Source organism: Henckelia pumila, chromosome 1 (assembly GCF_033568475.1).
Source record: "Henckelia pumila isolate YLH828 chromosome 1, ASM3356847v2, whole genome shotgun sequence".
Lineage (NCBI taxonomy): Eukaryota > Viridiplantae > Streptophyta > Magnoliopsida > Lamiales > Gesneriaceae > Henckelia > Henckelia pumila.
The window spans coordinates 112771861-112843949 of record NC_133120.1 but is presented as its reverse complement, the minus strand read 5'-3'; the positions used below and the strand labels follow the sequence as shown (position 1 = coordinate 112843949).

Sequence of the window (72089 nt, the reverse complement as noted above, 5' to 3'; positions counted from 1 at the left end):
CCCTTAATATGATATTAAAATAACTATGTATAGAATCCAAATATTCCAAATATCAAATCCCACTCGGCCAAGGAATTTCCAAAATTATGGATTTTGCACTCCCGCGCTGCTTGAGCGGTAGAAACTTCCCGCTCGAGCAAGAATTCATATGCCTCTTCTGATTTTTCCACCTCGCTCGAGCGGTAATAAATTATCGCTCGAGCGAGAATATTTCTGCCCAAAATTTATTTCTGTCCAATTTTTATCATCAAGAATTCATCTCTCTCGCTCGAGCGGTAAATTCTAGTAGCTCGAGCGAGAATATTTATGTCCAATTTTTATCTTCATTTTGTCGATTCCTACAGAAAAATCCAGGAGAATGTAATGTAGACATGATGCATGAAATATGACCAAAACTTAATTAAAAACATAAACAATGACACATGAATATATGCAAAATAACAATAAAACGACACAAAACACAGTTATCAATTCTCCCATACTTGAATCTTGCTCGCCCTCGAGCAAAAAATGTGAAAATAATATGCAAACACTAACATAAGTAAGGACGAATCATGAAACTCACAGCCTCAGAAAACTTCCAACAAAACAAACTCACAAATGCTCTCGATTTTTCATAATATACCATCAGTTTAGCGTGAACATGTGTGTGTGCAATGTTATTTTAGTTACATGCAACTTCAAAAGAATCCGTTCTACGACTGCTTAGCGACCTATGACAAATCAGTGCAAGTATCACAATCAATTACTCCTTCCTCCCAACAATCTCTAAAAAAACACAACTCTCTTGAGATAGATTATACACCTCCGAATTTTGCACTCGGTTTTCTTAAGCCCCAATAATTACCTGCGGGCTTAGCTATAACTGTGATAGAACTATAATTTCAATTCTCTCGTCTATATCCCGGATGAACCCGCAAACTTAGCCACGAAATAGTGATTAGGATTTCAATCACTCTCCAGACCCTGATGGAATTGTTACTGCTTTTATTTCAAAAATTTAAATTTTTAAATTTTTGTAACCTCATTTAATTCTCATACTTAGTCAAGAACAAGTTATTAGGATTTCAATTCCTTGCTCATAACCCGGATGGAGTTAATTGATTCAAAAAAATTTCATAAATATTTATTTGGTGCACCCAAGATCGTAAGTGTAATGTCATAAAATCATTGGAACTCAAAATACACTATCAAGATTAAGAAACACCTATTGTTGTGAAATGGTCACATAGACACAAACATCATCAATTACATCGCTAAATTTCACCGGTCTAACATGCGTTCTTAAAAATATTATCGGTTCAACCTACAGTTTCTCATGTCCAATCAAGAGAAACAATTTTCACAAAAACTATTTTCACAACAATAACTTCATCATCATTGGCTATCAATCATCATCCTACTTATACAACACACAACAAAAGAATGAAACATGATTACATATGACATGCAAAATACGAACTATATGCATTTAACTAAACAATATGAATGCAACACAAAATTAAAAACGATGCATAGCTAAACTATCCCCCCCCCCCATACTTATCCAAAGAATTTCCCTCAGTTCCTTATAAACACAAACACAAAACACATGCAAAATAATGACAACAAAATTAAAATGCAAAACAAAGACTCCCCTGGTTTAAGCATCGGCATCGTCCTCCTCTACTTCGGGTGGGGGCACTGGTGTGGCATATTGAAACTAGAACAGCTGTGGGTACTGCGGCATGGCTGGGAAAGCCGAGGGATCCAATCCAAGATGCGTAGTCATACTGTGTATCATGGCATCCATGGCTTGAATATGTGTAGTCGTAGCAGCCATGTACTCATTTTTATAATGAGCAAACACAATCAACTCCCCAATAGAATCCGTGGTGGGGCGGCGAGGAGGCTGAGAAGGTCGGGTAGGAGCACCATTAGAAGAGGCTCCACCTCTCGCGGGAAAATCTTTGCCTCGCTTTGCTTTCTTTTGCTCGACAATGGCCCGATCAACCGGTTTTTTGGGTTGAAGACACTCTTTGTCCTCTCGAACTTGGACACCGGCTTGGATACACAACTCAGAAATAATAGTAGGAAAGAATAAGCCCAAGGATGGAGTGTAGATCGACCGCCGAATCTCGCTGTGAATCACCCGGCCCACATTAATCGGCCAACCCAAATCCAAAGCATATAAAAGAAGTACCCTCTCAATGGTGACATCACTGTTATGCGAAATGGGCATCAACATTTTGGTGAGGAAAGAATACCAAGTAGCCGGCTCTACGTGGAGGTTGCGCTCCGGGAAGAATTGGTAAGTGAAAGTGTGACGCCTAGAATTTCCATAATTTGAGTTTTATTCCTGCACCTGTCTTAATATTTATAATTTTTAATTTTTGGTATTTAATTGCTTAAATCAGTTTTAAATTTTATATTATTTAATTATCTTAAGTTTTCGGTGCTAGTCGCTTTTAAATTTATTTTTTTCCGCGCTCTTGAGTTATTTCTTTTAAATCTCTGCGAGGTTTAGTATTTTAAATTGTGGGCTATCAAATTCGATCTTTTATTTTTATTTGGGAAATCCTAATGTGTATTTTGGTGCGAACTAATTTGGAATGTAAGTTATCATCTTAGTTTAACACTTTAATTTTTAATTGACATTTTCACCTAGGTTGGGTTTAACCCTAGCTTTTAAAACACACACACACTAAAACCTTAACACACACACATTCTCGCCCAACTATACACCCACACGCCGAGAGAAGAACATTTCCCCCTGTTCTTCATTCTGCCCTTCGAATCCCCATCCTAGCACCCCTAGATTCGATTTTTTTCTTTTCTCTCATAAATCGATTCATGGCCAGTTGGAAGTGGAGCTAGTGATCGTGTTATTGGAGCTTTATCTTCCCAGATTTCCATTCCAGCTTATTCTCACTCACGCCGCAGCATTTTTTTCTTCCTTGAGTTCATCGGTTTCTTTATAATCTAGCTAGGCAAGATTGTGGATTCGTTTCTTGCATTTTATATATGATTATTATGTGTTACATTTTGTTGATAGCCGTTGCACTCCCTATTTTCGAATGTACAAAGCATATGCGTGCCCTGTTCTTCTTTTCTCCACGACTGGTTGTTTTCTTTTTGGGATTTTGATTGTTAGTTGATCCAATAATGTTCATATGTGAAGATTGAAAGATCCTAAAGCTTTGAAATGCAATTGTAATCATGCTAGCACCATTTCGATTTTTCTGAGTTTTCGGGCTTACATATTTCGAAAGATTCTGTGTGTATTTTGATTGATGGTGAATTGGTTTGGTGATCTAGGAGCTACCACGGTTGATACGTAGTTCACGTGGTAGCATTAGAACGAGCAAGTTTGAATTGAGATTGAAGTGGTCAAGTTCGAAAGAGACAGTGGGTTAGGGGCTGTCTCGGTTTGCTTGAAGTTGGACAGCAGCTAGGGGATTTTAGTGGCGGTTAAGGAGTTGCTGGATGTGCCTAGAGGATTGACATTGATACTAGGATAATGGTTCGAGGATCGTGGGACAATTCAATACATTTCTGGATTGAGTTAGGATGTTGACATTGGGCAGATTTCTGGGAGCGTCCTTGCTGCCCGGAAACGTGAGATTTTAGCAGGGTAAGGGGCTGTATTCGGTGAAGGACTCGGGGCTGGTGGATACCTTATAGCGCTAGGGAGTTGACATGTTGAACGGAATTTCAATTTGGTTGAGTTTTCCCTAAACTTTAGGCCTTGAGTCTTTGGAAGGGCAGAATTTTAGGCAAATAGCTTTTTGTTCGGGTTTGAGTCTTTAAGTCAAGGATAAAAATCAGACTTGGGATAAGGGTATGGGACTGGAATCAACTTAAGAGGTTAGGAAAGTGTTGTTTCAAGCAGTATCTCTTTTGGGTAAGTATCGAGTGAGTTATAAGATTGTAAGGCGTACCGCTCCTTTCACCTAGGTGCTTAAATCATGGCTTAGAATCCCACCCCTGGTACTTCCCTAAATCACCATTCCAGTCATTAACCATCGAGTCCTGTGCATGATGCATTGAGACATTATTTCGTAAACTTTACATGAACATGTGCATGCTAAGTCTTAAATTCAATAAAGGAAAGAAATATTTTTGAACGAAGTGAGATGGTTGTGACTACATATTCATGTGTTCGTGTGGCACTGAAAGACGTTTTGGCCTCCCTTACCAAATCATTATGGGTTTCCTTACGTTAGCATGTGTTTGTGTGGGGCCGGAGCTATTCTGGTCTCCCTTACCAATATAGAGCAAGATCGGGTTGGGTTTCATCTTGACCTCCTTGCGGCATTGTGCACTATAGCCATGATCATGATCGCAATCACAGAGTCACAATTCATGGATCGAAGTTCACTCAAAAATTCATATGACCATGTTCAGTACATTTTATGCTATTCAATGAGTTATTTGACTTAGGCTTGCACATGTCATATTCATGCATTTATTCTTTATACATGTTCATTACTTTTAAGTTCAGGGGCACTAACGGTTATTTTATTACGCGCTAATTTGAATTCTGTGTGTGCTTGTAGTTATGTAGTACTCGTTATTCCCCCCCATTATCTTGCTCGGTCTTTTAGACTCACCCCACTTCTTCCTACTTTCAGGTGAGGACGAGTATCAGTGGACTGAGGGGCAGGATCCTCTGGGCGAGGTTCCCGGAGGCGCAGGCCTGTGACCGTGGCTTCATTTATTTTTCCGCTGTGTCATTTCAGTTTGAGAATCTGTAATAAATTTACATTCCTACTTTCTAGTTTTTATTTCATAGCAGGATGTGTTTCCCTGCATAGGAACATTTGTCTTGTATCACTTTTGCTTTTGGTTGCTCGGTGTGGCACTCTACTGTCATGTCACTAGTTTATGGTACTGGTTGATTGTTTGGGAGTCTTTATTTTTAAATATTTTGAACTGCTGTCTATGTTGGTGGTTTGTTCTATAAACAAATGGGTTATGCCAAAATTTTTAGAAAATTTTAATTACTTTGAAAATCCGCTTATTATTTTCCTTTATTTATTTGAGTATTAGTAGCTAGTCGTTTCAGAAAGGATCGTGCCATGATGCCCCGGCATAGAACAATTGGGAAATAACCTCGTGAAGATCCGGGTCGGCCTTAAGACTTTGATAAAGACTATCATCTACCGTGGAGTCTCAAGCACCGAATTAATCACATTCTCATCAAACGAGACAAGCTTGCCTCGAACAAAAGCCTTCCCATCCTCATGCTCCGTAGCATTGGCATAAAATTCGCGGACGAGTGGGACAATAGCAGCTTTAGGTTGTTGACAAAAAGTACGCCAATTCCGATGCACTATATAAATCGCGACTCCACAATCTCTAAAAGTAAGTTCAACACCACGCTCGGGGATGGGTGATCGGTGAAGTTTAGCATGGTAATACCTCTCCTTAGCTACTTGATTGACGAATTTTCCGGCAATACCGATAGAGGAAACGGGTGTCGCGGCGTGTTGAGAAGAGGATTCTCCAGTGAGACGAACTTGTTTCGGTGGCATAGCGATCGGAGATAGATGGAGGACGGACGGTAGCAACAGGGATGAACAGGGGGGACCGGTATTGCAGAGGACAGAAACAGGGACTACATCGGCATCAGAAATTGATGGCACGGTGTGAGGACCTTGATTCTAATTATCTTATCACAATAAATCATTCAATAATCGACAAAGAATTTGGACAAAAAGATAAAGAAATTTTTTTTAAAGCATGCACGGATCCCGTGCACCCAATGCTTGGGTCCGTGCATTAATCTGTAGCCAAGGGTTTGGAGACTACAAAATACACGGATCCCGTGCACCCTCCGTGCATGGGTCCATGAAAAACTAATGCACTAAAAACCCCCACTCTATGTTTTATGCGCGGACCCCGTGCACCCTCCATGCCCAGGTTCGTACCCAACTTTTCAAAAAACTTCAAGTTTTTGCCTCAACCAATGTTCACATGGACCCATGCACGGATGCATGTCCGGGGTTCATGCATGAACATATTCAGCATACTAAAACATGAGAGGGTAAACGGACCCCTACACGGACGTAGGCACGGGGTCCGTGCCCTGCTAAATTTCTGAAAACTACAACAAAAGCAGCATAACAAGCAAATTTCAAAACCCACTCAAATACTCAAATCTCAATATAAAACATGCATTTGCATCAACAAACTAACATGATACAATACTTGAAGTTCTAAAGGTTGATCGAATATTCGAAAGGTAGAACATGCATCAAACTCTAAGTTCTAAATACAATACATGATACAAACGTGTTCGAAATTACAAATATCGACTTCTACAACCAATTCCTTACTTTTATTCATTACAATCCCAGTCTAGTCATGCTGTCTCTGACTCGATCATGTCCCACCTGTTGCCAAGAAAACATAAAAAGACAAAAAAACAGCCGAATAACTCCGATGAGAATAGTATTCCAAGTAAAAGCAACCAGACATGCAATGTCAACAAGTATATCAAACATGATATAACAATAACAAAACAAGTAATTTGAAGTAGTATTTCAACAACTCAATTCGAAATGCAGTATAATGCAATGCATGTCTTTGTGTTTCGAGATTATCTAAAGTCGGATAATCAAAGGAAATTTCGTTCTACTATTGGGATCCCGAGGACAAGACATATCACCACCACTCACCGACTCTCCCGATCGAGGTGAAGGCGGTATATCTCGCTTCCTCTAGAATTTGGAGCAATTATAGAGAGTTAATCCGGCCATTGGAGTAAAACTCGACGACCAGTGCCACTCGACTATAATCCTCAAATAGTCTAATTCGATATTTAATCAAGTTATTCGGCTCAAGATGAATGCATATGAAATTCTTAATAAATTCAAGTAATTCAACTCAATGCATTTAATCAAACAAAAGAAGTAATCATGCAAGTATGTGATTTAGGAACTCGAGAATCAATCTGAACTCGAGAATTCGTCCCTTTTCGATTCGATGTTGCTTCCAATATAAACAAGCTACAAGAACGAGAGTTCTAATCAAAATCCATTCAATCGTAACTCAACGATTAAAATAAACTTGTTACCGATTCTCGATCAATTCTTCGACGATTTGAATTCTGCGAATTCTGATCTCCACTTCCTTCAACCAAATCTGTGCGGAGATATAAAAAACTCAATATCAATCAATCCAAACAAATCAAATCCCAAAACCTCAAACAAACTCCCAAAATTCTGAAATTTCAAACCGGCGACATAACGACTATAAAACGGCCAACTAAAAAACACAGACAGCCACATGTCAATCAAAACAACTCAATACAACTAAAATCCATCCAATTCAACTCAATCCCACCGAATCTCAAAATCCCAATTTTCGAATTAAACTTCAAAAATTCATAACAAAGACGAACGACGTTATTTTTCCGATCTGACTACGAATGTACGATCTATGATAGCTCAAGAACAAAATATCCAAAAATAATGAAATTTTGACAAAATCCAAAAATCGAAATATTGTTGATCGAAGAAAAACTTACGGTGCAACGGACCTCTCGGAGTCGTGATCTCGAATAAACCTTTGGATTGAAATTCTATCGGACAGATCGTGCAAAACGACAAAAAGAAAAGCTTGGAGAGGTGTTTTAATGGTGGATCTACCCAAGGGAGAAGAAAGGAAGAAGAATGGTGATGACACGCCTAATCACCCCTTTAAATATCAAGACTTGGTCAAAATATCCAATTTTCATTTTGGTCCCTGAATTTCTTCAAAAGTTGCAATTCTGTCCCTGATCAAATTACAATTCAACCCTCGGATTTATTAATCTGTGAATATCAATATTGATTTCCTATAATCTAAATTAGGCTAAATTTGGGGCGTTACAATTCTCCTCATCTAAGAACTAATTTCATCCCTGAAATCGTATATGGTTCAATCACATAAGAAAGAGATAGATTCAAAAGACTGCAATAAGAATTCACCTCTCAGAAATAATTTTGGAATCGTTGCGTCATATCGGAATCTGTCTTCCAAATCTCTTCTTCAAATCTGTATTAAATCCACTGCAATTTCACAAACTGAATCGATTTGTTTCGGAGTTACTTCTCTTTTCGGTTTTGAAATCAGAATCAATCGTTTAGAAGAAACTCGTCGTCTCATAAAATTCGGTCTCATCAGCTAAAGAAAATTAGAAGTATCGGGTTGGTATTTCAGCAACAAAAAGACGACAAATACGTCGTGAATACCAGAAGATAGATGGAACCAAAAGCAAGCCTATAGGCAAGATTGTCTATCATCTCCAGAATCTCAAACGAATCGATTAATCTCGGAGACAACATCCCTCTCTTTTCAAATTTACAAGCTTCTGAAAGTAGAAATCTTCAAAATAGTTGATTTCCATTATCAAATGCATAGGTCTGCGACTGAAATTCAAATACTTTGTCTGTCTATCAAGAGTCGTCTTCATTCTTGTCAGAAAAATTTTCATCTGCTCAGTCGTAATTCGAAACATGTCTGGTCCAAACTCAGGTGACTCAGAGAAAAAATCATCCCAATACAAATGAGATTTTCATTTATTCTCGTACAACTCTTCAAAAAATGCCATCAAGATATTCGTCTGATAGCTGTCGTTGTACGAATCTCCACAAGGACCAAGAATTCTGCCAACTAGTGCCAAAGTCAAGCACTATGTCTCAACATATCCCCTAAAATCTGAATCATCTGCTCTGACTGTCCGTCGTTTTGAGGATAATAAGCTATACTCAGATGCAATTGAATAACAAAGGCCTCTCAAAGACTGAGTAAAAAGAAAATTAATTTTGAGAATCTCGGTCTAAAACGATAGACTATGGCAGATCAGACAATCGACAACAACTTTGACATAGATCTCAGCCATCTGATCGTATCTGAAAGTCATTCTGTACGGAATACAGTAGCAGATTTCATCAATCGATCAATCATACTCAGATAGCATCTCAATCTTAGACTGATCGTGGTAGCTTCGTGAAAAAATTGATCAAATGTAATCCCATTTCCACTTTGAACATATAAATTGTACAAAATACAATCAGGTCGCTCTCTCTCTCTCTACTTTCAACTGCTAAAAGTTCAAAAATATCGGAAGACATACCTCGTAACATCGCTCGTCATCTACTCCCTCTAGATCTGACTCTTCAAATCATCGAATATCTTTCGGCCATCTGAAACTTAGACTGGTATCCCAATCTGACTTTTCCTATCGAATTCTGAATGCTCGGATCAGATTCCTGTGCTCTTTTGATCTTGTAAACTCAACTCCGATTCGGATTGAACAGTAAAATTCTGATAGACCTCCTATCTGCTTCCAACTCTAAATCAGAAATACAATAATCATCGATCAAAAGAGAAATATCGATAGTAGATAAAATAGAGAACATATCTTTTGGCTCAGAGCATGAACTGATGCATTCGATTTCTCGGATAGAACCAGATTTCACAGTCAAAGTCCTCCAGTAGATCTAATCATCTTCTCTGTCTCAAATTCAGTTCGTACTGCAAAAACAAATACTTCAACTTCTAAGATCAGAAAGATTTCAGAAATCTTACCATAAAGGTAGTGACGACAGATCTTCCAAGCAATTAAGATCGCTTTGAGCTCCAAAAACCATAAATCGGATATCAAGTCTCGTGCGGCTTCAGCTGCCTCGATGCCTAGGATATTACGTGCTTCCTCTTCATAAGAACATATCCCAAACTTCGATAAGAAAAATTTCAATAAACTGTAAGATCATCAATACAGAAAGAAGTAAAGAATACTGAAGCGCTGATCAATCTCTTCTTCAAGTCATGAATAAAAATAATATAATAAGATTTGGTCCAGAAAAAAGCGCATTATTCGAAGTTAACTGAGTAATCGGCTTTGGAATAGATGAGAATCCCTCGATGAATCTGCTATAGAATCCCGCTAGACCCATAAATCTTCAAATCTCAGTCACAGCTGTCAATCTCGGCCAATCATAACAGCTTCGATCTTGCGGTGATCAACAGAAATTCCATCTCTAAACTAAAAAGATCGCAAAGACAACATGATCCCATCAAGATTCGCACTTCGATAGAATAGCAAACAACTGCTCAATACGCAAAATATGTAAACAACTCTCAAATACTCTGAAAGATCAGTACGACTCTTCAAATAGATAAGAGAATCATCGATGAAATACTCACAAATTCAACTAATTACTTCTGAGAGATTCGGTTCATATGATTTACAAACATTGTAGGAGTGTTTGACAATTCAAAGAACAAGACTATAAATTCAAAGCGGTCATACCTCGTTCTGAAAGCAGTCTTAGGAACATCTTTCCCTCGAACTCTCAGCGGATAATAACTGATCTCAAGTCAAAGCTGAATTCGATCTCACGAATCGGAGGAAATTCAAAAAAATTTCATCCGGAACAACTTCTGCAAACTCTCTAACCATTGGTATATCAATCAATTCGGGGCTAGATTTCCGGACATCAACTGCAAATATCGATAATTCTTCTGCACTTTCTGTAACCAACACGTCATCGATAAATCAGATATAAAAAAAATCTTTAATCGAGAATTCTTACTGAACCATTTCCACTGATCTGTCAACTCGGATCGGAATCGGACAACTTTCTGGAAACCTTTCCCAATCGCTCTGTACTTAGTTAAAGCAACTATACAGACAATATAATCAAAATTGATAACCTAAGTACCGTACTGCCCAATTCAATCTTATTCCTATCAAATCGAAGTTCAAAATTCCGAACTAACCTCATCGCATATCTTTCCACTCAAAGGCGAAGAAATAGCAACTACAGTAGTCAAAGGCTCAATTGGCAAGGTAAGCATTAAAAAAATTCCTCAATAAAAATAAAGGATGCACTGATATCCATTGGCATAAGAGCAAAAAAGCAAAAATCAAACGGTTACCTGCCAATTCATCGTCAGGTGTAGCCTGATTCTGAGGATCTTCGTTAAGAGAAAAGACTAAGGCCTATTGCCTCAGAAATTGATTCACATTCTGATAAATTCCAATCGGTTCTGTTGAGCTGGATGAAAATAATAACAACTTTGTGATTGCTCAGAACCTCGTTGAGGACAAATGCTGGAAAAATGTCCCGTCTGATGACAAATCTGGCAACTACCAAAAGTTCCTCTACATAAATCACTAGAATGGTGACCTCCACACTTGCTGCAAGTCACACCTGAAGTTCCCGAACTCTGTCCTGAGCCAAACTGTTTCGAATCGCTGGAACTAGACGAAGTACTCCCAGTCTTCTTGAATTGTTTTCCCCTCAATTGAAGAAGATCCCTAAAGCTACTCCCTCTATATCGGGTCGACTGTTGAAACGAAATCTGCTGAAAAAATTCTGTATTAAATAGGCTCCAAGAAAAGTTCGTACCTTGATTCTCCAATATTTTCTTCTTCGACATCCACCAACTTTTCGCAATACCATGAAGTTGGTACATCACTAACCGAATTCGACAGTCATCGGTATATCCTAGAGAATCAAATAACTGATCGATTTCCTCTAACCAACTTTCACACCCAATGCCATTATCAGTACTTTTCAGAGTCGGTGGGTTAAACGACTGAAACCTCATCAGTAACGCTTCCGTCGGTGTCGGAGTGACATCCATCAGTTCAGTCGCAATACAATAATATTCAATCGGGTTCGCTGCTGGTTGTTTCCTGTTCAATATTCGTCGAGGAAATATATCTCCTATTCAAGAAGATTAGGACACAAATATATCAATTTCAATAATCTCATGTCCATAATCTCTTTTCAAAATTCATTCAATCTCCAAAGGTATTCTAATCCGCATTTCTAATATAACATGCTTTATTATTTAAACAAATATTCATGCTTCGTAATTTAAATCACAAAATCATGTAATTCAAATAATTCAAATAATTTCCAAATAATAAATCATGCTCGCATGGAATTCAAATAATCAATAAATAATTCAATCACATGCGAGAAGAATTAAATCAAGCGGACTCGAAGTACCCCGCTCACTTCTAATACAGTCCAAGAACGTATCGCTCTGATACCACTTAATTTGAGGACCTTGGTTCTAATTGTAACGACCCACTGTATCAAGACGGGTCTTTTCAGCGTGCTTATGTCCTCACTCACACGCATCCTGAGAAACTTACCAGGGGGTCACCCATCCTATAATTTCCCCAAGTCAAGCACGCTTAACTTTGGAGTTCTTATATGATGAGGTCCCGAAAAGAAGATGCACCTTTTTGATATGAGTAGTACATATGAAATCTTTTTAAGTCTCCTCAACTATGCAGTCTCATACCTACACATTCTCAGAATCCCCTCTCATTCCGGCATGATCAGTTCATTTATGTCTCCCTCTGCCTAGAAGCCTTTCAGGAGCCGCTCATTGTTCGTGCAACCTCTTGGCACCGGCGATCACTCTCCGCCTCTTCAGCCCCGGGCATCACATGCCCACCAGCTTCCGCTTGGTTCGTCCCCGAACCATACCGTACTAAGAGAGGTCGGCTCTAATACCATTTGTAACGACCCACTGTATCAAGACGGGTCTTTTCAGCGTGCTTATGTCCTCACTCACACGCACCCTGAGAAACTTCCCGGGGGGTCACCCATCCTATAATTTCCCCAAGTCAAGCACGCTTAACTTTGGAGTTCTTATATGATGAGCTCCCGAAAAGAAGATGCACCTTCTTGATATGAGTAGTACATATGAAATCTTTTTAAGTCTCCTCTGTTGGAAAACTGTGTTCAGATCAATTAAGAATTGATACCCGGCGCAGCGGAAGTTTAAAATTTTATTTTATTATATGGAACGATTTCATATATGGGTATCAAAACTTTTACGATTAAATTTGTTCAAGTAAAAATAAAACACAGTTAAATTTTTACCTCGTCAAGCAAAGGCTTGATCGTGGACTCCAACAGAATTTAATCTGCTCTTCTTGTAAATCCCAGGAACCGATGACAGTCACGATCTATCTCCGGAATTAGGTCCACGAACGAAAAACAGAAACCCTCTGATTGACTGCACTAGAAATCAATCAGAAGTTTTACGTAGAGAATAAACAGATATGATCTGTTAATTCTATTTGTAATTTTTCACAAAAATCACAAGTCGAATTTTCTCCAAACGGGATAGAGGATTTCGAAAATCCCCTTGAAAATTCTAGAGTGTATTTTTGAAAATTGCAATATATCATGTGTCTAATTTTCGAACCCAACACCTTTATTTATAGATAATTTCTAGTTATAATTGTATCAGGACTCTAACTCCTTAAAGCCCACAATCCATAACTTAAGCCCAACAAGCCAAGCCTGTTGTTATAAAAATTAATATAAAATTCATCGTGACTCCGATTGATAAACTGATTTCACCAATGTGCACAGAAACCATTTCTGCATCTTTTAGAGTCAAGATAATTTTTCTGAATCCGAATTCAGTGATTTCCAAAAATGTCCATCCCTATGTCATTTTAGGAAATCCCACTCCCTTTAGTTAAGAAGTCCAACTTTTCTTTCATTAAATTTAACTCTTTAAATTTAACTATCTCTACGGGGTTTTAGTAATCCATTACTTGTGTAACCCTCAATGGTTCAGGAATACAGCTAGCCATGGGCTCACAACTCCTTGTGACTCGGAACAACAATTTTCGACTTACCCATCGAATCATGGTAAGAGCGCCTAGCAACATCGCCCCATGATTCCCTAGGTATTACTGATAGTGCCTACAAGAACCAGTAGATTTTGGTTAGCGTACAGTACGGTCCCTTCAACCAAATATCCCGATCGAATCAACAACCATTGGTGCATCGAGAGTCGTTCGAGATTCGATAACTATGCATTACATCTTGGAGATCAAATAGTGACATTGCATGTGTTACTAGGAAAACCCATTAACCTAAAACACATCATGTACTCTGGCCAGAGATTCGTCACACTAATATCTCCTCAGATCGCATAGGATATCCACACTCGCAAGTATGTGGTGAATCCTTGACAACAAAGCATCGACTCCTATATGTGTCATAACTGTACCCAATCCCGACACCTGATGACCCCAATAGAGTCGGTAAACGAGTCAAAGTACAGTACTAGCATATAGAGTCTCAATGATGTTTCAAGTAATAAGGACTAATGGTGTACAACCAAAACCGCGGACTTTATCCACTCGATAAGTGATAACCACTTGAAAAGTCCGAATAGGGTAGTTCGATCATTCATCATATGAATATCCATTTGCATGCTTTGAACATCTCTATGTTCCATACCAATGAAATGTGGTACTTGGCATCGCAAATGCTAGTCTCAATCTCGAGCGATCCTTATCCTTATTTGCGGACGGCTCAATTGAATAGGAACAGTTTAGAATATACAGTGACTATAAGATGTGTTTCATGATAGTCATCCCCATGTGCTACCACATCTTACATACACTATAGTATATTCAAGGTCTTTATCAAAACAACAATAGTATATCGTAATATAATATTATGAAGAAAGATAAAGTCAATGCCATTATAAAAGTGTAAATTATATTAAACAAAAGATTGTTTTACATAGAGTCATAAAAGCCCTTAGCCACAAGTTGGCTAACCGGGCACCCACTCTTTCATCCTCAACTATGCAGTCCCATACCTACACAGTCTTAGAATCCCCTCTCATTCCGGCAGGATCAGTTCATTCATGTCTCCCTCCGCCTAGAAGCCTTTCAGGAGCCGCTCATTGTCCGTGCAACCTCTTGGCACCAGCGATCACTCCCCGCCTCTTCAGCCCCAGGCGTCACACTAATTATCTAATCACAATAAATCATTCAATAATAGACAGAGAGTCTGGACAAAAAGATAAATAATTTTTTTAAAATCATGCACGGACCCTGTGAACCCTCCGTGCTTGGGTCCGTGCATTAACCTGTAGCCAAGGGTTCGGAGACTACAAAATACACGGACCCCGTGCACCCTCCATGCATGGGTGCGTGCAAAACTAATGCACTAAAAACCCCACTCTTTGTTTTATGCACGGACCCCGTGCACCCTCCGTGCCCGGGTCCGTGCCCAACTTTTCAAAAACTTTGAGTTTCTTCCTCAACCAATCTTCACATGGATGCATGTCCGGGGTCCGTGCATGAACATATTCAACATACTAAAAAATGCAATGGTACACGGACCCCTACACGGACGTATGTACGGGGTCCGTGCCCTGCTAAATTTTTGAAAAATACAACAAAGGCAGCATATCAAGGAAACTCCAAAACCCACTCAAATACTCAAATCTCAATATACAACATGCATTTGCATCAACAAACTAACATGATACAATACATGAAGTTCTAAAGGTCGATCGAATATTCGAAAGGTAGAACATGCATCAAACTCTAAGTTCTAGAATTCCAAATACAATACATGATACAAACGGGTTCAAAATTACAAATATCGACTTCTACAACCAATTCCTCACTTCTATCCATCACAATCTCAGTCTAGGCATGTTGTCTCTGACTCGATCTTGTCCCACCTGTTGCCAAGCACACATAAAAAGATAAGACAACAGCCGGATAACTCCGGTGAGAATAATATTTCCAGTAAAAGCAACCAGACATGCAATGCCAACAAGTATATCAAACATGATATAACGATAACAAAACAAGTAATTTCAAGTAGTATTTCAACAACTCAATTCTAAATGCAATAGAATGCAATGCATGTCTTTTTGGGTTTCGAGATTATCTAAAGTCGAAAAATCATGGAAAATTTCGTTCTACTATTGGGATCCCAGGACAAGATATATCACCACCACTCACCGACTCTCCCGATCGAGGTGAGGGCGGTATATCTCGCTTTCTCTATACGTTTGAGCAACTATAGAGAGTTATTTCGGCCATTGGAGTAAAACTCGACGACCAATGTCACACGACTATAATCCCCAAATCGTATAATTCGATATGTAATCAACTAATTCGGCGCAAGATGAATGCATATGAAATTCATAATACATTCAAGTAATTCAACTCAATGCATTTAATCAAGCAAAACAAGTAATCATGCAAGAATGTGATTTAGGGACTCGAGAATCAATCTGAACTCGAGTATTCGTCCCTTTTTGATTCGATGTCGACTTTTACCTTCTCTTTGATTTGATGTCGCTTCCAATCTGAACTAGCTACAAGAACGAGAGTTCTAATCAAAATCCATTCAATCGTAACTCAACGATTAAAGTAAACTTGTTATCGATTCTCGATCAATTCTTCAACGATTCGAATTCTGCAAATTCTGATCTCCACTTCCTTCAACCAAATATGTATGGAGATATAAAGAACTCAATATCAATCAATCCAAACAAATCAAATCCCAAAACCCCAAACAAACTCCAAAAATTCTGAAATTTCAAACCGGCGGCATAACGGCTATGAAACGACCAACTGAAAAATGCAAAAAACCACATGTCAACCAAAAAAACTTAATAAAACTACAATCCATCCACTTCAACTCAATCCCAACGAATCTCAAAATCCCTATTTTCGAATTAAACTTCAAAAATTCATAACAAATCCGAACGACGTTATTTTTCTGATCTGACTTCGAATGTACGATCTATGATAGCTCAAGAACAACATACCCGAAAATAATCAAATTCTGACAACATCCAAAAATCGAAGTATTGTTGATCGAAAATAAACTTACATTACAACGGAGTTCTCGGAGTCGTGATCGCGAATAAACCTTTGGATTGAAACTCTATCGAACGGATTGTGCAAAACGGCAAAAAAAAAAACTTGGAGAGGCGTTTTAATGGTGGATCGAGCCAAGGGAAAAGGAAGGAAGAAGAATGGTGATGACACGCCTAATCACCCCCTTAAATTTCAAGACTTAGTTAAAATCTCCAATTTGCACTTTGGTCCCTGAATTTCTTCAAAAATTTCAATTCAGTCCTTGATCAAATAACAATTCAACCCTCGGATTTCTTACTCTCTGAATATCAATATTAATATCCTATAATCTCAATTAGGCTAAATTTGGGGCGTTACACACGGGGTGCAGGGACGGCAGCCGGCAGTTGTGGAGAAACAGCTACAGGGGCAGTCAACTTGCAGCGGATAGGAGATGGTGGCTACTGAGAGATGGAGGAACGACGGGATGAGTAGCTGGCCGAGATAGGGGGCAGTGGTAAAGGAGATGGTGGAGACGTGACGCCGAAGATTCCCTGCAATTCTAAGAAGAAGAAGATGTAAATATAGTGTGGGGAGAGTGTGGGGAATTAGGGATTCACAATTTGATTAGAGAAGAAGTGAGAAGGAAATAGTGAAAAGATGCTGATATATCGGGCCCAGATGTGGTCTCGCTCGAGCGGTAAATTTTTTTTTCTCCAAAAACATTTTTTCTCGATCGATGAAAAGATACCGCTCGAGCGGTGGAGTTTTGGCCCTACTCCCATAAAGTTTCTCGCTCGAGTAGTAAAAAGACACGGCTCGAGCGAGATCAAAAGTGCTTATTTTTTAAAATTTTTCACAAATTTTCGATATCACATATATCAACACTCTCAATAAAAAAAATTACAAAAAAAATTTGAAGAAACAAGATTAATTAATATTGAAAATAAACAATACAAAAATAATAATAAAAATAATAAAAGACATAAAATTAAGACTAAAATTAAATAATATAGAAGATTCTCCGATGAAACAAATATAGAAGACAAAAAATGCAGTTTACTGAAAAATAATGAATGTTCAAGTAAGTCAGCGGATGGAGGGATTGATAGAAAGATGACATGTTTTTCTTTTTTTTTTTATTTTTTACTTTACAAAAAAAATACTAAAAGCAAATAGTATATTGGAAATTATTATATAATACATCTTAATAAATTTTTTTTAATGTTTTGTATCGAATTTCATTCGAAAAAATACATATGAGTTCAGGAAATGCATAAAATTTTTTGTTGATCCATAAGTGTAAACTTATATTTTATATAGAAGAAGGATAACGAATTAGACTCTTAGAGTGCAATGTACCTCAACCAATACACTAAATCTCCTATATATCTAGCTTCAATGTCATGTGGAGAGAAGCTTCATAGTAGAAAAGGAGAGCTTTAATCAAGCTGGATCGACCCGCCAAAACTCGTAAAATTACACGTAAATCCTGCGGGTTATCACATACTGCCACCTAAAATAGAAGTGTTGAGTTGATGGTTTCTCAACCTACCTAATGGTGGGTTACAACGGGTTGTTGACCGGCTGATCATCCCGCTAACCCATTTTGATTCATCTACCACACCTTGATGAAGTGTTGCGTGAGAAGTAATTCTTTCATCAAACCACGTGTTCCACACATGTGCAATAATTTAGACAACATCTGTCAATACTTTCTTGGACTAGCCTATCACACAGGGCTTTCCCAGTGTGTTTTACCTGACTAACCTAGTTTGCATGATGCTGCCTTAGTCCGGAGGTTTACCAAGAGCGCACCAAAAAGTTGCGGCTAGGGGTGCAAAAGAACCGAGCTGATTCGTGAGCTTTACGAGCCCGTTCGATAAATATTTGATTCGTATTCGAGCATATCAAATTCAAGCCGAATTCGAACATGTTCGAACTTTTTTCGAGCCGAGCTCGAGCCAAAATTATTATGTTCGATAGTACGCGAGCCTTAATATTTAATTAATATAATATAATTATATAATAAATATATATATATATAATTCGAACATTTTCGAACATTTCTAGATTTTCGAACCATAATATCCGAGAAATAGTTCAAGAATAGGTTCGAATATTTCGAGCCGAACCCGAACCCGAACTTCATTTCGAGCCGAGCTCAAGCCAAAAATTTGAAATTATCGAGCTTCGAATCGAACTCGAACTCGAATATACTCTTATCGAGCCGAATTCGAGCCTTAAAATTTTACCATTATTCGGCTTGATTCGGTTCGTTTACACCCCTAGTTGCGGCTTCGGATTCTCATGTCACAAAAAAATAAAATTACGATCACAAAGAAAACAAGTAACACGTGTAGAGATGGAAGGAACTTTCCGGGAAAATAAACCTAATTGGCGTGTGTTTGTGTATGTATAAATATATGTATGTGTAAATATATATATATATATACATATACTTATATATACATATTATATATATATATATAATATATATATATATAGTTTCTTTCAGCTGCCCACCTATCATGCCCACCACCATGCCCACCAATGATGTGACATTATTCTATTGGATGTGATAAAGATGTGATAAATTGTAGGTCCAATAAAATAGTGCCATATCATTGATGGGCATGATAATGGGCATGGTAGGTAGACAACTGAAAAAAACTCAATATATATATATATGGTCGATCCGAACATTTTGAACATGAGTCTAACTTAAAAAAAGGCCCTAAATAATTATGTACATTTATATTCAATTAGAATCATAACAAAATTTTTCGAATTAAATCAGTATATTAAAAACAATATAAATAATTACGTCAAAAAACTATGTAAATAATTAAAAAATATAGGCAATAGTCAAAATATTTCTATTATAATTGAGTAATAATATTTAAAAAAATGTACAAAATGGTCTCTATAAAATAACTCGTCTACCAATTTTAGAGCTAAAATATTAATTAAATTTTTCATTAATTTTTTTCTCAACTAAAAATTTATCAAATTCATTCAATCTTTTCTTTTGGCATGGTTGATTAGGAAAAAGTTTTTATGACCTTTAACAATGAGAAACTTTGATCTGTACAACAAGATTTTATAAACAATGTGAGCATTATATTTGAGAAATAATCATATATATTTTTTCGACTAACACAATTGCCAATTTTTTTTCTTGGTAATGAGAATTTCAAGAATATCAACTCCAAAAATAAATCGTCCATATTAATATCAGGATAACTCTTATGAGTCAAATAATTTTTTATGTTGGTCCAATTTATACTACTATATAAAAGATTTAGGGAATAAAAATTTTGTGAGTGTTTATATTGGACACGAGAAAAATAATGTATATTGGGAAAAAATCAAGAGTGTTGGGTTGTGAAACACAAGTAGTCTTGATTTTGGTGATAATAAAACTTGTTATTGTGTTTTTAATATATTTACTCTATTGTGAAGTTGTTAAATTTAAGATGGAATCCAAAATTGAAATTTAGCTAAACTGATTTTCTGGCAAGTTCTAGTATTTTGATGATAGCTTACAGCTCAACGATGAGAACGATTAGCCTCTAAGATGACTCCATAGAAAACTCAATTTGAAACATATCATACTTCACTCCAGTTGAACAAAAACGTGTTATCTAAATCAAACTGACTTCTCAAGACCAAATGAAATTTGATCAATCGAACAAGAATACAGAAGCAGTTGATCTCGAGCAGTTAGTGCCATCATTTTTGTAATATCGTGCAACTCGGTTATTCAAATGAAACGTTTCGGCATGCATTACAAAGCTAAGATAATGATCTAAAAACCATATTCACAAGCCAAAGTCTGAATCTGAGCTTAAGAAGATGTTAAACTGCATTGAAGTTGTTGGTTTGGAACTGTCTCGTATTTAAAACTTATATCTCTCATATGAAATCTAAATTGAGTGATCTTGATGCGTTGGAAATACAACACAAGAGCTACAACTTTTGTTATCATCACTTTGCCCAGATATCAACGGATCATGTCAAGATCAGTCCACATACCAAACTAAATTATTGCACAACTACTTACAGTACTTCTGTTGAGCTCCAAGTTAAGATTCGATTAGTTGATCTCCTATAGTTCAGTTGAGCTCCAACAGTAAAAAAATCTTCCAACGGCTCTATTTTTATGGATAACGACTATATCATTCTTGGAACCTATAAATACAACATTTTGAAGATCAAATCCAAGCTTTTGAAGGAAGATTCAAAGCATGGGCGTCTAAACAATATTTACCAGCTAGCTGAGAGCAAGCTCAAGGTGTGAAGAATACATCAACAGATTTCTTGAGTTTTAACAATGTAATTCTTCACACGAAACTCACTCACATATACAAGAGAGATGTATTTCATAGATCAGTTGAGTGAGAGTCTTAACACAAAGACATTAAATATTATGTTTGTAGTATTGGCATAAGATATGTTACGCATTATGCGGATTGTGAGGTTGCGTCCTACAATTGAGTGGCTAGGAGTTCTAAGATAGACAATGAGTAATTTCTAGTCTTTGAGTGGGTTTGTGCAAATGAGATGTATAAATCAAAGTTTTCAAGTGTTATCCTTCAAAGGAGGAAGAAGGGGCACTGACGTAGGAGTCTTTGAAATCTCTCCGAAAATTCATAAAAAATTCGTGTCTATTTGTTTATTGTATTTACTTCTTATTGCTACCGTTTTTAAGATGCATTGTTGAAGGATTATTTTGAGTGTCTTCCGGTTGCTTTGAAAATAAAACTCGATTTAATTTATCGGTGCTTAATATTTCAAAAATCGAGCTATTTTAGCTCAAAATATTTTAAATTGTGTATTCACCTCCACTCTACACACACACCGATCCTATCAAAGAGACTTAGGAATAAAAAAAATTTATAAATAAATTTATCAAGAAGCCCAAGAATTTAAAAAAAATTGTACGATACACATGAAATTTTTTGAGTTATGAATAAAAAAAATCCCAAGATTTTAATAAATTTATATAATTTGATCAATTTACAATGCTATATAATATTTTTTTTTTTTCAAAATTATGAGCCTCGAAAAAATGACTTGCGGCAAACAGAGTTAGAATATAAGATGTTGCATCATCTTTTAAAATGAATGATGTTCCAATGAACATCATGCAACCAAAGTTTTAGTGGTTGCATTATATTATAACAAAAAGTCTTGAACAGGGCTTTGCATATAGATTAACGTCTTCCATTATGTTCAAGTAATCTCTAATCCATTACACTATCTTTGTGTCACACTAACTTCAAAATAGTGTAATTCATGTAGTAAATTCAAAATCGATCTCCAACCCATTAGCTCTAAATTTTACATCAAAAAGAATGTTCTCGAAATATTCTATATTATTTTATTTACAACAACTAATTTATTCCACAAAATATTTTTTAACACAATAATTAAAATATCAGTATTTCTAAAATAATATTTTCTACGTAGAAAAAATAATGAATTAAAATTTTTAATTACATATATTTTCAAAATAATTTTAAAATTTTTTAAATATTTTATTTATTTATTTAAATATTTAAACTCATTATTTATTTATGGATTTTAATTTTATTTATTTAAATAATAAAAAAATAAATTATAAACAAACAAACAAAACCAAAAAAAACCAAAAAAAAGAGAAAAAGAAAGCATCAAATATGGTGCAACACTGTACGTAGCTTTGCTCCAACCTATTGAAGCGTTGGGTTGAAGCAAAGAACGCAACACCATTTTGAAGTAATATATACAACAAAATGGTGTTGTATTGGAGATGCTCTCAATGTTTATTCTACCACGACTTATTTACGGTTCAAAGCTAGCTCTAGAGATCACTTCAAAGCTAGATCAGAAACTAATTTAGAAAATCGAAGGAAAATAAGAAAATATATTTATTAACAACAACAAAACTAAGGTAGTGTTTGGGAGAGATTTTGCCTATTAGAAAGTACTTCTCAGCTTTTCGTAAACAAAATTTCAAATTTTTGTTAACGAAAAAGTTGAGAAGTGCTTTTAAGAAGCTCTCCTAAACACGACCTAATTATGCTATTATGAATTGAAATTGCATTTTTACAGCTACGTACGTACAAGTAAAATTAAAAGTTGAAGGCATATATATATACATATATATATATATATATATATATATATATATATATATATATATGTATGTTATATATGCAGTATGCTCAAAGTGGTTGAGGAGATGCTACCCGCAGGGTAGTGCTCTGCGGGTGACGTGGCGGCTCATGATTGGTCAAAATCAGTGGGTTCCACGTGGGACTTACTAATTTTGACCAATCATGGTGTTACACATAACCCGCAGGGTAGTGCCCTGCGGGCATCATGTACTAAACCGCTCAAAGTAAGAGAAACTGGACTATAAAAACTCTATTTAAACGAACTGAATGAACTCAGACCCACGAAATTTGAAGAGTTCTTCCCCGGCCCAGTACCGTCGTGTCTATTTCTTTATTGTATTTACTTCTTATTGCTACCGTTTTTAAGATGTATTGTTGAAGGATTATTTTAAGTGTCTTCCGTTTGCTTTGAAAATCAAACTCGATTTAATTTATCGATGCTCAATATTTCAAGAACCGAGCTATTTTAGCTCAAAATATTTTAAATTGTATATTCATCTCCACTCTACACACACAAACTGATCCTATCAAAGAGACTTAGGAATAAAAAAAATTTATAAATAAATTTATCAAGAAGCCCAAAAATTTTTAAAAAAAATTGCACGATGCACATGAAAATTTTGAGTTATGAATAAAAAAATCCCAAGATTTTAATAAATTTATATAATTGGATCAATTTATACTGTTATATAATATTTATATTTTTTCAAAATTATGAGCCTCGAAAAATGACTTGCGGCAAACAAAGTTAGAATATAATATGTTGCATCATCTTTTAAGATGAATGTGAACATGTTCCAATGAACATTATACAACCAAAGTTTTAGTGGTTGCATTATATTATACCAAATAGTCTTGAACAGGATTTTGCATATAGATTAACGTCTTCCATTATGTTTAGGTCATCTTTAATCCATAAATTATCTTTGTGTCACACTAACTTCAAAAATAGTGTAATTTCTGTAGTAAATTCAAAACCGATCTCCAACCTATTAACTCTAAATTTTACATTAAAAAGAATGTTCTCGAAATATTTTTTATTATTTTATTCACAACAACTAATTTATTTCACAAAATATTTTTAAACACAATAATTAAAATATCAGTAATATCCAAAATAATATTTTCTATGTAGAAAAAATAATGAATTAAAAATTTTAATTACATATATTTTCAAAATAATTTTAAAATTTTTTAAATATTTTATTTTATTTATTTAAATATTTAAACTCATTATTTAATTTATGGATTTTAATTTTATTTATTTAAATAATAAAATTATAAATTATAAACAAAACAAAACAAAAAAAACCAAAAGAAAAAAAAAAGAAAAAGAAAAAGATAGCATCAAATATGGTGCAACACTGTAGCTTTGCTCCAACCTACTGAAAATAACGTTGGGTTAGAGCAAAGAGCGCAACACCATTTTGAAGTAAGTAAACATATAACATGAAATCCCCCCCAAAATATGAGTAAACATATAACATGAAATTTTTTATTATTATTACATCTATCTTTCAGACAATGCTTGGACGATAATATCGACCAAACTTCTTACATGATATTGTGACATAATTACCATGTGTTTAACTCAATTTCATCACATATAACATGAAAAAAAAAATTGATTGTTAGATCTATCTTTCAGACAGTGCTAGAACAATAGTATCGACCAAACTTTTTATATGATATTTGGTCATGACATAATTACCATGTGTTTAACTCAATTTCGTCACAAACAAAGTTTATCTAAGGGTGTTCATCAATCGGTTCGGTTTTATTTTCCGCTTTTATTATATTTTTTCGATTTTAGAAATATATAATTCGATATATGAAACGCTTTCCTGTGTTTTGATACAAGTATTAAAATTAATAATATAAATATTTTTAAAATATAATATGTTATCTTTCTACATGATTTATTAAAAAAATTTAAAAAATAAAAAATTTAAATGAATTACATAAACAACAATCAACTAAAAATTACATAAGTAATAATCAACTAATATCAACTATGAATTACATAAACAACAATAATGAATTACACAACAACAATCAATTAAAAATTATTCAAAACAATTAATTTAATGAAATTTTGGTTTTTCCGTCGGTTCAATTTTGACATATATAATCTAAAATAGAGCTAAATAAACTTTGGTTTTAACATTTATATCTGAATTAAAAAATATAATTTCGGTTCGATATTTGATTTTTTTCGATTTGGATTTATATTTTTTTTCAATTTTATCTGAAATTTGAATAACCTTAAGTTTAGCCATTTTTTTAGAAGCTCATTAATAGTCCGAATCAATAATCTTCATTCTTTAGGCCAAAATCTAATTATTTAGGAACAAGAGGACCGAATACTAGAATTCAATGTGTAATGTGAATCGCCATTAATCCACAAAATCCGAATTCATTCTTTAATTCAAAATCATCCCAAGCCCAAACTTTTTCTTTTTTTCTTTTTGGAAATTTATTTTATTCATCGTTAACACAAAATAACGCCCCTAAAAATATAAGGGTTTGGTACGATCCAAGGTCATTAACCCATGTCCAAGAAGTTGTTCTAAACTCATTAGGCTCAATGTATTGAGGCACAAACTCACCAAAAGCCCCTAACAATATGCGAATTCCAAAAAGATAAGTTTATGGTTGAGCACATGCTGTTGAGCCCAAGTGGCCGACCTGATCCCTGTCTTGGTAGGGGAAAAATTCCGACCCAAACATGACATCCCATTCTTTGGATAAGTGCCCAAAATCCATTAAGTCCTATCATATGGAAAGCCTAAGTTGGATAAAAGGTCAACCAATACAAAAAGGTAATATCAATGGTTCAAGCCCTAACTGTTGAGCCCATTGGGCCGAGCCAGGACTGGGTAACATAGAGGCATGACCCGGTCCCAACATCTGAAAGCTTGGATAATCGAAAATATTTGAGGGTTTTGCTCAAGAGTCCTAGCCACCATAGTGACTGAGTTCTACCTAATTTAGTCTCCTCCCTTGAGTAGAATCCTACCCTAACAAGAATTCTACTATACGTAACTCACCCCTTCAGTCTCTATAAATATCACGTATCTCTTATGATTTGACACATTCACTTTTGCTCACACATCACTCACATATATTCTTTTGTTCTTTTACTTTTGTTGCGCTCTTCATCTTTTGAGCGCTCACTTAGGCGTCGGAGAAGTGATGCCGAAAACACCTTCGGTGCTCTCTAAAAAAGTTTTTGTCCGTGCAAAACCATGTCACATCTCCCGATTTGTTGAAAATTTGAAGATACACTCTACAAGACCGAATTCGAAGTAAATTTTTGAACGCATCAGAAAGTTTTGTTTACTTCTTGTAAATTTTACGCAAAACTAATATCGAGCATACAAAGTTTACGCAAATAATTTAAAAGTCCTAAATTGTTTAAAACATTATTTTAATAATATGTGACAAAAGATATGTGTCTTCCCACCCCCACCCGGCGGCCCGGCCTACCAGTTTATTCAAAATACGAAATATAAGAGATTAGGATTAAACCAAGATTATGATTTATGAGTCCTTTATATATACCAACAAAAGATATATGTTACGATGACATGAAATGTGACATTATTTTTGGTCCCAAAAAAATGTAGCATTGTTTTTAACGTATATTTTGCACAAATCTATATTTTAGATTTAAAATATCCGCTTTATAACAGAGGGATTTTATTATCACTTACGTTATATTTTGATATATATATATATATATATATATATATATATAATAATTTGATGTTATAAAGATTCATGGTGCTTTAAATCTCCAAACTCAAACATATTTTTGTATTTAGTTACTATCAGAAAAAAATATGTTTGAACTATCTAATCTACACAAAATGTTTTTGTACTCCGTGAGCCCCTTCATTATAAAACATTGAAAATACGCTACTAATATATGATATTTGAGTACTAATTGAGTTTAGATTTGGTTAAAAAAAAAATTAGGTACAAAAATTTGAACAACTTTATTTATATCAGCACTTGCACCACATATTTGAATACTCAATAATCATATATTAGTATAAGATCTAAAATAATTGATACTCCAATATCATATATTAGTATTATATTTCTAATGTTTTGTACCATCGTTCGATTTCGTTCATTCCCGAGTCGATAATAGCCAATTAAAAAAAGACAAATATGAAATTAATAACAATACTTGCATACATATTTGAGTATTCAAAAAACATACATTAGTATCAAATTTGAAATAATTTATGCTCAGGTATCATGTATTAGTACTGCTTTTTCAATGTTTTGTATCGAATTTCATCCGATAAAAACATGTAGATCCGGGGAGTTCAGAAACATTTTACTATGGATCAGGTAAATGGTGGAAGTCGGGTTGGGTTACTCGGGTTCAGGTAGTTCAGGTCGGGTACCCAAAAATTTCAGGTAGTAAATTAATGAATATGTACCTGACGATTAGGTTACATGAAAAATTCGGATAGTGTCGAGTACTCGACGACGGGTACCTGAAATTTAGAACAAAAAAATGTGTCTTGTTTAAATTTCTCAAGCATTAAAGAATAATGTATTTTTTTTCATTCTATCTTGCCAAACTCCAATAATTAAAAAAACAATGCATTTTCAATGTATTTCATCATATCTCCAATAAAATGCATATTCCAATTACTAAATAAAGTATCACAATGAAGCATATACAGTCATAAGTCACACTCAATTTATATGACATAAATATATATTCTGATTTCTGCACAAAACAATTCTGTACTAGTCAACAACAAATCGAAAGCAAAGTTCCATTACTTACAACGATATGTTTAAACAGCGAAAAACAAACTAAGTTTAAACAACAAAAATCTGTTGAAAACATCCATAAGTCCAGTTTGACTGGTCCAGTTTCCCCAACTCGACTGATTTTCACCAGTTCGACTGATTTATTTTCCCAACTTCCCCAACCAATTCTCTGGTTTATTTTCTCCACCAGTTCGACTGGTTCATTTTCCTAATTGCCTCTACGAGTTCGACTGGTACATTTCCAAACTGCCAGTTTGACTGGTTCATGATCATTTTCCCAACTGTTTATACCAGTTTTTAAAACTTGGCTTCCTCGGTTTTTGAAAGCTGGCTCGCTTTGATACCACTTCAATGTCACGCCCCATAACTGAGCTTACTTGACATCAACATTATTTAACGTTTTCATATTAAACAACAAACTTCGGAATACGTACATAGTTCAAGAATAAGTACATATTTCAAGAATAACCAGCACTTTTTTCATCCATAAACTGAGATTACAAAGTCTTTCCACAAATTGGAAATACAATTTCCTTTACAATTCGAAACAAAAATTACTGAGTTTAAATGCAACGGCTGAAATAAACATAACTAAACAATTAACATCAGAGTCTCGATCATCCTTCATCAACCCCAGAACTGGTTTGTTCCTCTTCTTCAATCTCTTCTTCGTTTTTATCTGAGATGATTTTGGGTGGATGAGTGATATGAATGTCATTCAGTATGAGGAAAATATCTCAGTTTTAACATCAATTTTTAACAGAAATCTTATACATACATATATATATATATATATATCATATCATATCATATCATATCATATCATATATATTCACAGAATTACAGAACCCAATTATGCCCCATGGTTTACTCATTATTTTCGTGGCTAACTGATATCGGCCTTTTATATATGTTTACCCTCTAAAAGGTTGAGGAATCAGAACAAAAATAGAAACGATTATTCAGAATATATATTCTTACCACTAGTTCACAAGCATCAGTGCATCAAATATTTGATTTAGAAATTCATAACTTAAATGCTGGAATTGTTTAAAGTATGATATCATATTTTAAAACAATAAGTTCACTTACAGTAGATTGCTAACAATAATTTCGGTTTTTCTTGGGGTGAAACTCGACTGGACGTTCTATAGAATTCTCTCACTCAAATTTGTGTTTATTTGCTCAGAATCTTGTGCAATTTTTAATCAGAATTCTGAGTGCTATTTATAGGCTAAAGTTTGGTTGTTACACACCATTTATTTACTGCCGTTGATTTACCTTGATTTGGAGTAATTGAGTCAGTTACAAAATGTCATATTTTATGTTGTCTGTTACAGATTTGAAGTTGGATGCCTAGTTGGACTGGTCTAACTGTCCTTGTTCTTCGACTGTACAGTTCAGCTTTTCTACTCGGACTACATTTGTGATTGGTCCAGTTCAAGTGTTCATCCCGAACTGCTCTAGTCCTTCAACTGCTTAATCGTTTTCACTTATTTTTCGGGTCTTTACTACAAAGAAACTGATAAACCTTGCCGAAACATGGGAGTTAGATTAGAAGTAGGGTAATCCCTCGCAACATGCATGGTCAAGCGAACCATGCGAACAAGCTGTATGAATCCCCTGAAATACATCTGAAGTTTGATGCAACATCAGGTCATAGATTTAAGTCATGATTTACTTTATCCTGCACGTGCATATCTAGTGCATGAAAAGTGCAGCTCGTGTGCTACCATCACCATGTGTGCTTATCACTTATGTGCGAAAAAGAAAGCACCTAGCCTTTTTTCTCCTTGTGGATGAACACGTGTGTTCATGCTCTTGAAATTTTTAAATAAGAAAATAGAAAATATACGCAGTGTAAATTCAGCACACACGTGTGTGTCAGTGTAAATTTAGCACACACGGGTAAACATGCACGATGTTCTGGTTTCGTGAATTATAATTATTTGATCGTTTGTTTATAGTTTTTGTTGGTTATTTTCGAGTCAAAACATGATATTAATTGAAGGTCAAGTTCTTTGGTTGCCATGTTGTTATTTCGAGGCTTGAATCAAATTTCAAAAATGGACCTCAAGAAAATTAAATGTGCATTTTTTTTTCTTCTTTTAAATTAAAGAGGATTTTTAAACCAACTTTATAACGCGTAGTTTAAAAAATCAATGATTTAGTGACTCTATATATATACTTTCTTTCTTTTTTTTTTTTTTGAGAGGAACACTATATATATACTTGACAAAACGTTATATTTGCATTTGCATTTATTATTATTTCATGAAAATCATCATAAGAAAATTTTGAAATATACTTAAAATAATTTTTCAAGATATCATTAAATTTGAGGAAAATAATAACCATGTAAAGTGGCTAAAAAATGGGCCCTCTTTTAGACTTGAACCCAAGACGATGGACTCACTCGACTCATATCGAGTCCGGCTCTGCCACTTGCTCGAGAGATTTAACCATTGGTCATGAATACCGTCACAAGCTTACCTTGGCCGGTTTTCGTCTGAACGTCTAATTTGTTTATTTTTGCGGTCTCGAATTCTAGAAAACTCGGTATGGTGAGATGGTCTCATGTTTACCATCCTCGAATTTCCACTGCCACATATATATAGTCAGTGTCAAATGTTGCACATGCCAACTTTGCAGAAGATTTAATTTGAGGCGAAGATATATATCAGACCCACCTTGGAACAAAGGAGCCACCAAACATGGAACTAACATAATGAGGCATTGCATAAGGTGCCACTGAAGGCATGGACGCATTGAATGGCACCCATCCGCTATTATTGTACATATTTCCATATGATATTATAGGAGAAAACATAGAGTTACTCCCATAGAGAGGGCGGTAGGTTTGCATTCCTCCATCGAATGCTTCATTTCCTAAAATTGTGTGGTGATATAGTTAAACACTAAACACGCAATTGTAAAAATAGCAGGAGACGAAAAGAAACTGATAATACCTTGCTGAAACAGCGGGGTTAGATTAGAAGTCGAGCAGGTGGGACAATCTCTCGTGAGATGCTCAGGCGAACCACACGTAAAACAAGCGCGAATACCCTGAGTACCAACCAACAATGTAGTGTCAATAAGAACTTAAAACAGTTCCTACCAACGACCTTGGATAGAGAAACAAACTTCAATGGGTTTCAATTAAAGAGTGGCCAATGCAGCCAAGGAAAGGAGAAAATTCTGACAGTTCACAAAGCAATATATACGGTGGAGTCCTCTCTCAAAAGACAAAAATCTTTATTTCATCGTTTGTGCTATGAACGGTTCTAGCACAACGCATTTCAGGAGATGATTAGCACAAGTCGAGGTCTGTAAAGTCTACCTCACTGTGTCTGCCACGAGCCAAAAAGTTTGTATCTCCGCCTGAAATAATTGAACCATCACACAAGCCAGTATACACAAGAATAAGCTGATACAGATTACAGAGTCATTATAAGGCATTTTTTTACCTTCTCTGTCTATCCACAATTCCTCTCTTCTCTTAGCACTAGAATAAGCTGTAATTAAAAAACAAAAACACACAACTGTCATGTAGGAGGCAGGAGCTGGTGATGGAAAAAAAGGTAAGTAAAACTTATTCATAAAGGGCTTTAAAATCGAGCGTGCAGATGATATCAGATCAATTGAAGAAAATTAGCGAAGACAATTAGCCTAACAAGCCCGTGGAAAGTAGACGCCACAAACCCTCAGCTGGATTCCACTAATTGCATGACATATTTGGAGAAGCTGTTTTCTGCAGTATAACGGTATGCCTTATTTGACTCTCAGATATACTCGGCTGATCATTGTAACTATACCTTGTATTAGAAAGGGATATATGCTTTTCCGGAAAAAAAAAATGGTCGATATGCTCGAAAGAAAAAAATGGATACAGCAGACAAGTTCCTAGCAATGAGACTGACCATTCTACTTCTTTACACATAGAACCGACAGAACCTTGGAAAACACTTCCATAACAAGGAGACCGTCCAGCTGCATGCTTCACCCTTCAGCGATATCCTACACGTGGAAATTTTATAAATCATACAGAGGCAAGTACCTTCATCACGATCTTTAACTTGAGGAATATCAAGTTGATTTTCTATCTGAAAAGTCGCTAACGGTGCGACATCTTCAAATACTATATGCATATTATCATGATGAGGATACCTGCCTCTTACACGATCTACTTGTTTTGACATTTGGAAGGCAGATTTTATATACTTATTGCCTACTAAGCTGTCATGATTACCATTGTCTGCAAATGGCACATTTCTCTGTGGCTGTTGCTCATAACACAATCCGACAACTTGATTTGATCCTTTCCCAGTGGCAGTAGAAGACTGAGGAACTTCCAGTTCCCTATCGACAACTGTACAAGCATAAGAAATGCCTTCACCTCGGATTCTAGATTCTCTATCTGCATGTGCAAAATAAAAAAATTATGCTCCATCCCAAGGCACGTCCATTGAAATTTGATACAAAACAAGCTATCCACCTGAAACTTGTTTTTGCAAGTCGTGATTCTCTAAACCAGAGACAAGCACCTGATATTCAAGGAAACGTCTAATTACTTTTCGGAGTGATAAATTCGGTATTAGATCTCCTATGCTGCACTGGACAGAAAAGCATTTTGGGCACCTTCCCTTCTCCATAAGAACCTGTTTAATACCTGAACAGCCAACACATAATTCAGTATGAATGAATCTTAAAACATGAAAACCACTTGGTACTTAAAGTGTCTGCATTTGTGGATGATCGTGAATCCCCGGATACAATCATGTTTCTCAATATTTGCAGTGTTTTTCAACCAACATCAAAAGGTAGTCATATTAAGGTAGTGTTTGGGAGAGCTTCTAAAAAGCACTTCTCAGCTTTTCATTAACAAAATTTTGAAATTTTGTGAAATTTTGTTAACGAAAAGCTGAGAAGTGCTTCCTAGAAGCTCTCCCAAACACTATCTAAGAGAACTTATGGAGACTCACAATTTTCACAAAAGCTATGGCAGCAGCACCGTATCATCACAGCGTCCTTGAGGTAATATTTGCAGAGTGTGCATTTCAGTTCCAGAGGTAAATTACTAATTTGAACAGAAATGAAATCAGAATTAGATAACCTATCACAAAAAATCAAGTCTGCGAGAATAAGAATTCTAGGAAAATTTAAAAGAAACAAAAAGAGAAGCGAATATACTTGCTTCGCTTCCTCTGCTCTTCCACTCTGGCTTCCAGCAAAATATTTACTTCATTCCCGTTTTGATTAGAATCTGAGAGTAAGTGTCACACTACTGACAGATTTTTTACACAAAAAAGCAGAAGAAGTAACCAGAACAGAACAAACCTCTGAGCACGGCTTCACTGAGGTTATTGGTGTCAAGATTTCGCCGGTCTAACCTTGAAAACCCAGGCAATGAAAAAGAATTTTAAACAATCTATAGATATATTTAAACAAACAGGAGGTCTACTTTGTTTTTCAAGCGAAAAAGTAGGTCTCTGAACAAATCAAATGGAAGTAGATGAACACACTATCATTTTCCATTACAAGACCAAATATGCTGAAAGGCTATACACGATATCCAAGAGAGCTCATCGTAGGTGCCACTCACAACCATAGGAAACCAAATAAAGGAAACAGATTTAATATAAGAGTCACTCTCACTAGATTTATAAATTAACTACTTGTCCGTCAACACGGAAAAAAATTGCAAATAGAACACATTCTATTCGTTTCAACGATCCATGACCTCCAATTGCTCGTGTTCCAAGGTCATGAACAAAATTAAGGTTCTATAATACACCAAAAAAATTATATGTAGCGAACAAAAGAGCAGTGGAAGTATAAGTTACTTATCATTCATATTATGCATGTGATTCTACTACATAAATTAATTACAATTCTTCTGAACATGAGACAAAAAAAAAATTCACATGTTGGTTATAAGTAGAAGTTGGCAGTTCACAGAAATAATTCTGTAGAAACCAGTTCAGGTTCAAGATTTTTTAAAAATCATCACGAGGCAATTTGTAGGAGAAACTATAAGAAATTGAACTGTTTTGTCACAAGGCACCAGTCCGCAACAAAGTGATAGAGCTGCAAAACACTTTTCCAAAATATGCACGGTGAGGATATGCATGTGATTTAAAATTAATCGATGACTACATACCTCAAGCTGGTACAGTCTTCCATGCCCTTGTGCATTACATTGTTCTCAATTTCTTGAACAGATGGAGGCAAGTTTGCATTGATCATGAAAAACAAATCGGGGCCAAAGTCATGAAACTCGTTAATCGGTTCTTTCTGTAGATAACAAGAATGCGCGACGATGAGGTAAAATAATATGAACCGTGTACGCAAAGAGCCAGCATCCAAATCAAACAAAAAGGTAATCTAGGCATTGAGATACTACACTACTGATAGAAATTTGGTAATATTTCAAACAAAAATGCCACCAGAGGTAAATCGAAACCAAAGAAAACGACAGAAGTGACAGCAAGCTACTCATGTAAGCACAACTTACAGCAGGATTCAAAGTGTAGGAGCCTCTTGTCTCAATGTTATTCACAGTTTCAATTGGTGACCTGCACTAACAAAAAATTAGTTAACCAAAAATTTGCTCTATATAGTTACATACAATAAATTGAGAATTATGAGAAGAAAAGGAAAGTTTACATTTACAAACAAAAAAGATTTCAGACTTAATCAGTTAATCTATTGATGAAAACAGGAGAAGGAATAAAAACGAGAAGGTACGTGAGTTTATAGATGAATGAAGTTCGAAAAGAGTGATATTGTGTATCTTATGGATTGATTCCTCAACATATTTAAGCAAAATTTCGAGAAAGTTTTCAATAGGATTAGCTAGGGACAAAAACAATCATAGGATATCTTGGAGCAAAACAACATGAATTTTGCAATTTAACTTAAATATGCTGGAAAGACCGTCATTTAAGAACAGATAACAGAAAAAGAAATTACCTCCTGTCCCTTTGAAACCAACAGCATATACCTAATTGATCTTTATGTGTGACGGACATGCATTGATTTATTAATTTTCTAGCTACAGCTAAGAAATAGCGAGTGGCTTCTAGCCTAAAGATAGCTTGGTATAGTTGAATAGAGATCTACTATTATATCAGAAGTTATAACTGATATGATAATAATTCATCTCAAGTCTTTTACGCTCAAAGGCCGCTCCCAAATGGTCTCTCCCAGTAATTACAACATCTTGTAATCTATTAGAAATCAAACGTGTGACCTTAGTTCTGATATCAACTGTAGTATATGATGTTTTCCGTAAAGTTACAAATAGTGGTAACGATATAGTTCAAATATTTTAAGTCTTACAACACGCAAACACCACATTGCAATACCTTTTCCATCAAATGTAAATGTTGCTTACTAGGATGTTCTGTTCTTTTAATCAAGGAGAAGAGCAAATATTCCCCAATTATCATCACATTTGTAAGAGCATTCAAAGCTCCGTACATTCTGTTCTTGTAATAATTTTGGCTCCATGGATAATCACAAGGTGGGTCATCATGCCCAACATACAAATAACTTTGAGATTACAAGTTCACAACCTGTATTTTTGCTTTATATATATTATATATGTTTGTGTTTGGTGTAATATTAGGGTTTGGAAAGGCAATTAAGATTACTATTCTCTTCTTCTTAGACATGGACCCAAATTAAGGAAATTATTATGATATAGAAAAGGCTAAATAAGGGAAATTATGGTAAGAATTACGCGTCGTCTCGTATTGAGTACTTTTCAGCAAAACCTAATCTGATTTTTTTTTCAATTGAAATATCAATGAAGATTCTGATTGCATCAAAACATGAAAGTTTCCTTACACAAACAATAACAATAACCAAATGAGATGTCAACAATCAAAAGAATTTCAAAAGTGCTAAAACATAAATCATAACCTCTTATAACTTCATGTTTGTAACCAAATTAACATGCTTCTTTACACTTCACATATGTTAAAATAGAGGATTAGATCATGTAACGAATTACATTACGCTTTACCGACCAAACAGATGATGCCAAATTACATGTTTCCACGTGTTGATCGGTAAATTATATGACAGTTACAAAAAATATATATATATATGGAGCATATATAATCTCATCCATGGATCAAACGATGATCAAATTACATGCTTCCACGTGCTCATCGATCATCAATAAATTATTCATGAACTTCCAAAAAAAACATAAGAGTCACACGAGTCAATGTACGGCGCGCACCAACTGAATTCTTCGATAACTACCAAAGCATGGATTAATTAATCACAAGGATTAATTCACCAATATTTCATGTCATCCACTCACCATGCACATTTGTGTTAATCTAGCTAAAACATGTCACCATAATCCTCGCGAGTAATTATATATCCAATACACGGCTCGCTTCTAGTTGTACACAAAACAAAAATTAACTTTACCTCAAAAAAAAAAAAAAAAGACACAAAACAAAACCAAAATTAACCAAATTAACCCCAAGCGTTCATTATTCTAAAATCTCCAGTCATGAAAAAACAAGATCTTGCTATTACTAAACAATATTAATACTCATGAACAAGACAAAACTCTCATCTCATGCATGCAAAAATTTCAAATAGAGATGCTTAAAAATTATTTACTTCAAAAAAACATGCAATTTTACGCACCCGACAGCCAAAAGAAACTAATTTTTTTAAAAAAATAATAATTAAAAAAAGGAAACTCACAGGGCGGCGGGGACAGCTCCACAGGGAAGTCTTCTGACAATGACGCTGGATCCACGGGGAATTTGAAAATCGTCACCTTTGTATTCTACAAAACATTTCAAATCAGACCCCCCATTTCATCGAAATAATTAATTAAATCCCCAGAAAAATGCATGCACGTTGCACCGACACAGCACACAAAATCACGAATCTTTTTTATTTTTTTTCTAAAATAAAAAAAAAAAAAAAAAAAAAAGGAAAACGAAAACGAAAACAATGTAACCCAAACGAAATGATCACAAGAATTTCGTTCAAGGAAAAGGAGAATTCGAGGATAATTAAAAACAGACCCAGGCCGGAAACCGCATCGGAGAAGAAAAGATCGAAGCCTTGCTGCGAAACCTTTCCCCTCAGAATTTTCGCCCGAAGCTCGCCAACGGAGATTGAGGCCCGATCTCCGACCTCCATGGATTCAAAGCTTACGGCACTCCTGAATCTGTAGAGAATCGACATCGCTTCTCTTCGCCTCTAGCTCGGAACACCGTCAGATGAATGAATGCGGCCGCGGGCTCAGATGAATGTACGTGCATATATATATATACATATAACTGTGTGTGTGAAATATGTGTTGCAAAAAGTGACGTATGTAAGGGTTTTACACTGTTTACTGTGTGTCAGAACAGAAGCAGATATCGAAGAAAATGGGGGTATTTATAGAAGTGGGGGAGGTGAATGTGAACACGTGCGTCAACGGGGAGCATTTGTGCAATTTTTAATTTATAAATTCTTATTATTATTATGACTTCAAGATTTATGACGTACATCAATGATTTGTGTGTCGGAATTAATTTGGATAAAATATATATACACGCTATAAATTGAGCAGCATTTGTGCAAATTTTGTGCTGTTTTAATTTCAAGAGTGTTGTTGACTTGTTTCTAATTCATTGTTGAAATTTTTTTTAATGAATGCCAAATTCATTCAATATTATTCACATTTCCAGAGATATCTCTCACATATTAAACGCAAAAAAAATCAAGGTATTTTTGTGTCCTGTATATTTCTTTTGTATTCGATTTTAGTATTTTATGTTGCCTAATTTCGGTGCTATTTTTGCTTTTTTTTATTTGATAATTTTGTTCATTTTTTCAACATAAAACTTACTCGAAATTATTGCAAATTTAATATTGAAATTAGATGATATAAAAAAAATGTCGAAAATTATTCAAAATTAAATTAAAATATATAAAATTGATTTGATACCATAGAAGACAAACTCGCTGTGAAATAAAATATACAACCAAAAAAAAATGCAATTTCCAAAAAATCAATGAGTGTTCAAAAGAAGTCGGCGGAAGTAGGGATGCTGACTCCAAAACTAAGATGACCTTTCTTTTTTTTTTTTCCCTTTACAAAATAAAAAAGAAGAAAGAAAAACTAAAAGCTAATTGTGTATTGGAATTATATTGTTTACATGCATCACCCTAAATCTTAGAACTTGGACTCAGGAAACTTTGGTAAAGAAAATAAAAGATGTTTAGAAATTAATGGAGTTATATTCAAAGAAATTTTTTTTTTGTCAGTAACAAAGAGAGAATTGTTTGACTTAATTTGTTTTTCTTTTTCCTAATTATCAAATTACACATATATAGATCATGATTTTTGAAAGAAACAAAATTTAAGAATTGAACATTTCGGTTATTCAAACGCGATGACGAATTTTGAAGAGTTCTTCCCCATCCTTGCATGGGAATTATCGATTTTAATGTCCATATGTCAGAATGGATGAACCAATTCTTTTCATGTGAGTGAACATATATCACATGAAAAAAATTGATAGTTATATCTACTTTTCAAACAATATTAAAAAAATAGCATCTACATAACTTTTTGCGTGATATTTGGTGGTGACATAACTCAATTTCGTCACGTACACGTTTACCCATTTTTTGAGAAGTTCATTGAGTAGTTCGAATCAATAATCTTCATATATTCTTTTAGGGGTGTTTATATATAATTTGGAGAAAACCGAAAAATTGAAAATTCAAATCGGAAAAATAAAAAGTCGAATCGAATCGAAAATCGTATTTTGTAGTTCAGATATAAATATTAAAATTGAAGTTTATTTAGTTCGATTTTGGATTATATATTTCAAAACCGAACAGACCGAAAAACTGAAATTGAATTAAATTAATAATTTTATTTATATTTTTTATTTATATTATATATGTCATGAGCAGGGGCGGTCCTAAAAAAAACGAGGCCATGTGCAAATTTTAAACTATGAGCCCTTTGGTATTAACTTGAAAATTTATATATATATATATATATATATATATATATATATATATATATATATATATATATATATATATATATATATATATATATATATATATATATATATATAAATATAAAAATTCGAATAACATAATTAAAATAAACCAAAATACATAAATCAATAAAGTACACAAATGAAACAAGGTTTAAATAATTTTTTAAAATATTTTAATCAACAAAAAATATTATTTAAAATTGGTTCTTCTTATGTTTTTTGAAACAAAATCATCAATTATGTCGTCATAAGATATGTCTTCCAATATATTTTTTTTTATGCAGAGGATCGTCAAATCATTCGGTTTTTCTTGACTCATTGTGGTTCTCAAATAAAATTTCAATAATTTTAACTTGAAAAAACTTTTCTCAACTGATAATACAGTCACAAGAATAGTCAATAAAATTTGATACGCAACCACGATCATAGAAAAAATATTCATTTTCAGACCTGCAATCTACGAATTTTCAGAATCTATGTGAAATTACAAAAAATATTAACATCTTACCTTAAACCAAAATAATGTGAACAAAAACATTAAATCAAAATAAGATTAAACAATATATCAAAATTCGAAAATAAAATAAATTTGAACAAGAGTCTTCTAATTCATATCTTGGGTCGTTTTGTTGAATGCGTTTGTGTATTTTCGTAAATTTTGTATTTCTCTATTTTCTGAATTCTTAAACTATTGATAGTCAATTCACGTAGTCGCACGCAACCACAAACTAACAAAAGGACAAAGTATTATCGAAACTCTCAAAATTAAAAACTCAAACCTTTCTTTTTATGTGGATAACAAATTATTATATATATATTTATTTATATATAAATTTATATATTATTCTCTCACACAAAATTAAAAACTCAAACCTTTCTTTTTATGTGGATGAATTTTATGTGAGAGCATAATATATAAATTTATATATAAATAAATATATATATATAATAATTTTTAAAAAAAAATTTTGGAGCCCCACTGGGCGCGGGATATGGCTGCCCAGGGCCAGGGCCGCCCCTGGTCATGAGATGATATTTAGTATTGAATGAATAATTATTTTGAATATTTTTAGTTGATTGTTGTTTATTTAATTCATTGTTGTCGTTTATGTAATTTATAGTTGATTAATTAACGTTGATGGTTGTTTATGTAATATTTATTTGTATGAAAGTTATTTAAATTTTATTTTTAAAATTTTTACTAAAAAATCAATTAAAAAAGAACATATTATATTTTATAATGTATTTATATTATGAAAAAATTGCTTTTTTAGTCATGTATATTTGTCACTTTGCGATTTTGGTCCTCTATATTTTCAGATTTCAGTTTTAGTCCGTTATCTTTATTTTTTTGGCAATTTTAGTTTTTTTTCTGATGTGGCGCTGATGTGGCACCAATGCAGTGCTGATGTGGAGCTGACGTGTATATATAGTGTCACGTAAGCATTTTCGAATAAAAAATGACTGAAATCGCCAAAAATCGAAAATTGCAGGACTAAAACTGAAATATGAAAACATAGAGGATCAAAATCGCAAAGTGACAAATATAAAAGACCAAAATTGCAGTTTTCCCTTTATATTATTAATTTTAATAATTATATCAAAATCGGAATAACCGTATCAAAATTTATTTTGTTTTTTTTTAAAATATTATAATATTGTGGTTGGATGTTTGTCCTTTTATTGTTTGTTATTTTATGTTTCTTCACGATATGACTATAAATTTAAGTTGTGTGTTGGGGGTATTTAAATTACATGTTAGATTAAATTTATGTTTCGTTTAGTGTGTTTTGTATTATTATTAATGATTAAACCGAACCGTATAAAGCGGTCCATTATAGTACAAAAATCGAACCGAACCGAAGTAAAAAGGTTTGACTTCGGATTACATTTTTCATAAACCAAAAATCGAAAAACCAAATCAAAATTAGACAAATTAAAACCGAACCGACCGATAAACACTCCTATATTTTTTCGGGCAAAATTATTATTTAGGGCCAAGAGGACCAAATACTAGCTTTCAATTCGTTGTGGGAATTGCCAATCCACGAAGTCAAAATTCATTCTTTAATTCAAAAATCCCAAAAATTTTTCTTTTTGGAAATTTCTTTTTCTATTTTATAGTTAACAAAAAGTTTTGTTAACCTTCTCGTAAATTTTACGCCAAAAAAATATCGAGCTTACAAAGTTTACGCAAAATTAACTTGAAAAGTATTAAATTGTTTCAAAATTATTTTAACAATATGTGACAAAGATATATGTCTATTTTATATACCAAAAAAAGATGTGTTAGATGACATGAAATGTCAAATGTGACATTACTTTTGGTCAAAAAAACAAAAAAAAAACAAAAGAAATGTAGCATTATTTTTGAACTTATATTTTGCGCAAATGTATATTTTATAAGATTAACAATATCTGCTTTATCACAAAGGGATTTTATTATCACTTTATATTTTGCGATATATATAGATAATTTGATAATTTGATTTTATAAAGCCATTCATTTATCAAACTAAAAATAGAGTTTATTTTAAGTATTTGCTTGCACAAGAAGAAAACAATATTTGCTCCGAGAATAAGTGGCGACGTGGCAGCACATTATTTGCAACTGGACGGAACCGCACCAGAGTTACTGGAGGGTACCGAATAGACATCACATTTTATATGCCAAACCCCGCGACATAAACCCTCGTCTGTTCCTCAAAAATAAGCTATACGGAGGTATGCAAACTCATCTTTTTTATCTGTGTTTTTGGGGGAAAAAAAATCATATATAATCAAGTTTTGGTACATTTTTTTTATCATGATTTTGCTTTAGACTTGAAGTTAATCAACTTTATGGGCTTTATGCGGCTCAAATTAGTGAAGTACTGTGAAATTGCTGTTTTTAATTGTTTATTTTTACTAGGCGTAGATGAGCTAGTGCATTGTTGATCCTTTAGACATCTTTTTTTGGGAATAGATTTTTGAGTTAGTTTTTTTCATGTTGAATTGATTAAATGGTAGAAAATATTTAATTTGTTATGGGTTTATTTTTCATATCATGTTGATGGTGACTTGAACATTATGTAAACTTGAGAAGGAAAATCCGTAAATGTTATTGCCCATGAGTGAGTGAATAAAGCGAATTTGGTGCCGAAGATGTTTGCTATCGAAGAGGCCACAGATGTTCCCCGAACCCCGTCATGATTTTTGCATAACCTCCCTCTGTTTGCAAGATTCTGTCTTCTGAGTGATTGATTCATGATAACGATACTATTTCATTGGGATAGTGCATTTTTGGCACCAACTATGTTGATCCTCTGGAAGGAATTTGTGATAGATGGATAGAAGAGTATTAACAATAGGAGGGGAAAGGTTGTGAAGATTAATGAATAAATTATAATAGCTAGCCGAATGATAGAATTTGGTTTTTCGGGTTTTATGTAGGATTGGAGGATGGCTTCTAACTTGAATCAACTACGAGCAAAAGCTACGGAAGTTTCGTGCTTTGTGGTGAAGAATGGTGGCACTTACTAGTTACTACAAGCAATTGCTAGAGAAGAACAAGAAATACATCCAGGAACCACCTACGGTGGAAACTTGCCGGCTTTTAAGGAAGCAGCTGTTTTATACCCGCCTTGCCAGGTTTGCTATTTTTTATGCATAATATTCTACATTTTTCTTGGAGGATAGGTTTGTTTTTCCTCCCTCACAAGTTTGGCAATTAAATTAGTTTTTTTCTAGGAGCATATAACTTCGATATAAATTGATTTTTATGTGTGCATTACAGCTTGTTGCATATGGTATTTTGGGACTTGAACTTATAATCTGATGATGGTGGCTATGTCCTTGATCTAATTTTCATTGTATCCTTGATGCATGTTCTTTTGGTGTGTCGAGTCTTTGAAAATGTCTTTGGTCATTCTTTTGGTACTTTTTAACATTATGTCTAGTTCATCACGACCATTCAAGTGGCATCAAATTCAGAACTAATGTCTTCCTTTCATTCTTTCTGAGTTCCGAGTGAAAATAACAGTTGCTATGACTTTAAATTTCAGAGTTAGAGGGACGGATCTGTCATGTTAAAAACCAAGATTGTTGTTTGCAATTGTAGTTTTTTAATTCCAATAAGCAGTATGAGTATATCACGATAACTCTAAACTTGATACAATCTTGCCCACTTCTGATATTTGTCCCTATCTGATTTTTGCTCTCAACTACATAATTTGACTGCCAAGCCTGACTTCGAACTTTCGGGCGCGCACACCCTATAAACAGACAAGTTTGAGCTGTGTGTCATACCTTCACAGCTCGGTGCTCCTCTTTTTTAAGAATACGCTTATAATTTCCCTTGCTAGATTGTCAGGTGGATCTTGATGTTTGAATGGTGGATACATGGCTTTTTTTTTCTTTTTTCTTTTTTTTTTTTGCCATGAATTCGAAACTTCTATCTCAATTATCCTTCTATCCTGCAATACTAAATGTAATTAAGACTGCATTACTAATCCTTAATGGTAACTTCTTGACGCAGCATTCCAAGCGGATATGAATCGTTGTGGAAAGAACTTGATCATGTGAAGCAGATGATGTTGAAGCGTAGGCAAGAACTGAAGGTAGAGGATGCTGGCATCGCAGCTCTTTTCGGGTTGGAATGTTTTGGCTGGTTTTATGCTGGAGAGATTATTGGAAGAGGGTTCACCATAACTGGTTATCATGTCTAGAGTAAACGACTCGTATCAACAATTTCATTTCCAATAGTACTGGTTTTCCTTTTATCTAGATAAAATGACTGTTTTGTCTCACTATTGCACTAGAGCAGAAATTGTTAGCAACTGTTGTCAGATTTCAAATTTGTAGCCTGGTGCTGGTATTGTCAGTGAAACTCTTGAGTTCTTTTCCATCTTGATCCTAGCTTTTCTCTGTTTTGAACAAATCATATCATCCACCACTTTCAATTGTGTTATCGCCTACCAAATTCATTTTGTTTGGAAACACAACTAAAATATTCTGATTCTGATTTCTGGTTTCTTCAACAAAATATAATAAACTTGTCATTTGTCACAAAAAACATTTCATAACAATAAAAATAAAAAATAATAAAAGAAGTCTTCCCCGTTTTGATTATTAATATTAATATTTTAGGTCAATTTTGTTTTTTTTTTTTTTTGCCCTTTTGTCATAATGGTCATTAAATGTTTTTTTCTCCGATATTTATTCCAAGAGGCACATTTCCCCACATGAATTACTTTGCTTCCCAAGCAAACGGATGCCTCAGAAAATATTATATACATTTCTACAAAAATGAAACCACGTAGCAAGTACGAAACACAGATTTATTCCAAACTGCATCCAAAATATATTTGTGTTAATATGAAAAACTTATAGACGTTTGGTATAAAGAAAAAAGTGAGCTGCAGAGGTGTCTACCGACTACTCTTCTCATTTGCAAGAATTGGAGAACTCAACCAAAAAAAATCATGCCTCTTCTACAGAAGAAAATTCCTAAATGCTGATATCACTTTTGGTGATAAAAGCAAAACGAATGCTAGGATCGAACCGAAGAACATTTTGACAGCATACCCTACAACATCATTTCCGGCTTCCTCAGACGTCGTATTAGAAGTTGATATTGCTGTAGCCGAAGGCAAGGCATCTGTTACTGCATCCGCAAGATCATTGATGAAGGACGAGGTGCAGTTAAGAGCCGGGACACGTCCCCAGTTGACAATGCCTGATTCAAGTGCCAGTTCTCTGTACTCCATATCGATCTCTTCGAGTGTCTCTATGTGCTCACTCACAAAGCTGAGAGTTGAAACTTAAATTATTATAATTTTACTACATGATGCCATTTTTTAAAATTTTCTATTGACAATTTGATATCTATAAATATATATAATGGGTTATGACTCAAACCACCATACGGAAGACAAGGAAGTATTTACAGATCCTCTAAGAAGCGCAGATGGGAGACTGGAATTTCATATAAAATGACAAGTTTAATGAGTTTAATGATATCATTCATAGTATAATTCAGGTTACTTTACGTTCTTGACTACAACAAAAGAGCTAATACCCAATTTCCCGAGATTTTTGTTTCCAAAGGAAAATAATAGACTTTTCACAGAACTAAAACAACAACGTTAAACCCTTAAAGCATACCTTACTGGAACGGCTAGAAGAGATTTCACACCTTGCTGGCCAAGCTCGACAAGGACTTCATCGGTGTACGGCTTCAACCATTGTACAGGTCCCACCCGACTCTAAATTCATAAGAATAGATATATTTAAATTAACGCATATAGTAGAGTTTCATTAATGTTGTTGTGGTGACGTCCACTGAAGGATGGTAAATATTCAGTTTAACCGAATGCTCGGTAACACTAAAACCAACCTGATAAGCCAAAGTATGATCATTGTTAACTCGTCTAGATTTAAGTTCTTGCATGATCAAGAAAATGCACTCTTCCATTTGATCTCTATATGGATCGCCTGCATCCTCAACGTAGCTGACAGGAACTCCATGAGCACTGAAGAATATCATGGCCTACAGAGTACCGAGCAAGATGTCAGTTTTATCTTTCTCGTAATAACATGGGCATGTTTAAAATTTACTTGGTCAGGTCGACACTATCAAAGCTGGAATAAAACCCACCTCAGCTGGGTTTGGGAAAATTTGCAACTCTTTTTCAATCAAATCAGCCATAGACTTGATATAACCTTCTCTTTGATACCAAGACTTGATGATAGCAACAGGTAGGCTTGACAAATAGGCATCATTCCTAATAAAGAACTTGATTAGAAATTTAAAGGGCGAGTAAATAAAATCTTATCTAACAAAGTGAGATAAGGGTTCACCTAAACATGTCTTGTAGAACACGGATGCTTGATCCAGTAGTCGAAATAGAATATTGAGGATAGAGAGGCAATACTACGAGCCTTGTAATCCTATCTCTCTTGATCTATCACCAAGAATAAAGAATACAAGTAAAAAATTTGATTGTTAGAATTCAAAAGGTTGATAAAACGTGGAAGGTTTTTAAACTTTTTAGAGTCGGCAAAAAATATGAAATCACCAAATTAGAGAAAAAATCAATCTATGAAACCTAGTTAGTTTAACTGTATAATAACTCATGCATCAATAATGCACTTCAGATTTGGCATCGATAAATTAAAAAACAAGCTATTTCATTCTTATCACTTGCCTGATGAACCGCTTCCTCAGTGAATGGGTGCCAATACCGCATCGCTACGTAAACATTAGCAGGAACCTCCTTATTCTCCAAAGCCAATTTCAATGCATTTGCCTGAAAGAAGGGAATCAAATGATCACTCGTCTAAAACTATAACTACTCAACAAGTACAACATTTTTTTCTGGTGACACTGTTAACGGCACCTGCTCATCTGTTATTTTTCTCAATGGTGAACCACCTCCAATGGCAGCATATCCTTCTTTACTTTTGGGAGCTCGCAATACAGAAATGAGCTGTGCCAGAGGACGTTGAAGAAATCGGAACAATCTAGGAAGACGGATGATGTCCTGTAACATGGCAATACATGATATCACCATCAAGCACACTATAGAACTAATTAGCAAGATGCATTTTTCAATAACAAAACATACGGGATCGGCAAACAAATTGTACAAGAAAGGCTGAACATCATGAAGTGTCTCCGGCCCTCCAAGATTCAACAGCATTACACCAATTTTTTCCTCTTTGGAGAGGGGAGTTGCCTCCGTGGTGCTAATGGGATATGTGAATACACCGGCCGAGCTATACGCTTTGCCAAAGTCTTTACTCTGAGTCGGGAGGTTGAGAGACAATCTCCCGACAACATTGTTTTTCTTCAAACTTGAATTAGTGCACAAATGCATAGAATCTTCGGATATGTTGCAGAAAGTTGGCATCGTCCTAGCCTGAGGTAGCAACCTGAAAATGCATGAAATGAAAAACTCTCTCTTGATCCAATATCGCTCAAACCACACTCCAATGCTTATATATGACACCGGGATCAAATTTAAGAGCTAGCAAAATAATTGCATCCAGAACAAAACAAATTTCAAATTCCACATGACATAGTCAGAAATAAGGATCGATTCAACAGAAGAAAATTTGGGTTTTAGCTTCATTCAGAAACTATTCATCTCCCATGATCATATACATTACATATCAGAAACATGGAAAAGTGATATCTGAGCATATCGCCAAAAAACACCCTTAAACATCACATAAATGAAGATGGCTACAAAAGGACAAAAGCAACGTATTTTCTTGATCCGCCAGCAAAATCAAACACACAACGGGAAAAAAACGCGCCACGAGAAGCAACAAACCAAAACACCAGCAAACTATATCATACACACGAAAAACAAAAATCACATACGATGCAGGATTCCGCTTAAGAGTCATCTGGGGACGAATCTGAGAGCTCGCTGCCGCCTCCATCACGCAGAGTTCTAAAAAAGTCAACCCTCAAAAGTACAACAGATGTAATAAATAAATAAAAACTCAAGCGTCTAAGCGTACGAAGATCAATCAATCAATCAAGACGATGAAAAAATGGAAACTTTGAAATGAAGTAAATGGGGTTTGGCAAGATTCTTGGATTTGGAGCGGTGGAGAAATAGGTGTTATATTAGGTACAAAATGGGAAAATGCAAAAAACATGAGAAAAGTCGGGTCAGAAGGGTTGTTGACGAGTTCCTTCTTCAACAATGGCTGCGTCTTTGCAAACCGGGTTCAGAATATGAGCCTGGATCCGGAAACCTACACAAACTGTACCCGAACCGCTCCGGTCCCATTCAAATTTTCTAACGACCAAAATACCCTCGCCACAGCCCAAAATGTCACTCCACAAAATACCATGTGGGCTACTTGGCTTTATTTGGGCTTTCGAATGCATAAAATAGCCAACAATCTTTTATACTTTTTTGCATTCTTTTTTTTTACCTTATTTTATTAATAACCTTTTATATAGAGTTATTTACACCAAACACTCCAGTGAAATATTAAAAATACATAATTTTTCCCTATGAATTTAATAGGCATCTTCAACCATAACCTTTTAAAAAATTAGCACACTCGCCCTTCATATGAGTGATTGTTGTGCACGCGCCCCTCATGCGACTGTGCAAAGATTTTGATATTTTTTTTGCACCAAATATCCCTGTGAAATATTAAAAATGCATATTTGACCCCTGTGAAAGTAATTTTTAAATCTATTCAACCCATAATACACAATTTTTATTAAAACTTAATTATAAAATATTTAACAAACACTTTTTTGTTTTATTAATTTTATTTTCAATTTTAAATTTAATATGATTATATAATTATTTTCTAATAAATATTATTATTTTATCTTGTTATCATTATTTTATTAAACGTTCTTCTTGTTTCCAACTTTTCCATTAAACATTCATTCATAAACAAGTATTTAAATAATTTCAAGTATCAAAATATTAAACTAAATCGATAAGTTCAAAAATATTGCTTTTTCGATTAGGACTATATATTATTGAACCAAAATTTAAATTTTTCGAGAATATGCATTGCACAATTTGTAATAAATAATAAAAAAATAACATGCTTATATAATTCTAAATCGAAAAAGTAACATTTATGAACTTATCATTTGGTTCAATATTTTGTTATTTTTAGATATTTAAATCCTTATTTATGAATCATGTTTAATGAAAAGTTGAAAACACGAAGTGATTTGATAAAATAATGATAACGAGATAAAGTAATAATTTTTTTAGAAATAAATTAATTAAAAGTTATAATTTTAAATTAAAAAATAAAAATAAATAAAATTAAAAATGTTTGAAAAATATTTTATAATTAGATCTTAATAAATATTGTGTATTATTACTTAAAGCAAATTCTGCATTGCATTTTAAAAAATTTAGATTTTGGTTCAAAAATCTATAATCCTAAATTTAAAAGTAATATGCATGAAATTATCATTTTGATTTAATATTTTGGTACTTTTAGGTATTTAAATCTCGTTTATGAATGCATTTTTAATCGAGAAGTTGGAAATAAGAAGAAAGTTTAATAAAATAATGATAAAAATATAAAATAATTATATTTTTTAGAAAATAATTATATAATCATAATAAGTTTAAAATTAATAAAACAAAAAGTGTTTGTTAAATATTTTATAATTAGATTTTAATAAAAATTGTATATTATGGGTTGAATAGATTTAAAAATTATTTTTACGGGGGTAAAATATGCATTTTAATATTTCACAAGGGTATTTGGTGCAAAAAAAATATCAAAATCTTTGCTCAGTTGCATGAGGGGCGCGTGCGCAATAATCACTCATCTGAAGGGGCGAGTGTGCTAATTTTTTAAAAGGTAAGAGTTGAAGATGCATATTAAAATTTCACAGGAGAGAAGTGTGCATTTTCAATATTTCACAGGGGTGTTTAGTGCAAATAACTCCTTTTATATATACTTGTGTACATTCTTTTTTTTTTTTTTACCTTCTTTATTAACCAAGAGAGATGGGAAGTCGAACACAAAATTCTGGAAACGTAAATCGCAAATAAAATTAGATGGTTTAAAAAAAAATTTAATATCATATTTTATGGTAACATGATTGAAAATCCTTTTACTAGTACTTGCGACGAGATTAAGGTAATGAATGGAAATATTTTTAAAAAAATGATTCTCAACTTTTCTTTACACATGTTTGAAATGCATAAGATAAAGTAATTCAGATTTTTTTTAAAAATAAAATAAAATTTGAGAATCATTTTTTTAAAACATTTTTAAACATTACCTAAAGACTGTTAATTGGACTGGAGACATATATTTTGAGCGCCGGTTTGGATGCTAATACAAATGCATGTCTATAGCAGTTGAATTTGTGTATGCTTAGGTCACGATAGAAACATGACTTTGTTCACTGTGAGGAATAGGTTGCTATAATTAGATTTTAAATTTTAAATTTCGTTGAGATTTTGGAACAAGATGAGTTATAAATCATTGGTCGATCGATTGAGTAGATTTGAAAAGTTTTAATAAATTTTAAGAATGTTCCTTGTGTAGTAGGCCTTCGAAAAATCAACTTTCATTAACATATATATCAAAATATAGTACATTACAAAAATTAAATTGTCTTCATACAATAATAGCTAAACTTTTAGTAAGAATAATTATATTCTCCATGTGCTAGCGTAACTACGTGCAAGTAATTCTATCTCTATTCAACTCAAATTTTTACCTTAATTTCTATCCTCCACCTTGCTTAATCATTTAATCTTCCTCAGATTAAGGACCAAACAACATTGTCATAAAATAAAATATGTCGAAATATAATATATACTAGCTAGCGACAGAAGCACACACAATTGTGTGTGTAAAATAATTTATGATTTTTTATAATTTTTTATTTATGAATTAATATATTATTTAGTAGTTAAAAATTAGTTTTTGGGAATATAATATAAATTTAATATACTACTATTTAATATACTAATCTATATCTATATCTATTCTATATCTATCTCTATCTATATAAAAGTGTGAATAAAAGGTCAAAGTTTTATAATTGTGAAATAACAACTTTGTCCTTTTATTTATACTATAAGCAAAACCATATAAAAATATATAGGGTTATAAAAGTAAAAACAGCATTTTAGTTAGGGCATAAACGTAAATCAATATTTATATTATATGTAAAATTGATTATTATGATAAGGTCAAAATTGACAAAGTGTGTGCATATTAGATAAGGATTCGGTTTTCAAAAAAATTGAAATACCAAAATACTTTATTTTCTATTTTTTTTTATGATAAGGTCAAAATTCAAAGTGTGTGCATATTAGATAAGGATTCGGTTTTCAAAAAAATTGAAATACCAAAATACTTTATTCAAAGTGTGTGCATATTAGATAAGGATTCGGTTTCAAAAAAATTGAAATACCAAAATACTTTATTTTCTATTTTCTTGTAGATAAAGTGAAAACCATATAAAAATATATAGGATTATAAAAGTAAAAACAACATTTTATTTAGGGCATAAACGTAAATCAATATTTATATTATATGTAAAATTGATTATTATGATAAGGTCAAACAACATTGTCATAAAATAAAAAATGTCGAAATATAATATATACTAGCTAGCGACAGAAGCACACACAATTGTGTGTGTAAAATAATTTATGATTTTTTATGATTTTTTATTTATGAATTAATATATTATTTAGTAGTTGAAAATTAGTTTTTGGGAAGATAATATAAATTTAATATACTACTATTTAATATACTAATATATTAAAAAAAAGTAGAAGATAAAATGTGGATAAAAGGGTAAAATTGAAAGATATTTTTGGTATGCTATGACACATCAAAAAACAGTTACTCAAAAACCATAAACTTTTATATACATATATATACACATATATATATATATATGTGTGTGTGTGAATATGTGCAATTATTGATCTCGTCTCATAAAAATTTTGTACCATTGTGTTTGACATTTTAATATGAAATTTTTTCCCCACTCAAATATAAATGTTTTTTTTTTTTGGTTATCAAAATTTTAGATTTTTTTAGACCCTAGCTGAAGAGGACAAGCATTAACTTGGTACCCGTGTAGAGATTCTCATTTCTACTATGTACACAGATCAATAGTTTAGTTATTTTGAAGTAGAATTTGGATAGTCCATGAAATCAATATTATTAGGGAAATCAGTAAAAATACTGTTATCATGCAAAAATATCGTTTTCTAAAAAGTGGGATTTCTTCCAAGTTGATGCAATTATTATTTTTTGCACGTATAGAATATTAATTGCCATATACGTTTGTTACGAAATTTTTTGTTCATTGTTTCAAGGTACCCAAATGAATATTTTATCTTTAATCCTAGTAAAAAAAATTTGCTGTGTTTCAGAACATTTTTGCATGTTTCTGAGCTAGCAACAAAAAAATTATAATTCAAAAGATAAGTCGTGCTTTATTAATAGTAGCAAAGCTAATTAATTTATATATATATTTTTTTAGGGGACAAAGTTTTATGACTAAAATTATAATTGCAAATGCATGCATGTGTCCGAATACGATGTTTGACAAATTTTATTCGTTACCTTAAAATAAATGATCACGACGGAAAATATTTATTTCATGGTAACGTCCAGAAGCGATTCCCACTTAAAGATAAATTGAAAATTATGATTTTGTACGTATATGTAATTTTCATTGAAGTATGTGTTTCGACCCTTTTGCTATTGCAAGAATATAATATCATGACCTGCCTAGTAAGTAGTTCTAGTGACTTTTTGAGGGTTTTCTTTGTCTAGTTTAAATTTAATTATGGCGATTTATAACTTTTTTTCCCAAATTTTGAGGCTGTGCATGAGCTATATATGATTATTTAGTTTTGGGAAAATTAAGTTTCAGGTCCTGAAATTTATACATTGTTTTATTTTTGGTCATATTATAGGACAATTTGTGTACGTCATTTTTCGCTCGAGCATTGACATGATATCGAATACATGATGTGAGGTGTCATTTTCGGTGACACGCAATTTTTGGATATCACATCATTGTATTTAATGACGTGACGTCAACACTATGATAAAAAAAAGTTCAAATTAGTGGACTAAGGCTATAAATAACTGAGAAATTATTTTTAAAAAAATGAAAAACATATTAGTCACAAGACAAACAGGGTAATTTTCCTTTAACTGTATATATGGCTGTTTCTTTGCTCTCATCCATCATATATAATGGATAGTAGCTAGATAACATATATAAACATGTCTTTTTCAACTTAATTAAGCAATAATTAGCAGCATTAGTTAATTACCTGTGTGATCCCGGCGTTTCATTGCCTAGGAACATATGAATATTGGTTTATAATTAAATATAGCTAATTTAGATATCTTAAACTTATTGAACTACTTTTTTACTATATGTTTTTAGTAAATATAAATCCGTGGCACTTCGTCTACGTACGACAATGCTTCTTACTTGTCAGTGTCCATTCATAAATCCAAATTTCATCAAAAAAAATTGCCAAAAAGAAATATATATGTTATGTTGAAAATTTGTTTCTCTTTTAAAAAATTGATTCTCATGTGATATACAGTTATATATTGGGCAAGTTGTAATTTTAGTCAGTTCCGTTTTCAATTTTAATCATACAATGAACTTATGAAAGTTTGATTTTCATATAATAACTTGATTTTTTTATCAGTTTTTGATCGAAACCACTAATTCCATGCCATTAAATATGGTTTATTTGAAATCAATGTTCTCCTACTTAGCATATGTTACGAGAATAAAATATATATTACACAAATCGAAATTCATTCAACCAAAAAGAAAGTGAAAATAAGGATTAACGAGATACTTCAAAATGGCTGGAGGGGAAGCTAATTAAGAAAGAAGTATATATGTTGTCTCTCGTTATTTTTTTTTGTAGATTAATTTAATGTGAGTGATATAACTTTGTTCTTGTCACATGACATGAGCCATGCCCATGCATGTAGAGTGTATCAATGTCAAAATTAGAGCAATATTTGATAGATTAATTAGTGTTTTCGATAAAAAAAAAAACAAAACAAAAAACAAAAACAAAAACAAAAACAAAAACAAAAACAAAACAAAAATTAAAAAAATATTTGAGTTATTCATCAAATGAAAACTAAATTTTGACAAGTTATATATGACTAAAACGTAAACCATACTAATTTACATGACTATATAATTACAATTTTTGAATTTTACCTACAATTATTCCATCTCCATCGTGTTGTTACAATTTATTTCCATATTGTTGAATTTTAAGACGTCATACGTTAATTTGTGGGCAACTTATAAAATACTCCTCAATCCAAACATAAGTTTTATTTTACTCTCTATATTTTTTTTTTCCGAAAATACTCCTGTCTTAATTTTAATCATTATTATTGCTTGAAGTATCAGACGTGGAATCTGATTCGAAATCTGATACAATTAATCATCAAGGTAATAAATATTTTCATCATCGAATGAAAATTTAACCGTTTCTACTGGATATAATCCAATAGCATATAGTTCTTCAAGAAGTTTAACTTTGTTTTTTTTTTTTACGTTTTGGACATTCATTTGCATAATGTCATTCTTCATTGCATAACCAACATGTGCAATTCTTTCCTTTACCCTTTGGGAAATGTGGTTTTTGTTATCAAACTTTTTGTAAAATTTTCTTTTATAAGGTTTTCTGAAGAAATTCTTTTTAAATTTTTTTTTCTTATAAGGAACAAATTTTCTATTAAATGATTTATAAGGTTTATTAATTTTGATTTGTTTATGTCGTTTTAAATGTTTGTGTGGTATGTTTGTTTTACATCCAATATAAGTTTTACCGTGAATTTTATTTTATCACAACAAAGCTTATTGTTTTGTTTGTAGGATTTAGAGATCTTTTTATGTAGTGTTACTTTATGACATTTATTTGTTATTATATCCTTGATAAATTTAATAGCTCCTCCTAATGTTTTGGCATAGGGTCTCGTTAAAAATTCATCCTTATTGCTTATTGGTATATTGGGTATATTATTAAAGATACTTATTTGTAATGTTTTTTTTATCAGCATCTATTAAATGATAATAATTTGTTTCATAATCACATATAAATTCTTCCAAATATCATAAATTGCATAATTTGATATTATCAAAAATAAAATTGATCTATTTGCTCTATGTGTTTAGCTACTATATATGTTAGCATCATTATTTGATACTACTAAAAATTCTTGGTACAAGGCATCAACGGATAGTTCAAAATATCGATGTCATGTCATTCCTTGCGGTAAGTTAGTAATTACTAGGTTTTCAGCCCAAATTGTTACTGATCCTACTAATGTTATTTTTATCATCTCATGAGTTAATACTCGTTATTCTTGATTTTATCCAATAATGATGTTAATTGAATTTGTACTGATAGTTCATTTGTCCAATGATCTATCCTTGATTTCCTTTCTTTTGTTGTTGAGCATCCTAAATCTAAAATATTTTATTTTACAAATCCTGATGTTTTTTTATTCTCTAAGTATATCTCTATTATCTTTATAAGTTCCTGAGTAATGGTTTTTATTATATTCAAATTATTCATTTTTTGTTCCATTATTTCCTCCATACGTTCATAGTGTTAATTGTGGTCTAGAATCATCTTCTGATTCTGATTATGAAATATTCATATCTCTGTATTGTTCTGATTCCTAGCGTGAATGATACAGTTCTTCTGTATTTATTCCTATTTATTCATAATCGGATTGTTCTATTTTACTTAACATATACTTAGTTTTCCATAAACAAGGGGGTTTCTATACCATGATCAATTTTGAATTGTGGTTCTTCTTCCAATTTCCTTTATCCTTCAGAAGAATTTCCTTAAGATAGCTTAATATTTTCTTATTATTTCTTTCTTGTTCTATTATTAATCTAGTCGTAGCTAGATCAATGTAATCTTTGAAATTTTTCTCTAACTCTTGTATCGTCAAACTAATATTGTTAATTTCGTTTTCTAATTCTTTTAAATAATTTTATAATTTTATTAAATGTCATTATGATGAAGTTGATTCGTTAATAATAGCTTGTTTAATTTTAAAAATATTTTGGTTCATTGTTTCAATCTTGTCTAGTATATCTTCGTCATTTCTAGCAAATGATAATGATCTTCTTGGTAATGAAGATGAATGTTTTTTTAATTGAAGATCATCCGAACTCCATAGTTTGTTAGAATTTATTTCTTCAATGAATACTTTCTAGAGTGTTTCAACCCTTGTGATGTCCTAAAAAATCATTGGAATCTCAATCATTTATTTAGATTGTGAATTGTGCGAATGCACACTGTTTGATAATGCTAATCCAACAACTCTGCTAATATCTTTATCTTGTATAGATACTAAAAATTGTGGATATAAATAAAATTTTAGTTTTGAATAACATAGATTTCCTATAATTATTCCTAATATAGAATCTTCATATTTAGTTTTTCTTTTATCTCGTACAATGATTTCAATTGGTGAGTCAATTCCTTCTCTAAAATGAGCTGAAATTATTATTTTAAGTCCTCCAATATAGACGTATTTTAGTTTATTTCTTTCTGATTCTTTTGCTCGTTTTATTATTGTTTCTACTTCTGCTGCTGTTAGAAGAAGTATTTCATTCTTGTTTTCAAGATTTATTCGTAAGGATTTTCTTTTATTTTTAATGAATAGAATATATAATTATTTTTTGGATTTAATATTTGAGATATTTTAGTAAAAATACCTTGACTAATTAGTAATTGTTGTGAAGAACTGTTATTTTTTAGTTTCTTGATTTCTAAAAACTTTTGTTGGTTGAACGTGATATTTAAATCATATTCTTTATTATTTTTAATTTCTTCGATTTCCAGATCTGTCATCAATAAATAACAGAAGATCTTTTTTTAGATTTATAAGTATTTGTTCAATATATGTTATATCTTGAATTATTATATCGTCTTCTTTAGAATTTGAAGAGTAATTTAGAGCTTTTATATGAGACTTTAGTTGTTCTTCAGTCATATCAATTTTGATGCTGATATTTTTAGTATCTAAATTAAATATGCTAAGTTTATATTTTGATTGTATAGAAGTAAATTTATTATTAATCCAAGATCTTCGTTCTTGAATCATATTTCTAGATCTTACATACATACATGTTTCTTTGAAACCTTTTCCTAAAGGTGATTCTGGCACCATTAATTTTGTAGTAGATCTAATCTTTGTTCTTTTTTTTTATGGCTTTGATATCAGGTTGCGAAAGTTATCTGAATAGTCATCTTAATCTACATTTAGTACACTATCTTCCCCATATTGTTCAAATAATTGGTTTTCTAAAAGAAATATTTGTTGAATTATTGTATAAATTTTGTTGTAGATCTGAATATATACTGGATCTGAGTTTAATAAAGTTTTGCTTTTATTTCTCAAATCTATAAGTTTTTTATTTAAATATGTATTTCATGTTTAATAGTTATACCAGGCATTGTATGTGGTAGATTTTGTGAATAAATTTAATTTAAGGGCAACAAGAGGTTTATGAAGGTTATCTTGATTGATCAATTCTTGGTTTTGACCATATACCAAATCCTTGCTTTTCCTTAAAAAATTATCTGTTAAAACGGTACTTGTCTTGCGGATCTTCTGGTTTACTCTGGCCATGAATCTTCAATCGTAGGCTTCAAACCTTCTTCCTCCTTAATTCCTGTTTGTTTTAGTTATTTGTCATAAGGCTTCATTTATTTTCTGGTTTTATGTTTCTTAGTTTCTGATAATTTTCATACGTCTTGTATGAACCAAAGCGTAAAAAACTTAAGAAGAAAGAGGGAGACTCAAATTTCACTTGTTATTTCTACAATAATCATCTTTATTTTATAGAAGGATAGATCAAAGAGTACAAAAAAAAAAAAAAAAACAAAAACCACCCCTGACTCAGCATAATTTAAAATGTTACATAATGGAAGACCGTTCATTTATCGTTTGAATGGACGCCTTTACACGCGGTGTGGTCCACGATTATAATTTTTATTACATTGAGTCGTTGTCTATGTCACTGGTGGCTTCAGACCAATTCTTTATTGGTTTTTCTTCTTTGACAACTATTTCTTCTGTCTTTTCTTCTTTTATTAGGCAATGTCAGCATTTATGAGGTGAAATTATTGTTTCTAATTTCTTGCATAGAATCTGTTGAGTTTCTCTGGTCATGTCAACTCTTACTTCATAGATCGGAGCTTTAAATTGGGATAACATGGATTGATATTGCTTTTGAATTAGCTTCTTTTTGTCCAGTGGTTAATAAAATTTTACTAGATGCAAAATTTATTTTAACCTTTGAATTTTCATCAATTTTTCCAGCTTTTGAGATCATGTCAATTAGTGTTTTTATTTTTATATGCGGAATTGTTGAGATATTCATCACTGTTTTTTCTTCATTTGATCCTTCAAATAAGAACTTTTTTTTATTTATTCGACATTGAATGTATATCATTGGTTGGTAGAATTTGTCATTATCCCAATCTGGAAGGGTTAAATGCATGCTCGATGTTAATAATGGATCGTCTTTAAAGACTGCTTTCTTGAATTGAATAATACTATTTCTCAATTTATGGGGAAATAGTTCTAATTCTTAGTTGTTTGGACTAAGTTCCAATCCACTTAATAATCCATTTGTGAATAATCTTGCAACTTCATGTGCTGGAGCACCTTGCAGTGTTCTTGCTTGGGATATATTCTGTGTATCACAAGTCTGTAACCAATAACCTGCATTTGTCTTGACTGTATTTAAATAACTTAATGTTTCGAAAAACTTATTCTTGAATTTTTTTACGAAATTTGTTTTCTCAAACATTTGTTTTTGTGGTCGTAGATTGACCATTTTTCTTTCTCTTTTTTTCAAGGCGTTTTTGAACATTCTTTATTTTTCTTTTTTTCCCCATTTTTCTCAGTGCTTGCTGTGGCCATCGTTTCTTTTTTTTTTTTTCTTTATTGTCAGTGCTGGCTGTGAGCAATGACTGTTTTCCTTTTATCTCCATTATTTTATTGAATGGAGTTGCCATTTTGATTGGTATTTTTGGTGAGGATGATGATGACGAGGTTGTCATCTTCTTTTCTATCCTCTGTATTTTTCTGATTAAATTTTTCTCCTTTTGTTGAAGAATTTGAATTTCTTCTTGTAAGTCGATCAATTGTTCCTTCAATTGACTTAGTTGCTCCATCTTAAATATATCCTGCACAAAGAAAAATATTTATACATATATAAAATGGTTAGTAACTTAACTCTTTTCGCGAGTAATTCGGATAGTTTTATTAAGCTTATCACTGCATTTATGGATCCTTTAATAATCGAACTAATCTTCATAAATGAAATTGATTATTTTACTCATAAAGTAATTCATGTTTCTGAATATGAATCTATTTTCATCAATTCCTATTCCCTGTGCTTTTAAAAGCATGTTCGGATGACTTAAGTCATTGGATAATTCATGTTTTTGAATATAAATCTCATTTCATCAATTTATATTCCCCATACTTTCTAAGTTATGTTCGGATGACTCGAAGTCATTTTCTGGATCATTTAGGATCTTTTTTATTATTCTATTACTACAGATGATATAATTTGGATGAAGTTCTCTAGTTAATGCATTTGGTAATGAATTGTCTGTCTCTTTGACATACGGAATCTCGAATTGATAGTGATTTAATTTCAATTGCCATCTGAATAATCGTGCTGCATTTCTTCCTACATTTCTTGATATTTTTCTTGATTTAAAAAAAAAAATCATGATATCAGTTCTTACTAAAAATGCCTTAGAGATGAAATAAATTTCATAAGTCCTAATTGTAAAAATTATAGCTAATAATTCTTTTTCATTTGAATGATAATTTAGTTGTGCGCCTTGAAAGGTTTTTTTTTATGTATAATTACATAATTCAGCTTCATTCTTTCTGGTTGCTATTTTAGTAAGTTTTTCTAAATTTATTTCTCTTGTATATGTTTTTAAATACGCTCCCCATTATTCGTCTGAAGCATCTGTTTCAATTATTGTTATATATTTACTTGATGGAAAATATAATTCTGGAAGATTGCTAATTATTATTTTTTTAATTGTGTTTATGTAATTGGTATCTTCTTTTGACTATTTCCATTTATAGTCCTGTTTAAGTTTTGCATGTAGAGGTTTTCTTATTTCTGCTAGTTTCTTAATGTAATTTTCTGAGTATGTTAGTAATCCTAAAAATCTTCTTAATTGATATTTATCCTTGATTTAACTTTTAAAATCATGAATTTTTTTAAGTATATGTTGTTGTAAACAATGTTTTCCATCTTAAATTTTGTAATCCTAAATAATTTATTTTGGTTTTAAATAATTGTGTTTTCTTATCAGAAAGTACAATTCCATCTTTATGACAAATATCTAGTGCTGTCATAATGTCTTTGTAACGTTGTTCTAGTGTTTTTGAGTAAATTAATATATCATCTATATGGACACAACAAAAATCTACATATGATTTGAATGATTCATCCATGTATCTCTGAAAAATAACTGGAGCTTGTTTGAGTCCGAAAGGTAATATTATCCATTGGTATTGTCCTTTTGGACAACTGAAGCTGTAAATAATTATGTTTGTGGATCTAACTGAATCTGTCAGAATCCTGATTTATAATCTAGGCTGGAGAAATATTACATTCCTCCTACGTAAGATAGTAAATCATTCTTATTTGGGATGTGATATCCATCCATAATTGTTGCATTACTCATTTTTTGATAATCAATTACCATTATTTTCTTATTAGTATCCTTCTTGCTGAAAGGTTGGTGAAGAGTGCGGATTCTTGCTTGGAATGATTATCTTGAGTTTGAGTAATTCTTGAACCTCTTTTTCGAATATTTTTACATCATCCATGTTGCATCTTCTTGGTGCTTTGCGGATTGTAATATTATGATCTTTAAGTTTTATTGAAGCAATAAATTGTTTTTTTTTCTTATTTTTGTCCTAAGGATTTTCAGAACAAATATCATGGAATTTCTTTATGATTTTTTTTTTCAGGATTAATTGTAAAAATATTTTTAATTTTAAATTCTATTGGGTTTGTATTTTGTTTATGTAAATTTCTTGTAAATCTTTCATTCCCTACACGAAATGTTGTTCGTATTTTGGGAATGTGAATCATTGATGATCCTTTGTTTAAAGTTACATGATCTTCAAATTGCGTAAATGGAAGATATTGTTTTAAAAAGTTATTCCCTATTATAATATATATTCCTTATTTTATTTGGTATAGAATTGGTATTACAAATTTTGTTCTTTCGATTTCTATTCTTAATTTTTTTGCTACTGTATCAAGCATAATAATTAATTCATCTCCTATTCGAACTTTTAATCCTTTATCGTATTTTTTTCAATAATGATTTGGAAGTATATGTGTACTTGCTAAACATATACTTGATTTTGTATCAACATAAACATGTATATATATGATATAATTTGTGTTCTTTTATTTTTATTTGTATTTTTATATAGATACTATTTGGATTAGTCCTTTTTTTTTTTTTTTTATCTTCATTCTCTCACTTTTTTTAGTGGATAAGTGTATTTGGGAAATTTTGAAACAAATTTTCACCTCTCCAAAGAGTAGAAAGTAAATTTTATGGGGTGGGAAGTTATAAATAAGTTGTTGTTGGGTTTAGGGAGTGAAGAACAATTTTCCCTTAATTTTTTTCTCCATAGTATAAGCTTTGTATACTAAAAATAATAAATGTACGTGATTTATATTGATATATATTTTTCAACACTTATACTATAAATTAACTCATTTATTTATTTTACATTAGTAGATTATAATAATAAATATTGAAAGGTAAGAATGTATTATGACAATTCTCTTTTTTAGTGATTCTCTTTTTTCAAAAAGGAATTAATAAATAAAACCCGATTTCATGCATGTTTGAGCCTATAAATATGCACACTCTCATAATCTTCCATGTATCTTCAAATTCTTAGAAGATAAAGTTGTCCCTGAATAAGATAGATGATCATGATTCGCTACACCGCCATTTTAACCTTCATCTCCGCACTAATTTCTATCCTAGCTCTGGCCGATGGCCGGGATAATCTCAACAAGTTTCCTCCGGAATCACGTAGTTTCTTGACGTCGGAGGCCAACGCCAGTGATGCCGATGCTTTCGTGGGGACGAAATGGGCTGTGCTGATAGCTGGATCTAATGGTTACTCTAACTACAGACACCAGGTGATGCGACCGTGTTATGTAATCTTTCTACCTTCCTGTGTTAATAGAGAAGAAAACTTAAGGAATGAAAATGGTATATAAAATATTGATTATCATCTTAATTTTTGTGATTTTCCGGCAAACTTGTATGTGTAGGCGGATATATGCCATGCATATCAAATCCTGAAGAAAGGTGGCCTCAAGGATGAAAATATTATTGTTTTCATGTATGATGACATCGCTAACAATTCTGAGAACCCCAAGCCTGGAGTCATCATCAACCATCCTCAAGGCAAGGATGTTTACAAGGGAGTTCCAAAGGTAATTTGAATATATATTGTCACTATCTAGTCCCTTGTTTTCTCTATGATATTCGGAACTGTCCACCGCCTACCTCATTCGACAGGATTATGTTGGGGAAGCCGTTACTGCAAAGAACTTCCTTTCTGTGATTCTTGGGGACAAGAATGGGGTGAAAGGAGGTAGTGGGAAGGTCCTGAACAGCGGTCCGAATGATCATGTATTCATATACTATGCTGACCATGGCGGTCCAGGGGTTCTCAGTTAGTAACCTTATTATATATCAAATTTTTACAAGGATAGCCTTTTGTGATTGAATATTGTTGTGACTAGCTAGGTGCAAAATGCATTTAGAGTGTACAAGTATTTATCCCTTATTTTCGACGTTTTGATATCAATATGGTATCTTCAGACTGATTGTCCTAAGCTAATTTTGTTTCTCTCACGTTGCATTTTGCCATGACAGACGTGTTTAATCACTCTAGCTATGTGATGTTTTTTATGATTCTCAGGTATGCCCACCAGCCCTGGCCTTTTTGCAAATGATCTGATCAACGTTTTGAAAAAGAAACACGCTTCTGGATCGTATAAGAGATTGGTATAAATATTGGTTATCTTGCATATACTCTAATTTCTTCATGTTCTGTCAAAAGACGTAAAAATATTTTTCTTGGCGATTTACAGGTATTTTACGTCGAAGCTTGTGAAGCTGGAAGTATATTTGAGGGTCTTCTTCCTAAAGACATAAATATATACGCAACCACTGCTTCAAATGCAACAGAGAATAGCTATGGAACTTACTGTCCTGGAGATGATCTTAGTCCTCCCCCAGGGTATGAAACCTGCTTGGGTGACATGTATAGTGTTTCCTGGATGGAGGATAGGTATGAATGTATTAACTATTTATTTTATATTGAGAAAATTTTCGTGTTGTATTGTGTTAGAACTCGCAGTTTGCTTTAATTTTGTTTTTACTGATATGATTCACATTATATAACTTGACATTATAAACAGTGATAAACATGATCTCCAGGCCGAAACCTTGGAGCAACAATATCAACAGGTAAAACTTTATTAATGTTGCGTTTTAATTTAGATGGAATGGTCATATGTTATAATTAATTTTGCATGCCTCCGACAGGTCAAGAAACGAACTGCTGATAAAAAGAACTACCCGGGAATCTCCCATGTCATGCAATATGGTTACCTCAAGTTAAATCTAGAGAAACTTTCCATGTATTTGGGTTCAAATCCTGTACATGATACTAATTACACTTTCGTGGATGAAAATTCTTTGAGCCCCTTCTCATCTTCAAGATCCATCAATCAGAGAGATGCTGATGTTTTACATTTTTGGGATAAGGTATGTATAAACACTATGTTAAATTTTCACAAGCTTGATCAGCTTGAGATATATATGCTGTATGAAAAATGCATCATATATAGTTTCGAATTTGTTTACTTCTTTCTTGGGCAGTTCCGTAAAGCTCCTGAAGGCTCTGCGAGAAAGCTCGAAGCCCAAAAGCAGCTAGCCGACGTTATGGAGCACCGATCTCACGTCGACAGCAGCATGAAAGTCATCGGTGAACTTCTTTTCGGAACAACCAAGGGGCCTGAATTGAACACTGTTCGACTTGACGGTCGACCTCTTGTTGATGACTGGGATTGCCTTAAGTCATTGGTAACTCATACACTGATCACGAATTTTAGACGAACTCCAACATTTATCTAATTTTAGTCCAATTATATATCTACCGACCCCATCTTTCAATAAAATAGCCCTCCTTTATTTTGCATACAGGTTAGAACATATGAGACACACTGCGGATCTCTGGTCAAATATGGGCTGAAACACATGCGATCTCTGGCCAACTTCTGCAACGCTGGCGGGAACAGCGAGCAAATGGCGAAGGCGGCAGCACAAGCCTGCACCAGCTTCCCTTCTAATCCTTGGAGCTCACTTCACAAGGGATTCAGTGCTTAATATGCCTCATCTTATATATATATATTTATATAAAGGCTTTGAGTTATTTATGTAATTGTCCCGTTGTATGTACTTGATAATTGACCACACAGTCACAGCAATATAGTCCATATTTTGGGTATTTCTGTTTTTGTGTGTGTGTTTAAATTTAAATACTTGCGTTTCGATATATATTGAGTAAATCATAAACAAACTTTGTTACGAACTACACTAAACAAGCATATGTAACCAAGCACAATAAATTTTTCTCAACATTTTGGACTTTGGTGTATGTAATTGATGTAGCCAAAATCACTTGTACTCGACACGTTACTTCCACAAAATCCGAAGTAACAACAATTCCTTGTATGTTCTCTGTCGAGATCTTCAATAGGTTGTTCCTACTTCACAAAACAAAGTCAGAGGAATCAGGAGGGTTTCTGTAATGGTCCGGGTGCGTCTCATCTCTCTCGGGGGACCGCAACCATTTTTGCTACTCATAGCCTTCTCCCTACTTGGCTAGGAGAGTTTTTACCCTCCCCAGGAATCGAAACTTGTACCTCCAGGCTTAAGTACAAGGAATCAGAAAACTTTGTACTTAAGCCTGGAGGTACAAGGTTCGATTTCTGCGGAGGGCAAAAACTCCCCTATCCAGGTGGGAAGAAGCCATGAGTAGCAAAAATGGTTGCGGGCCCCCGAGAGAGATGGGACGCACCCGGACCATTACAAAAAAGGGACTAGCTCAATGGTACCAGGGATCAGAAAACTTTGTACTTAAGCCTGGAGGTACAAGGTTCGATTCTTGGGGTGGGCAAAAACTCCCCTAGCCAGGTGGGGAGAAGGTCATGAGTAGCAAAAATGGTTGCGGGACCTTGAGAGAGATGGGACGCCCCCGGACCATTACAAAAAAGGGCGCGGACCATTCCTGGTACCATTGAGTTTTACGGGCTTGAGCCTCTGATAAACTTTTGTAGAATTCAGGGTCTGCTTAAATTAAATACGTATAATACTTAAATAAGTTTGGGTCTCAAAAATATTTGGAGTGGACCTTTATGATTGAGCCCTCGCCCAATGGAATTTTTATACGTAACCCATCATAGCCACCCTCCCCAACTATCGGGCGTGTCGCGGACGTCGAGAGGACCGAGAGTAGGGAATTTTGTTAGAATATGGTTCCCGAGAACGAATAATGTTTGCCACTGCAAATATTATGGGGATCAACCTATAATAGAACTGTTGTGCGATGAAATTGCAGATAACAGGAATTCAAATCCTGGCAGAATAATGATTGTAGTGTAACTGGACAGGAATTAAAGTCCTGCCAGAAAAATAATTGTAAACCTCCAGTAGAACTCTGGCTGTTACTATCATTATAAGTTCAACACCATAGTATGTTTTCATCACAACTTACTAATTCAATTTGGTTTCTGAATTTTTTTATTGCATCATTCACGTGATTAAATAGTGGAGAAGCAATCATATATAGTTGGCAGGTAATAAATAATTTTTTAAACCCTCGACATTCTCTTAATCTCTCATTACTCTTTCCTTTACCACGTTTTCCTTCCTCTTGTTTCCTCTTCTTCAAACGTGATAGCACGTGTATGTATATATGTGTATTTTTTTCATCTTCTCCCTCTCCATGTTCATCATATCCTCCAATATTAATGACGAACGAACGGCGATGGCCGGAGAGTAGATGCGCGAGTCTCTGTGGCTGGCGAAGGGATGCAACAGCGGCTGTGGGGTGACGTTTCCGATAACTCGAGTTCCAGCCATGGACCTTCATCTGCTGCTTGTGGATGCATGCAGATCTGGACTCCAGCGGGGTTGGGAGAGGTGGCAACGTTCTGTGATCGACTTCCAGCCATAGAGCCTCCACTGCCCGTGGAGGAGTCCAAATCTGGCTCGATCGAGGTTGCTCAAAGAGGGGATGTGCGAGGCGCAATGTGCAGCTTGTGCGAAGGCGGGGGAATGTGTTGTTGTTTTGTCCATGGAGGCATCGGAGATGGTGACTACGTGGCGGTCGGTCGATTGTGCTCGCCGAGGACGATGGCGTTTGTGAGGCCGCCGACCGATGATAGTCTCCAGAGAATGCAGCCGTCATCAATGGAGGAATGGCGGCAATGACAAATGCATTGGGCGATGGTGGTGATGATAATCTCGGACTATGTAGAGATAGATGCATATATCTGCATACATGTATATACACTTAAATATATACATTTGGGGTAAGAGCCAAAGAAAGAGGAAGTGTTACTTCTCCCAAAAATTTAACTATTTCTCCAGAAAATTCGACTAGTGGAGTGTTGACTAGAGTTAACTGTGAAATGCTAATACCCAACTTGACGAATGCATCATGAAAAATTATGTCGGCCGAACTTCCTGAATCCACTAGAATTTTTTTTACCCAAAAATTGGAGATTGTGGCTGAGATGATATTAATGCATCATTATGGGTACCCCGAGGGTTCTCCAGATCTTTGTCGCTGAATGATAATCCGCATTGTATAGTTCCAATTTTATACATTGGCAGGAATGTGGGCTAGATAAATTTTTGGTTCCTTTTGCGGCCCCCAAAGGGCTTTTCTTGCATTGTTCAAGTCGCTACAAGCAGCCCCCCAGTTATTACGGCAATTACACCTTCCAGTGGGCAAATTTTCGTCAGCTCGTTCATGTTGTTTTCAGGTTTCATCGTGGCGCTTCTAATAGTTACATTTTGGTTGTTCGTCCAGACGCCTATCATCTCATTTTTCACCACGGGGCTTGTCCAAATAATTTTTCAAATGTCCACGCTTTATGACTTTTCAATTTCTACTAAAAAATTGAAGCAATCTTTTGTAGTATGACATTTACCTTTGTGAAAATGACAGTACTTGTCCGAACGTTAGCGCTTTGAGTTATTCTGCACTGGGCGAGGGGGACGCAACAATCCTTGTTTTTCAGTCACTACAAGTATATCGGTCAGACGTGCATTGAGGGGTATATTCTGGAGGCGGGGGCTCTGTGCTGTTCACTTCTCGTTTCGCCTTCTAATATATGGTTTATCCTATTCTTTCTTTCTTTTATTCAAGTAGTGTGGCTCTACAGATTCTTCAACTCGTATGTATTTCTCAGCTCTTTCCAGCAATTACTCCAGGTTTTGGGTGGCTTTCCCACTATTGATTCCTTGAACTTCCGATGGCGCAAGTTTTGCTGCATTATTCCAGCTAACAAATCATGGTTCACGTGCAAGACCTCATGAACCGTGTGAGTAAACAGCTTAACATAGTCTCTCAAACTTTCCCCTTATTTCTGAATGATAGTGAATAGATATGCTGTTATTTTCTGGTATTTCTTGTTAATTGAGAATTGTTGGATGAAGCCGTCAGTAAGTTGCTCCAAATTGGCAATGGATCCAAAGGGTAGCTTATTGAATCATGTGAGTGCTCTTCTTGATAATGTTGTTCGAAATATCTTACAGTATGCATCATCCGTAATATCATACAAACCTACTTTCGCGTCGAACTTGTCAATATGGTCTTGGGGGTTACTTGTTCCACCGAATTCAGGTAATCTGGGGATTTTGTCCCCTTTAGGTAACGCTTAAGATAGGATGGCGTCGGTTAAAGGGCTTTGACGTGATGACAAAATTGCTGACAAATTTTCTCCAGTTACATATGTGTGAAATCCCTCTTTTCGGGTTGGATTAGTAGTTTTGTTTTCATCAGAGATGTGATGAATTGTATGAACAATTGTTTCATCATCTTTATGAGTAGTGTAGCGACCCTACCCGGATCCACTACCTAATCAGAGTGATTAGCGCAAGCAACAATAATTAAAGCGTTAAATAGCGGATAATTCCAAAGTACAACAAATCCAATCGGCAGAATACAACCGATGATAGAAACAGTGTATAATTCTTTATACAACCAAATCGAAATTAGGGTATCAGAATCCCTAACAAACTACCTCTGCACGGTAGCAACCTCAACCCTGCTGGGAACCACCGGGACCGTCCAGCCTCAGACCTGACCTGCCACAAGGTGTCCCAAAACACGAAACATAAAGGGCGTGAGCGACTACGCTCAATACGGAAGCAATGATATAAATACAAATATGAGCATGCACATGACTTTAAAAATCAGGGTTAAATCACTTTACTCATGGTGCCTGGAATACACAGTACCGGGCAAGAAAGCGACTCCGCGTGGTACTCGTATATTCCCAAGACACGAATCCTCAGGAAGAATCGCCTCGACTGATGGAAACTGTCATGACTCACATCATACCCGATGCAGTCTCCGTAAAAACATATGCATGTGCTAAAAACAGTAAAACATAGCCAATACAGCACATACATCATGCATCACACACATATGTATAAATATCATGCCGGCTATCTCGGTCAGTACTTACGTACCTCTAACACTGCAGGTCAACTCCTAGCACACCCGTCTAGGTCCAAAGCCTACAAGTCTGCTCTTTTGCGTCTACACATGCAAAAGTCCATGCATCACTATAAACGCTCTAAAAGCCTTAACTAAGCTATTTCATACTCCTAAATATTTTTAGGAAGCCAAATTATACCTTCGTCCGTCGTCAGCCCGCTGGTGTAGAATCGCCTCAAAACTTAGGCACACCTCCGCTACGACGCCTGGATCGCTAGGCAACTTTCGGATTCCCAATAGGATGCCTAGAACTTCGTAGATCTAAGTAAGAAGGTTCAAAAACCAGAGGAGATGAGGGAAATTGGTACACAGAATGAGGGCTCGGACCCCTTATTTATAGACGGCGATCGGAACGTCCGATCCCTCATCGGAGCGTCCGATCGTGACATTGGAACGTCCGATGTCACCTCACGTGCATAAGAAATGATGTCATCTTGCTGACGTCGGTGATGACGCCAGCCCTAGCCAGAACGGAACCTCCGATCCTCCAACGGAACGTTCGATCCCGATCGGAGCTTCCGATCCATGCTTCGGAGCTTTCGATCCACTTCGGATAATTTTAGGCAAAATTTAGTAATTAATTTCCTTAATTACCTTGATTAATTACGGGTCACTACAAGTAGTATTTTTATTGGTCTTCTCAGGATCTTTGTCATTCACTTTAGACTTAGTTTTATTTGGGTCTTTGTTATTAGGGTCACGAGATGATTAGCCTTCAGTCTAAGCATTTTTCTTGGTGCTTTTGCGTTTAACTGAGCAACTATACCCTTTGCTACGAGTGCGGTTGTGTTTTCCATTAATGCATTCAATGCTTCCTGGGTGAGAGTAATGCTTGGTGGTACGTTTTCATTGTTATTATTTTCTTGAAATATTTTTGAATTAATATGTGCTCTCAATAATGTAGAGAACAGTTTCTGTGAGAAATCAAATTTCCATCAGAAACAAAGAGTCATAACCGATGGAATTAAGAGTAGATTTCTAAAATTCAAAGATGAAAGCCAAGAGTTGTAACCACCAAGAATTTGTAACAGCCAAAATGAAGAGGAGTGATGACTGATAATGGAAATTATTGCCATTGAATGAAGAGTCTTTCAGATGTTATTTTGCAGCTATAAGTAGTGGCTAAAGCTGAAGGGAAACCACACAATTCTGAGCACCAAAAAAATCGAGTGAAGCTACTGTGTTCAAAATTTTTGCTCCAGTTCGTTACCATATTTGGGCTGAGTATGAGATACTGAAAGTGAAAGAGTTCAGCATCATCTTGAGCATATCTCTTGTCCAAATATCAAAGAGCTTAACCAGCTTTGTTCCTACCTAAATTCAAAGCACACAACAACCATTCAAAGCTCAAAAATTCTGCTCGGTGTCGATCTTCAAAGCTGACCAGAAAACTCGGGAAAAAGTCGACATCGATTCGAAGAAACTTTCATTCCAAGATTTGGGCAGAATTGCTAAGCATTTTGGAGACATTTGAACGGTATTTTGAGAAGCAAATTCTGTCCATTATTTAAGCCTTTGAATCTGTACAAGTTTGAGCAATCGTCTACAACAAACAAAGTTATAAATTCTGCTCGAAATCGGTCAAGAAGCTTTGATATTTTCTGCCCAAAATTGGAACAAAGACGTTCGGACCTTCACTTGGGTTTTACATTTTCTCGAGTACGAGGCCTTCCAACAATACCTATCCTACACGATTTTCTTGGAAAAATCGAATACTGTAAGTGGGCTTCTAACTTTCTTTTGTGTAATATAAGTTTCTACACTTATATTTATTTTTGTGTGTGAGTTAAGTTTTATAAAATAAATAATTGTGCTTTTGAAAATTCGATCGGCATGATACGTATATTCGTTCCACTTTGATAAATATTATTTGTTGGATATTCGTGATATTATTTGAAGCATGTTAGAATTAATTGAAAATATTTGAGATGCACTGTTAAGAGTCGATTTAGAAATGGTTAAGGAATTTCCGATGATTTGATTTGATTTGATATGGCCCTGATGCGGTGGGTTATAATAACCGTTCCTTTGGCCTCGCCCCTTAGAGGAGTAACATATAGGGGACTGATCAGTAGAACAACGAAAAATGAGATAATTAACAGTGCAATATTTGCTTCGTATTTGTTCGAATTCAGCATGCTTATTTTGTTTCTAGATTATGAAATAGACATGTGTACATGTAAATATATTTTTGGTGTTTATCGTGCTCGATCGGCCCCCACTTGCTGAGTGTTTCCCAAAATACTCACCTCTTACTTTCCTCCCCAAATACCGAAGAAAAGTTAGAAGAGGATGAACAATATGCATTCTGGGGTTGGTGATCAAGATGAAGTTTTATTAGTAGTTATTTTCTATTATTTTGTCGCTTTCGCTATTGTCGTATTTCCTATTTTGTAAAGACATATTTGATTATGTAAAAGACTCGTTGAAGGCTGTTATCTATACTACGTGGCTTGTTGTTTTTCAATTCGAAATGTTAAACAACGCCGATGTCAACTAGGCCCGGTTTCGGGGTGTGACTTTTAAGTGGTATCAGAGACGCCAGGTTCCATAATCCGGATGGGAGGAGCTTCTTGCTAAGAAAAAAAATTCAGTTATGAAGCAGTCCTAGTTCAGATAGACCTGCTTGGACAATAGACCAGTTGGGGTTGAAAGAATACGATAAGACAAAATAGATGGCTGATAGAATAGATTTGTTAAGAGTAATCTGATTCTAGAATGAACTTCAGTTTTGTCCTTGAATGTGTTATGGGACGTTCAAGTGCTCAAATAAAGTTAGCTACAACCCAACACCAGATAGCGCAAAGTACGCACATGAAGAAGAGCCAATAGAAGTAGAAATGCCTGAAATACGACAGACTAAGCTTATCACTGACAGGATGTATTTTAATTCATAAATCTATCACACCATATCTTGTGTGTTTAGCTAAGGGTATACCAATTCAAGATGATTCTAGTCAAGAGAAACTCAGTTGATGGAATTTAGGTTTGAATCCAACTATTGAAAAATATGGTTCAGGATATAGAGAAGAATTCAATTATTAGTGATTTATCTAATAGGAATTTGGATAGATAATCCTCAGAGGCAGAATTAAGGAAAGTCCGGATAAAATAAACATGGGGAGAGGATGAGTTTTTTTTTTTTTGGGAACTTGATAGAACCAAGTAAGAAAATTAAGTATATTAATCTTTCTGAAGTTATTTTTTCCCTCTCAACTAACCTATTAAATTGATTTCTCTTTTCATCTTGCCCAAATATTTAGACATTGTATCTGTCTATACCATATTTTGTATACATTTTTCTTTTTGTTTTCTTTCGCCTCGATTATATACTTTGAGTAACACTTCTATTTTTCCAAGCCATCATTCATCTTGATCCAATAAGTCCATTTGACAATATATATTTTTTTAGTTTTCTTGTTTCAGTCTACATAAATCATTTCAGTTTTACCTTTGATATTCATATCGAAATTTGCTACTTTCCGACTTGCATTTTTTTTAGAACCATTTGATTGTTATTATTTTACTCAACCATGTTATCCAGTCATATGATGAACTTTATATGATTATCAGACTTACCTTTTTGCTAATATATATTTTCACTCATAGTCCAGATAACCCAATATTTTCTTTCTAAATATATCCATCATCCTAATTTTATTGGTTCGATTGGGTTATTTTGGCAATTTGTTTGAGTTACAAAGTTTTGTACATCATTATTCAACTAGATTTATCTCCTCGCATTTGATTGTGTTTAACCGATATGTTTAATTTTTCTGATAATTCACCTATCCGAGATTTTCATATTCACTTCCTCGTCTACATGAAAAAAATCCATAACTCACTTATATTATCCAAATTATTTTACTTAGTTGTCATAATCATATTGATTATACTAAGTTAAATTAATTTCTTGTCTATCGTTAAGTTGTTTCAAAAATCATAAATCTAGTCAATATTCTTATAGTTCCATGATGGAAAATCTATTCAATTCCCTTC

At 33.7% G+C, this 72089-nt stretch overlaps 3 protein-coding genes and 1 pseudogene across 3 annotated transcripts; 2 read left to right on the top strand and 2 right to left on the bottom strand.

Annotated features, from left to right (window-relative positions):
• Positions 1–29111: 29111 nt before the first annotated feature.
• LOC140872851 (E3 ubiquitin ligase PARAQUAT TOLERANCE 3-like) lies at positions 29112–36825 on the bottom strand. The gene is made up of 19 exons (XM_073275761.1): positions 36663–36825; positions 36334–36418; positions 34115–34175; positions 33761–33894; positions 33490–33496; positions 33276–33383; positions 33051–33121; positions 32938–32990; positions 32791–32863; positions 32583–32677; positions 32096–32269; positions 31850–32017; positions 31658–31738; positions 31068–31115; positions 30941–30981; positions 30570–30666; positions 30291–30489; positions 30094–30201; positions 29112–29223 (listed from the first exon to the last, which is right to left on the bottom strand). The coding sequence occupies exons 1-19, from the start codon at positions 36823–36825 to the stop codon at positions 29112–29114; spliced, it is 1878 nt and encodes a 625-aa protein (XP_073131862.1).
• A 5264-nt stretch (positions 36826–42089) lies between these two features.
• LOC140876384 (uncharacterized) lies at positions 42090–43539 on the top strand (annotated as a pseudogene).
• Positions 43540–43952: 413 nt separating this feature from the next.
• Positions 43953–47286, bottom strand: LOC140885398 (ferrochelatase-2, chloroplastic). Its single transcript, XM_073292355.1, has 9 exons — positions 47017–47286; positions 46256–46562; positions 46028–46171; positions 45836–45937; positions 45489–45592; positions 45286–45412; positions 45025–45177; positions 44793–44893; positions 43953–44435 (listed from the first exon to the last, which is right to left on the bottom strand). Exons 1-9 carry the CDS (start codon positions 47076–47078, stop codon positions 44120–44122), a joined length of 1416 nt encoding a protein of 471 aa, XP_073148456.1. The 5' UTR covers positions 47079–47286; the 3' UTR covers positions 43953–44119.
• Positions 47287–61180: 13894 nt separating this feature from the next.
• LOC140891073 (vacuolar-processing enzyme alpha-isozyme-like) lies at positions 61181–63761 on the top strand. The gene is made up of 9 exons (XM_073299339.1): positions 61181–61419; positions 61555–61719; positions 61805–61961; positions 62211–62296; positions 62383–62582; positions 62713–62761; positions 62840–63061; positions 63176–63379; positions 63500–63761. The coding sequence occupies exons 1-9, from the start codon at positions 61201–61203 to the stop codon at positions 63680–63682; spliced, it is 1485 nt and encodes a 494-aa protein (XP_073155440.1). The 5' UTR covers positions 61181–61200; the 3' UTR covers positions 63683–63761.
• The last annotated feature ends 8328 nt before the right edge of the window (positions 63762–72089 follow it).

Bases quoted from the DNA above. Each gene is read 5' to 3' on its own strand.
- LOC140872851 (XM_073275761.1), bottom strand. From the start codon at position 36,825: ATGTCGATTCTCTACAGATTCAGGAGTGCCGTAAGCTTTGAATCCATG. The intron at 33,122-33,275 runs GTAGTTAATTTA...GGAAAATGATAG, and splicing joins TTTTCCGTGTTGACGGACAA to TGTGTTCATCTACTTCCATT. The intron at 32,678-32,790 runs GTATATTCGCTT...TGTTCAAATTAG, and splicing joins GAGCAGAGGAAGCGAAGCAA to TAATTTACCTCTGGAACTGA.
- LOC140885398 (XM_073292355.1), bottom strand. From the start codon at position 47,078: ATGGAGGCGGCAGCGAGCTCTCAGATTCGTCCCCAGATGACTCTTAAG. The intron at 46,563-47,016 runs GTATGTGATTTT...ATGCATTTTCAG, and splicing joins CTTAAGCGGAATCCTGCATC to GTTGCTACCTCAGGCTAGGA. The intron at 45,938-46,027 runs GTGCCGTTAACA...CCCTTCTTTCAG, and splicing joins GAAAAATAACAGATGAGCAG to GCAAATGCATTGAAATTGGC.
- LOC140891073 (XM_073299339.1), top strand. From the start codon at position 61,201: ATGATCATGATTCGCTACACCGCCATTTTAACCTTCATCTCCGCACTA. The intron at 61,420-61,554 runs GTGATGCGACCG...TTGTATGTGTAG, and splicing joins ACTCTAACTACAGACACCAG to GCGGATATATGCCATGCATA. The intron at 62,297-62,382 runs GTATAAATATTG...GGCGATTTACAG, and splicing joins CTGGATCGTATAAGAGATTG to GTATTTTACGTCGAAGCTTG.